This window comes from Anser cygnoides, chromosome 3 (genome assembly GCF_040182565.1).
Source record: "Anser cygnoides isolate HZ-2024a breed goose chromosome 3, Taihu_goose_T2T_genome, whole genome shotgun sequence".
NCBI lineage: Eukaryota > Metazoa > Chordata > Aves > Anseriformes > Anatidae > Anser > Anser cygnoides.
The window spans coordinates 118,645,432-118,717,520 of NC_089875.1; the positions used below are offsets into that span (position 1 = coordinate 118,645,432).

Here is a 72,089-nt window from a genome sequence, read left to right on the forward strand (position 1 = left end):
ACAGAAAGTCATACTGTCCTTTTTTTTTTTTTTTTTTCTTTTTCTTCCCCTACTCCCTTACTCCCCTCTAGTATGTCCTTTTTCTGTTGTCTGAAATAGGTCTCCAGATGCTCTGCATATAAGCTGTTAGTGACCCTAGCTTCAGTGCCTAATTCTCTCTGTTCCATGTACAGCTGTTGTTGGAGTGTCAGAAATATTAAATCTCTCTGTTGAATATTTAATGCCTCAGAAAATTCATACTGTTTATATATATACATATATATATACCTAAGTAAGGATTTACATTGTCCTTAAATTCATACTGTAACCTTAGCCTTCATCAGTTTCCTTTTTTAATGGCTTGCACTCACTTCTGTAGAACAAGTAGCACATTCTTAATGTGTGTATGTAACTACTAGCCACAGTAACTTCAAAGATAAAATAAGCATGTTAAACCATTATTGTCAGCCATAAATGCTCAAAAATCAGTGCAGATGCCAAAATGTCATGACAGCCCTAAAAAAATGAGCTTTCTATTTATTTAGAACTGAAGGAACTGAAGGTTTTTTTTTCTCTTTTTTTTTTTTTTTTCTTTACCCAGCAGACTTAATATTTAAAGATAATGTTAAAGACTAAAAATCAATTTGGACTTTTTTTTAGATAAAGTGTTGACTTTGGGAGGTGAACCTTTGAGAAAGTTGGAACTATGGAACTGTCAGAAGATATGATGAATGAAGGTAGTACTGTGGAAGGCTGTGACTTAAATATTTCTTCTGGTTTTGGTAGGGTTTGTATTACTATCATTATTATCCTACTGTATTACTATTATTATCCTATTATTTTACTATTACTATTACTATTGCTATTACTGTTACTATTTACTATCCAATTCATTACTATCCAACTCATTATTATCCTTGTACTTCATTCATTGTTTAAAATGGGGACAATAGCTCTTGCTTAATTCAAATGAGTTTTGAGATTAAGTTAATTTATGTCTGTGAGGTCATAACATTTAGTGGAACATGGGAGGTTTTCAACAGAACTTGTGAATTGCTTGGAGCATTAAGAGTAGAATGGAGGTGTAAAATACTCATTATCATTCAAGCTGTATGTCAGAAGTTCTTTGTTTATTGCTTGTGGTTTAGTGAGAGCTGGGTTACTTTACTCTCACCTTTCCTCTGCAGTTCCCTGGGGTTTATGAGCTTTCTCAAGATGTTAGGTATTAATCAGCCTGAGGAAGGATCTCACAACCTGATCTTCCTTTCTAACCAAATACCATGTAGTTGTCTAAATTCACTTCATCGAAGAGCAATGAGTTACCTTCTTTCTTGCTTACTCTAAATTCCTGCAAAAGATTTGAAAAGAGGTAATACATTCAGCTCAGTCATTCCTATTTTTATTGAACATCACCAAGCTTTGAAAAATAAATTAAAAACTCTGAAAAAGTATGTTGTTTTCAGCTGAGAAAGGTATTTAATCACAAACTGAGATTTAAGCATATACTCAGCTACTATTTATGAAATTCAGGTGCATGTTTTGCTGAAAAGGCTTTTTATTTAAGCATGAACTTAAATACAAACTTATGTGCAAGACCTCAGCTCAGGGCAGAGACCAAACACATGCCTGAATAAACACATGCATGAATTTAGGCATATGCTTTAATTTTAAAATGGAAATACCATTAAGAATAAACAGATTTTAAGCACAACATACCTTGGTAAAAGAGGGCCTTGGAACCTATGTCTACGTGACAGCTGAAAGACCTTTCTTTTTTATTTACAATGGTATACATCTGACAGAGTTTCTGCAGAGAGATTGTATTATAAATGTGAGAAATAAAGACATTTAATGAAAATTTGGACAGATCCTAGAAGATAACCCTCTAGTCATCAAGAGTGGAGCAGTTTCATCACTTGTCCACTGAGCAACTGTAGAAATAATAATAATAATAACAACAACAGCAATAATAATAGAAATCTCACCAAATAGCAACACAGCTTTCTGTTCATGCTATCAATTTTTATTTCATATGCTACATGGAAAATTCACTGATTTCCAGTCCATTAAAACACATTTCAGAGCTGCGTTGTTTGAAGTTACTTTACTTCAGAAACAGCTCTTTTCAATTAACTCTGAAACCTCTTTCAACAGCCTTTCATAAATAGGCCAACATCAATGGCATGCTCTGAGTCAGTATGTATCTCTAATGGAAATGCACAATGGGCCACGCTCCATGCCTCCAGGGAGAACATCTTCCATTTCAGACAGATTCAATGAGAAGTTTTGCCAGCTATTCTGGGTCTCTCACTTTTTTGTCTCAGGTTTAGCTCATAGCTGATCAATGGCTGTGCTTTTTAATTACACTGTACGGTCTGTAATGATTTGTCACTCATTGAACCTGGGTGTTCTTTTTAGTCAGCACGGGGTAAAAGCAAGGAAGAAAAAATAAGGTAACATTAACCCTCTAAAAGACAAGCAGTTGGGATTAATTCATGTAACACATTCTGCTATTTTGCTTGGCAGCTGTTTGCATGGAAAAAAGGTGGAAGCAAAAGCTAGAAGTCAAGAATATCTGGATTTTCAAAAGGCATGTGTGAATATTTTCCTGTTAGCCTAAAATACTTAAGATTCCAATTTATGTTTTGAGGTAGCATGTTGTACTAATACTCTAACAACAATAATAAAAACAGTTATTTGCCAAGCATGTGGATTGTACTGAGTACTTTCTGTGGAAACTCAGAATAAAGAGGTCACCTTTTCCCCAAGTGGTGGACTTGTAGCAAGGCTTGCACGCAACCAGAGTGTATTAACAAAGGCTCAGTCACACCTAAAGGTACCTAAACATTTTTTACACTGATTTTGCCCTCCACCCTTTTGGGTAGAGTGTGGGCAGTGATATAACATGGTTATTTTTATCTGTACTTAGCACATCTGGAAATGTGCAAAATCACATCTGCATTATGCAATAGAACACAATGCAGAAATTCCTAAGTTACTGTAAACACTAGCCCAAAACTCACCAAAATGCACGTCACTTTTCTTCAGCATGTAACATGTCCCTAACTCTTCAGAAGCGGTATGCATTTAACTATTTTGAAAGTATAACCCCGAGGCTTCAGATTCTTATGTCAGTCTGTATTTTTTTTTCTCTGAAAACAGCCTTTCAACAGCCTTATTTTTTTTTTTTAATGTGAAAAATTATGTGCTTAATTCTTAGCTGCCTGAATATACATAGACTGGGAATGAAAATTAGTCTTCTAACTAGCAGTAGAAAGTAATTCTAGAACATCTCCTCCTCCATAAAAGAGGTAGAAAATCCTATATTTAAGTGCATGACCTGTTCATAAAATGTGTTAGATGGTGCAATATACTGCCAGAACAGGTGACTAGGGCTGCTGATCTGTGGGCAGGAGTCCTATGCTCCTATGAGATGCAGACCATTTTAACAAATGTTGGAGTACAGATATAGGAATCCCAGTTTCAACTTTCATTTTAGAAATTCTTTCTTTTCAAAGACTCATCATCTGACAATATATTATGGATATCTTTCTGCTATGTTCTTTGCAAACATACTGTGCCTGACATATTCAAAATGAAGTAATAGCAGCTGAATGATTTCACTGCTCCTTATCTCTAATTTTCATTCTAACACTTTTCTTGTCTTTTCATTTCTGAACTCTTTCAGGTAATGACTGTCAACCATTAAGCCCAGTGCAATCCTAATTTCTGTTCGCACATCTAACATTATGTTGTGATGGTAATGACGTTCCTAATAGGGGGTAGATTAGTCTTTCAGATTTCATCTTGCAGCTGGATATACCAATGGAAACTGGAGAACTTAATATTTTACCAACTCAGAAAGCCTCAGGGTTAAGATCACAAAATACTGCTTTTAGAAATATTTGCTTGTCCATAGGAGATACGGCAGGGAAGGAAGAATACTAATAATTGAATTCTAAAACTTGATTTCCAATTTCATTTTAAGGTATGGGCATTTAATTGTGATATAAATTTTATAGCTATATTTTATTTCAAAATTTTCTAGAGTAAACATTTTGACTTTTTCTTTTTATCATTTTTCTTAGTAACCATTTTAGTTAAGTGTTCTATCCTTATATTTCAATTTTCATAGAATTTCCCAATTATTGTTAGTTCAAATAGTCATTGTTTTCTCTCATATTATAACTATTTTGTTTACCTAAACAGAAGATTAGTTTTTTTTTTTTTTTTTTCTGTGGAGACTAAATTCCTGGCCCAAGAGGTTTTGAACTCATTTCTGCATATTATCAAGTGTAATAAATGGGACAGAAAATCCCTAATTTCTTATTATTCTTTTTTGTTCCCTTTTTACAACTTATTGATTTTTTTCCATCCCCACAGTGCATGGAATGAGTGCCTAAGAGGGCCTATAGATAATGACACACTTCTAGGAAATGTGAAAAATGAGTTTAAGCTCCTTTTGACCAAGTAAAGTTTACAAGTGAGGTTTTCCATTTCCTTACTTTAACTGGTGAGCTGGATTGCTAACCCAAAACATAGGGGATGTAAATCTGCTACTTACCTACCCTTTGAAGCTAAACCCCTCTAAAACTGTATAGTTTACAGAGTAGCTTCCTTGTACAGGCTCTTAACAAGGTCTCTGAGCATCTAAAGAAAATGACTGGTGAAAGTTTAGGGACCTATATTTTAAGGTAGAGTTTGTGAATTGCTTACCTGGACTTGGCCACATAAATCTAACCTGTGTAGTACTTATACATCCTTTGAGGGATTTGAATCTAAATAATTTCAATGAACTTTCAGATGTAACATAAATAACACCGCAGCGTTCACTATAATACAGCTATAGCCATTATGAATCAAATAGATCCCCCCAGGCAATGCATTTACCCCAGAGAAGTAGTTGGCCTACTGTTGCTGAAGCTCTGTTAGTTTGAACACATCAAGCTTACAGGGGGGAGTGTATAGCTAAGTAGGTTTGCATGGAAAAGTTTAAATAAGTAGATCAAAAAAAAAAAAAAAGTTATACCCAAACCCCAGTAAGCTGGGCCCATCATTTCACATTTGGATAGAACACACACACTCTGTTTTTTAAGTTTGTAGTTGATCTTTTTTTCTTTTGTGTCCAGGTTCATGATTAAATTGTAGAGTAAGATAACAATATCTTTCATCCAGATCTGAAACCATCAAAGACCATCATTGAATATCATACACAACATACCTAAAGAATACATTTAAGCTCATACTTAATTCCTAAAGGCACACTTAAATTTTACTAATTTCTGTGGAATTTAATCACAGATTTAAATGAAAATCAAACACTTGATTAAGTGCTTTCGTGAGTCATTTTCATGAGATGGATCATTAAAATTAAGTATAGATTTTAGCCTCTAATGTTGGGAAAAAAATCAAATGTCTAATTTTATCTAAGTAGTTCCAACAATATATATGGGCTTCTATTGTATTTCAGCCAAACTGAATGTGAATGTTTGCTCAGTTGGGGTCCAATCTCTTTCCAGTTTAGGAACTAAAGAGGAGGGGGAATATCTCATAATGGAACTCTGAGAAATTTTTGATTCCTATCCTATTAGTACTCACTGAAATGCAAATGCTGTTCTCCATGGGAAGTTCTTTTAACTTTTAACTACAGTTCTCATAATTTTTAATGCACATACACGTACATGTTCAGGCAGCTTCATCATTTTAATTTTACTGTTTTCTCACTTAGTAACACTCACAATCTGAAGTTGTCAGGATCTCCTCTTTTGGTGAAGCCACCTAAAACATCTTTAGAAACTTTTGCTGTTTAAAGAGATGTGGACATTTGTCATTAAGATCCACTGATAAAGCTAAGAGATTTTAGTCATGGCCCTGTAGTGGTTCATACCCTCAGAAATAATCATTAAAGATTCTAAGTAGTCCAGAAAAAAAAAAAATCAATAAGACATTTACAGTGTATTCTATTAAGTTTTTACAGTATTACCAGAATTTTAACATTTGATGCACTTGTTTTTAATTCCACCATACATATCATCTCTAAAATTTACTATATTACTTTATCTAAAAAAAGAAAAAAGAGACAACAACAACAAAAAAAAAGACTGGAATCTTCTGTTAAATATCTGAGTACAAGAGCAGACAGGGTGAGAGACAGAATATTTTCATAATGGCATCTTCTTTAGTTAAGGGGCATGAGTCTCTTCCATATCTATTTCTTTGCCTTTGCTTTCTTCCAATTTCTCCCACTAGCTGACTATAATCTGACAAACTATAAATCATGTAATTTGTGTCAGAGAATGTTTTGTGGAATTGAAGACAACATACAGGCAGTATGAAATTTTGTCTCTGGCATTATGTGCAATCAGTGTTAAAGCTTCTAGGAAGCCATTTACATGGAAGACACCAAAATAGCACTACTATTACCTCTATGATTACTGCTACTATTACTGTTACTGCTACTGCTACTGATAATAATGACTGTAATGAAAATACTTAAACAGAACTTTTAGGTCTTACTCTGAATGGTGGCAGAACTCTGATTATAATCCAAAACTACATTAAAGTCAATGTTAAGAAAAAGAAAGAGTAAGTGAAAGAATGATCTTCAAAGACCAACCAAAAAAAGACGTTGTGAAAAAGATCGAAAACATATATATTCATTAAAACCAACATAGTGTGGAATAACTAACGTTAACTAACAAGCTAAGAGATATAGAAATCAGTCCTATAAAAAGTCAAGCAAAAACCTGCATCAAAGTATCTTATCTATTTCAGGGTGTTGAGTTTGAGTCAACCCTTTTTGATTAGATCTGCATGAAAAAAACAAAACAAAAAAACAACAACAACAAAACAGCATTATGTTGCTGGTATGCTTTTCTATATACCATACAAAAACAGCATTAAAAATGGAAAATGTCCTTGAAGTAGAACTGTCAGTTCTACTCTACAAACTGTGCTTTTTATGAGACCATCCAGGGTTTGGCTAGCAATGAGATTTTTTCATTGCGAAAGAGCTCACATTTAGTTAGCAACATGTCTGCATTTTCCCATATGGTTCCTTCCAAGGTGTTGTGTCATATACAATGATGTCACATTTTGGAGGAAGAAGGAAAAAAGGCCCCAAGCTGTTTTCTTCCCTTTTTAAAGCTTCACCGATTATGTGGTAGCTTTAAGCAGCCTGCTCATCTCTGGCGTGCAGTTGGTTATCTGTTCTCCTTAATTTGAGCTTGCATGTGTTCACAAAGCTTTAAAAGAAAAGGAACAACACTTCATACAGTTTCAGTGTTTATCCATCCACATTTTCAGTCCAACACATCTCTACTGGCTTCAGAAGTGTGAGATTTTAAAAGGTGCAGTGTAATAGTTTACATCTCTATTAAAACTGATATATTTACATGCCTTGTAAACCTGTTGTGGTTAAGGCTTCCAGCAGCATTGCTTTGATTTCATTTGTGGTTTTATAATTATTGTTTTATTCTCAGGCATATTATTCTTGGAAGACCAACTTTGTAATGCAATGAGAATGTCCAGGAACTTCCTTTGTTCTCTCAGTAATTCTACTTACACATGTGAATGTATAAGCTGCACAAGTGATTTACAAAGAGTATTCCTCGAGTCTAGGAAAGTGTTTTTATGAGTCTAGGTAAAATGTTCCTATATAAAAAACTTACTATCTCTTATCTGACCATGACTGTGTTACCTAAGTGTCCAATACCATCTGAGAAGTGTTACTGCATTCAAGACATCTAGACCAGACTAACAAGTATGGATCAGGATTGACAAGAGGCATGTATATTTCTGTGGCTGCATAGGATACCCCAAAGAACCTAAAATGTTACTAGATACCTTTGTTTAGACAAGTGAAACCCACTCTGTGGGGATGTTTCAGCTGCCTAGACTAGTGTCTTTCAAGTCTATTATCTTTTAAGATTCCCAGAGACGCTACACCAGACAACTGACTTCTGGCACAGAGGAATGGCACAAGCCTGTGTCATATCTGCCAGCCCAGTAAAGATGTCTCAGATTCCCCAGAGCATCTGGATCTATTCAGTTGACCAAATGAAGGTTTCTACTTAAAGGGGAGCTAAACTGTCCTTTAGACTCCCACAACTGCAATGGCTGGGACCTGATTCACTTGCCTAACATGCTAATCTAGTGCTACTGAGATGTCTGAGGGTATTCTTCTTTTTCAGAGAGGGCAGTTTTCCAGTAGCTCCCGACTGTGCTGTATCCCATGACTGTCTTGAGTGTCTTAAATGTCTTAAGTACCACAGAGTATCTAAAAAATGTTACTAGAGATGCCCAAACTCAGACAGTTGATTCAAGTCTTAATTTCTATTGACTACAGTGGAAGTTTAGACAATAGCGCAGACTTACAGCTACAAAACACCTACCTTAAATTATCTGTGTCTAGAGATCTGCAAGTTTCCATGGTTTGCCTAGTACTGATTCCAAGTTTCTAATTACAGAATAGTGTTATTTATTTATTTATTCAGTTTGCATAACATTATATTTTAAAGCAAAACTTTTGAAGGAGTCTGGTGATGATGAAGGTGCTTCATTTAATATTTGATAGCATATTAAAACACAAAACCAAACAACAAAAAACAACAGCAGAAAAAAAAATGTTTTGAGAGACTAATTTTGAAACCCAGCTCATTTAAGTTCTGTCATATTAAACACAGATCAACCTATGTCATGTGTCAAATACTGTAGTTTTCTTTCTTCTGGAAAAGCTTTGCTCAGAGGCAATAGTAGAAATAAATGTACTGATGGACAAATGTACATGGACAAAAAGAGGTCTGGTGGTTACAACAACAAAAAAAAAAAACTAGTGGTCAAGCCACCTCTGTGTTCCTTGGGACCTCATCCTTGCCTCTCAGGCAAGTTATTTAAATTCTTATGATTTATTTTGCCACAATTCTGTCTGTATAATACCCTTATTCAAGAAATTTAGTAAAGCTAAGATGTCAACTGCTTTGGATTAATCTTTGAAAAAGTAGAGGTCTATATTGCAGCCCTATCTAAAGTCTAACCCTTTTCAATCCCCTAGTAAATGAAAGATGAGAAAAACGTATTGTCTGGGTTCAATACAGCTAATCCATAAATTCTAATCAAGAAAACTGTGCTGTAAATATGCCATTTTTGCTCTGTGAATACAGAAAAATATATTTAGCTAGCTGTTTTGTAGGTAATTTTATTGCTGTACGTAATTTTACAACAGAGACCTACAATGTGAACAGATGAACACCATTCCCATCCTGTATAGGTGAGTATTGTACAAGTTTTTCTGCACCTCACTAATTACCAAAACTAATTTTTCATCATTAATTTATTACAATGGCTAGGGTTTGTTAATTTAAAGAACTGAATTTGATGTCTACACAGACATCATCACCCAGCTGTGTAAACTCTTCCACAAGGACAGGTACGTGAATTCATCTGAAATACTAACTGCATAAGCTAGTTAAGTAATACAAAATTATTTGACATATTGGTACCTAAATTATTTTGAGATATTGGAGAGGTACACATGAACAATATGGATACTTTATATAATTTTACAAAGCTATATATAATTTGAAATAAAAGCAAAGCAGTCCACTTAATGTTTATATTTCCTTAACAGAAGACAGGAAATGAGATGGCCTTAAAATAATGACTATAGGACAACAATGGATTTTTATGACAAACTAGTTGAAGCAGTTGATATTGTGGAACAATGCATTGACCACTAGCATTAGTTTTCTTTTTTTTAGAGTTCTTTTATTGCAGAAAATTCCATGACATCAGCCTACGTGGGACGTAAAAATCAGACTGAAAAGATACTCAAAACAATGTTGTTTTCTCTCTTACATTCTAGACCAAATATTACCCTAAAGCAACAATGTTGAAAGGGATTGGCTGAAAAATGAACCTAGGACACTCTAATTTTTCAGCCAATTCAGGAGAAAAGTACATTAATCAAAATTTCAGGAAAAAAAAAAAGGGGGGGGGGGGCATTTTCAGTTAATAACTATTGGACTTACAAGAATATTAGAAGGTAATAATACATAAATAGAAAATGGCATCTTCCTGCCTAATTTTGCTATCCCTTCACCCATCTCTTCCATCTTGAGATTTTAGTTTGGAAGGAGTTAGTGTTACCTACAGTGATCTTAATTTGGTAAAACAGTAATATTTATGTCCTGAGGACACTGAAAAACAGGAAATGTTCCTTGTTTTCCGACCATTTCCAAACACAGCAATTAAAAGTTCCATGCAGCTCTGAAGGTCTTGTTCTAAAGCCTGGATCTTCATAGTCTAGACACACACCATCATGTGGAGCTCCTGATAGACTCTCCCAAGAGGGAAATATTATTTGAAAATGTCCTAAAAAAAAAAAAAGTCCTTTGCAAATTTAGGACCTCATATACTTGCAGTATGACTTACGCAATGAATTCAATTCATTGAATTTAATTCATTGAATGAATGAATACACTTGAAAATAATTATCTTCTCAGTTGATACCTTAGACTGGTTAGTAAATATTAAAAATATTTACCTCAAGAAAACCAGGAATGTGATAATATTTCTTTGCCAATGAACCCTGCATTAACAACTCATTGTCACGTAGAAGCTTATACACCGTTGGTGACAGTCATTTTAAGTCATCTAAATACTGGGCATTCAAACCATGCTAGAGGTTCCCTGCACAGTCAAGAGGAGAAAGTTAAAGATAAAACAATTTTGAGAGCAGGAGGGCATTCCGTGGAAGGACCAGTCCTTTTCTGTTGACAACAGAAGGTTCCTAAATGACTTGATTAGATCAGACTTCCAAATTTTAGATGAGTATATATAGCTAAGGTTGTTCCTATGCAGTTATATTTCAGTTAGTATTTATTAAAGGATCCTACGTAGAAATTGTCAGCACTTGTGCTTAATTCTGACAGTGATTAAGACAGTATTTAAGGAAAATATTACATTTTTCCTAAAGAATCATCGTGAATGAGTCATCATTCTCTGCTTATTTCTCCACTCTTCTTAGCAGCCAAACTGCAAACATTTATGACCACTCTAAGCTCCAAACCTTCAGAATATCCCTTCTCTCTCAACTAGATGGTTTGCATACAGTCAGCATGTGTGCCTATTGGATTAACAGCATTGGTTATATTACTGTTGTACCAAGCAGACAGGCATTACATTACAAGGGAATAAATGTGGTCCGATGGAATTGAGAGGATAGAAGAAGGGAGAGGGAAAAATAAATAAATAAATAAATTGGATTAATCTGGCCAAAGTTTAACATTTTAATAAGTCAGATAACTGTACCTTAAAACTGCTTGTTTCACTCTGTTGTCTATTAAGAGATCCCAGGATTATTAGGGAAAGTGTAATCATGTGTGCTGTAGATAATTATTTTAATAAGATGAACCTTACCCTCAAGTTCTTCCCCCCCACCCCCCCAGCTTTTTCAAAATTATGTCAAAAGTAGCTTTATTTTCTGAAACTGTCTGGAGATTTTGGAAGTCTCCTCTGCTGAAAGCCCAAATCAAACCATGGATTACCAACTGAGGTCGCTTACCCCACAGCTGTTCCAAGAAAAATCAAATGTACCTTAGTCATTTCTGGCAGGTGTTTGTCTAATCTATTTTAAAATATCTGAAATAATGAAGGCTGCTATTACTAGAAGATTTTGCTTAACATCTAGCAACAACTAGATTCTTTTTTTTTTTCCCTCATGTCCACAATATTGTTCAGAAAATATATATTTTTTGACTCAAATGCAGTAATTTTCTGGTAGTTGCAGTCAAAGGAAAATAAAATAAACAGCACAATATGGCAATAGAACTATATTAATCATACTTTTCTGAAAACAAACAAACAAAAAGCTTATTTTTCATCATCTTGTTAATATCATTAAATGATACAAAATGAACCTTGATACTAGGAATCAAATTTGATATGGAGATTTATTTTATGGAAGACCTAGAAGAATCTAGAAGGAAGAATCTAGAGGCTCTTACTAATAATTGGAGACTCATTTACCAGCAAAGGTTAAGAAGTCAACATTCCATTACTGTGCTGGTACCCAACAGGTCTTGGACCAGTGAGGCTTAGATGAGTAGATGGATTGCCATCACTAATGGTAAAGAATTTAATTTAACATCATTGACGGATAGAAGGAGTGTATCAAATAAGCAAATGGAATAGACAAAACAAACAACTACTTCTTTCATCTGTGTGATAGACACCAAGCTATACACACCTGCAAGTCCTCATCTCTTCATACAAGCAGGGGCCTGAAGTAGCTATGATGCTTGAGTTAGACATACCTTCCAGTGGAAAAGCAAAATTTTCTCAACTGAATCATGTGCATAACACCAAAGTGGTCTATATTTTATTTTATGTTGTTTTATTTTATTTTATTTTATTGTATTTATTTATTATTTTATTTTATTATGTTGCTTTCAATTTGATATCATATAAGTGTTATATTACTGAGTTCATTGGCACCCACCTAGCTTTGTAACTACCTGGAGCAGAAGTGGAAATCAAACCATAAGGCAGGGCTGTGCTTCAGAAAGTTTAAGAGCCTGCCATTTGGCTTGGAGATTTTTGGTTCCTTTCGATTCAGACTCTAACTGAAGTTCCCATAAATCCTGTGAATGGAATGAAATTCTTTTCTCATTTCATCCCATAAAATAAAATTGCCTTTCTTTTTGTCAACACTTAGGCCATCACAAGCTCAAAGAATGGGTGCCGCACACTTTCATGGAAATGTAGATGTTAATGAAGAAACAAGGTAGGGAGTGAGAAAGAGAAACAAAGATTGTGCTTTCTGGGCCTTTATTTTGTAAATATTTGTATTTGTGCAAATTTGTTAATTGAGGCAATTGATTTTTGCCTGAAAATGGTAGTAATGTCTAATTCATTAATGCCTAAAATAACATCCTTTGGGCTAAATGGGGTCATTTCATTTGTAACCTTTTAGTGATGTATTAACAATTTGGAAGCATTTCGGTGCATATCTTAAAAAGTGCCACATTAACAGGAATGGGCCTGGAGAAAGAAAGAAAAAAAAAAAGTTACAAACACACACATGCATGCAGGCACACACACACACAATATATATGGCCTCCAGCCCCTGTCCTTCCTCTTCTGCAGCATTTTAAGGTCTGTGTTTAATATTGCCAAGCTTACTTGAGTGATAAATGCAACTGTATAAAAATTACTTATTACAAGCTGTCATGTTGCTTCACTCACATTGCAAGGCTAGAGGCACTGTACATAAAGCTAGAATCTCCACCTTGACAGCATCGGCAGCGCCGGCTTTAAAATAAAATGCTTTCAGTCATGAATAAAAAACATAATTTACCTTTTCATAATACTTCAGTTTGGAAACACTTTGGAAAGCTCATGTTACCATCAAACCTTTACCTGAGCTGTGCCAGCACCCAGTTAATTCCAAGTTGTCAATTTACTTCAGCATTGCTTTCCATCACTTAGCCTTTGAAGAAACATTAAGCTGTTTAAATTGCCGTCCCTTTAATTTTTTTTTTTTTAAGTTATATTTATCCTCAGTTCTTTGGCAGTGAGTAGCTGACACAATAGGATTATCCCAAGCATTAAATTACAATTTGGGAGAGTGCCTGCTTGGTACTTTTTTTTTTCTTTTTTCTTTTTTTCTTTTCAGAACCTCCTTGACTTGCTGTGTGTTCACAGAAAAAAAAATAAAAATAAAAATAAAAATCCCGATTCCCATCCATTGCTTTTTTTCCCCCCCTTCTTCCCTTCTTTTGCATAGAGTCCAGTTACACAATTGCCCTTGAATTGCTCCACCCTCCCAAAGAGATCCAGAGGTTTAATTCTTTGCTGTGGTAGCTCAGCCGCCCTTTTTCTCCTGCGTTAGTACTGTACTGATGCTTAAACATAAAAGCTCACTGTAAGCTGTGGATGTCAGCAAGATTGAAATTGAAAGTGAAGGTTCTGGGGAGACTGGCCGGGTAACAACTGATGCATTGTGACTGTTTTTATAGTTGGTCATGATGCATACAGTATGTGAAGTTCCCATCTGTACTGGTGTCTGCCCACCAGCCACCCTGCCACATTCGCAAAAGTGGCTCCAGCACCGAGCGCAATAGGAACAGAACTGCAGATGCCTCCCTTTAGCCCAAATTCCTTTTGACAATGTTCACATCCAGTTAGGGCCCAAAGTGCCTGTACTTGTCAGGAGGGATAAAGAGTGAGGAAAGTAGTCCCCTTTCGAAAGCAAAACAGAATTGCCAAAGGAAATATTTTTTCTTCGTCCCCCTCCTTTCCCTCCTTGGCTGCCCCCGCCACTGTAAATCTCTGTCCTCCCCCTTCCCTCCTCCACAGATGCAATGTCCAAAAAAAGGAAAGGAAAAAAAAAATAGATTGGCATCTCTGATACAGGTTTACAACAATTGTCTTTTTTTTTTTCACTTGAGCAGTTGGTGGAGAAAATTATTGCAGTTGTGAGAGGGGGAGGGAAGGAAGATTTTGGAATTTGCAGTGCTGACTAAAACAGCCTGCAGAAGATGCATCATGCTCATGAGCTCTGGGACTCAGCTACTGGGGGATTCGTGGTTCTTAGTGGGTTGCTTAGCTAGGTGCCAAGAATGGGTGCATATTTTCTGTGCTATTTGAAGATATTTCAATTCCACCCATACAGATATCATTTGTCCAGAAGCAAAATAAATTTACCTTCATATTCCTTTTTTTTCTTTTCTTTCCTTTTTTTTTTTTTTTTCTTTTTCCTTCTGTCTCTGGAATTTAATTTATTGATACATCATTTTGAGAACAGAGGCAAGGACACTGTTCTCATGACACAGGGTAGGAACTCAAAGGCCTTCTGGTTCTTCAGCTTGCTTTCGCCACAGGTCTGTGCCTCATTTTCCATATCTGTAAAGCAGCAGATGCACATCTATGTCAGTAGAGGACGCCGAACGTGGACTCCTGATCCTCTGTAGGGAGGTGTTCTGGTATCTGACGCATTAGATAGCAAAGCAGATAAGCCAACACATAGAAATTAATGTTTGTAATCAAGCTAAAGCTGACTGATGTTGTACTCATCCCGCAAACTCCCTTCATCCTAACCTTTACCTGAGGATCCCATTCCTTTTATCTGAGGATACCTGATGTAAAAGGAACTCCATCCACTAATTCCAGATGACTTGTGAAGATCTTTTCCAACCTAAATTTTTTCCAGAAGCAAGATCCTCAGGAAGATGCCTACTTCTGTAGAGCACTTGATCCCGAAGAAATATATTAAAAGGGTGTTTTATGTTCACAAGGGACTGAAAAGCATTTGAAAAAGCTAGCTTTTAATCTAGTATCTGAATAGTTAATATTAAAAAATAAAATAAAATACCTACAGTTGAAATACAAATGTATCTGACATGCTGTCCAATTATCTCCTCTTATCTTTTAAAAGTAATTCAATAAGAATCAAGAAATTAATAAATGTAGACCCCTTTTAGAATTATCCATGTATGCCTCAGAACATTAGTAAATTTGGGTTGTTTTCCCTGGGCTTTCAATTCTTTTTGAGCGGATATAGAAATTGGGTGGAATTTAGATATCTAAATGTCTTAAATGTTTCCACACTGCAGAACAAATGTTCTCAGGTCTGGCAGGCATAATCATCAAACTGGCTGACTTGAGATTAAAATAGAAACAAAGTCAAGGTGACCCTAGTTTAGATTTTGGATTACAAACAAACAAACAAACTGTATAGGAATTTTGGGTTGAATTCAGGTTGGTTGGCTGAAGCAATAACTTCCATGCTATTTTAGCTCTTATTGAGAGTACCTATGATGTAACCTCTGGAATCTCTATCGTATGAGACATCTAAGGACACCTTTATGGACAGTGCATGTTCTGAAAAAGCACTTGAAGCTGTGATGTACTCAGGTAGGCTCAGGCAGACTTTCTTTCTCTACTGGCTCCTGAGAACTTAGCTGTCCTTTCCTGGTTCCTTGCAGCACTGCACAAGGCAGCTGAGGGATTACCTCCGGGCAGTTGACATACTGTAGCGAGTAATTGCAAACCTGGAAAACAGCCAGAAAGAACAAAAAAAGGGAGGAGTTTCCTTTTTCCCTCTATAACCCCCCCCCCCGCCCCCAATAAACAAACAAACAAACAAACAAACAAATAAATAAATAAATAATACAGCTTTAAGGTCTGGGAAACAGCTATGAAGAAACTGGTTTCCCAATGACTCCTGGAACCCTGCATTTTGTTCTTGGAATAGCTGAACGTGATTTTACTACATATTCTTCTCTCCAACTCACATTTGATCTGGCCCATCTAGCCATTTCATAGTCCCAAAGAGGAAACACAGAAGTTCAGGGAGCGCAAAAAGCATCAACCTGCAATAGTATCCACGCTTCATGAGTTTCTGAACCCATTTTTAGTCACAACATCTGCAAGGAGGTTCAGCACAGACTTTTATTCTACTTTTCAGGGCAGCCATCTGATGGGGTGAGCAATGCAAATTTATCATATGGGATTCAAAGTTCAATGGGAGTGCAAAATGAAGTATGTATCAATTAAGAAAAGAAAGGAAAGGAAAAGAAAAAAGAAAAAAAGAAAAAGAGAAGAGAAGAGAAGAGAAGAGAAGAGAAGAGAAGAGAAGAGAAGAGAAGAGAAGAGAAGAGAAGAGAAGAGAAGAGAAGAGAAGAGAAGAGAAGAGAAGAGAAGAGAAGAGAAGAGAAGAGAAGAAGAAAAGAAAAGAAAAGAAAAGAAAAGAAAAGAAAAGAAAAGAAAAGAAAAGAAAAGAAAAGAAAAGAAAAGAAAAGAAAAGAAAAGAAAAGAAAAGAAAAGAAAAGAAAAGAAAAGAAAAGAAAAGAAAAGAAAAGAAAAGAAAAGAAAAGAAAAGAAAAGAAAAGAAAAGAAAAGAAAAGAAAAGAAAAGAAAAGAAAAGAAAAGAAAAGAAAAGAAAAGAAAAGAAAAGAAAAGAAAAGAAAAGAAAAGAAAAGAAAAGAAAAGAAAAGAAAAGAAAAGAAAAGAAAAGAAAAGAAAAGAAAAGAAAAGAAAAGAAAAGAAAAGAAAAGAAAAGAAAAGAAAAGAAAAGAAAAGAAAAGAAAAGAAAAGAAAAGAAAAGAAAAGAAAAGAAAAGAAAAGAAAAGAAAAGAAAAGAAAAGAAAAGAAAAGAAAAGAAAAGAAAAGAAAAGAAAAGAAAAGAAAAGAAAAGAAAAGAAAAGAAAAGAAAAGAAAAGAAAAGAAAAGAAAAGAAAAGAAAAGAAAAGAAAAGAAAAGAAAAGAAAAAAGAAAAGAAAAGAAAAGAAAAGAAAAGAAAAGAAAAGAAAAGAAAAGAAAAAAAAGAAAAGAAAAGAAAGAAAAGAAAAGAAAAGAAAAGAAAAGAAAAGAAAAGAAAAGAAAGATTTATGTGATTACTTTCAGTCTTAACCATTAGCAAACAACAGTTTGCAAAGTTTAATAATGTGCTCAAGCACACCTTTTTATTTTTATTTATTTATTTATTGAGAAGGTACAAAACAACAGTGCAGGCAAAGCCATGCCACCCTCAAAACTAACACCAAATATGTTTCCCTCATTTGGAGAGCACTGCCTACAATACTGAGACACTTTGGAATTCTATTACATGGGGTTGGTGATACGGTCAGCTGAAATTATTTTTAGCCCCTCTAAAGCAATTAATTCACTGGCACGTGGATGAGCTTCAATTAACAGCCTTCCCTCTTTCCCTGCAGTTCTTTGAAAGGGAGGATTAATGGTAAAAGATACTGGAGATAGTCACAGTGGCATTTCTCTGAGGTTTTATAGACACATTTAATTTCCAAAAAGATAAATACTCAAGGCCACTCCACTGTTCCTTACACATAAACAGAATTTCAGAGCGATGATTTTGATCTTCAAGCTAGAGATATACTAAAAAATTGTTAGACACCTTCTATGCATATTGCAGAGATGGGAACCATGGGATGGTAAGAAAGGTGGAGGATATAATAACAAATATAATAATAATAACAGAGTATCAGTTCTCTGGAGCATCCATCTCTGTCCGTTTTAGGAGTTGCTTGATGAAGAACTTGGGGTGTATTCCATGACATGATGTCCTTAATTGAGAATTGAAAAAATATTAACGTCCTAATTAGATTTTGAATGTGATTGATGAGCACCATTGCCAGCACAAGGAGTGAGAAATGAACTGAAACACCCATTTGGAGCCATCCATCCATACCTAAATCCTCTTGCCCCCCAAAAGTGAGAGGGTGCACCCAAATTGCATACTAGAGTGCTCTGATCCAACTCCAGAACAGGAAGTTGTCTGGGACAATGCTTTATGGCATGGGCTAAAAACAAGTCAGTGGCCATTATGTAATAAGCTTGCCAATGTAAAAAAAAAAAAAAAAAAAAAGGGGGGGGGGGGGAATGATGGAAAAAGGAGGTGGGGGGGAGAGAGTTTTTAATTTCTTAATAAGATCCAGGCTTACATGACCAGACCTCACTTAACCAGTGGCCCAAAGATTTCCAGAGCCTTCACCAGAAATCAACAGTGAAGTCTCATGCAGAAAATATGCAAAAGTTCTTGTTCCATCACACAACCAACTGGTGTTTTGTTTCTTTAAATTTTACTGGGAAAATTTAGGAGAATTAAAAGCTGATAACTACCAGGGAATTTTAGGAGGAAGGAAAATGAAAGCTGTGTTTGCACAGGTTTGTGCAGTTGGAAACAGCTGAGTTTCACATGCCTCTGGCTCTTACATTGAATTCCAGCTATTGCAGTTTACTACTTTGTCTTTTGGATTAAGAGTAGATATAGGAACTTTTCCACTGACTGCACAAAAAGAAAATACAAATCCTCCTTACGACACAGTCTCATTTTTTACCCTTTCCTAACTTTTCATGGTGACGCTCCATTGCTTTGGTGTGCTTGTTTAGGGAAGAAGATTCCTCTGCTTTCTTGTAAAGCAGAGCTGGGATTGTGTGTGACACATAAGCAGAAAAGGGCAGAAAAAATGAAATGTGTGAACTTTCCTTCCAGTCCTGACCTGGAGGGACTGTCTGTACAGTGAAAATATCCACACACAAAACTCTTCATTCATCTTCTGTGTTCCCTGTACAAAGATTGTCATCGGGACTGCCGGTCCATACCAGTTGTGTGATGTGCCATTTATTTGTTAGGAATTGAGTCTAGCAAGTCATTTTATGTAGTCCAGGTCTTCAAACAATATTTGTTGAAAACAAAGTTCAGCATCTATATCCTGGGTCAAATTTAAGCCAGCAACCTATAGTAAAGCACTTGTTATCTCATTGTATATCCCCATGAAGTCAAACAAGGCCATTACAAGTCCCTTTGGTACACTCTGTTTTTAGAACTATATTCAATTCTTATTCTGGATGAATCTATGCACATTCTGGGCCTTTGATATGAGTCTATTAATCAGACTTGTCACACTGCAGCATCTTTAGGATCAAGGAGAGAAGTATGAGCTTTCCCATGGACTGCCCAAAAGGAATGTTGATCCTTCTTAGGACACAATCCTTTCTTCACATTTCTCAATTTTTGATATAAAAACAAACAAACAAACAAACAAAACAACTTGTGAGAGATCATTCTTTTTTAGACGTCTTTCTTTTTAAACTTCTTAAATTCTTTTTAAATTGCCTGTATCAGACTACAGTATCAGCTGTTTCAGATGAAGCCCATTTCTCATATGAAAATGAAGAGTCAGAGCATAAAGATGAAGAGTTTTTGAACTGTTTATCCTCTCTTCTCTTTCTCTTCTCATAAAAGTTAATGAGAAATACATCAGTTATTTGTGCACAGTCATCTTTATATTATTTCTGTCCTGTACCACACAGCACCGTTGCTCACTGTATACGAAGTAAGATGACCCAGTCTACAGATGACTGATGGTAACCGATTGTTTGAAAAACAGTTTCATTATAGTCTGACAATTATTATTATTATTATTATTATTTCATTCTCAGTTCTTTGAATTTATTTTTCCAAACATCAAAGTAATGAACTGGAACATAATTTACAATATTTTTGTTCTTCAAAAATGTACCGATGTTGAAACTATTAATTAAATTGTTTAAAACACATCCCTGTGAGAGATAACTTTTTCTTGTTACCAGATAATGTACATTTCTTCATCTTGGAACTGGAAAGGCAAAAAAAAAAAGACTTGTCACAAACTTGTGTTATTTTCATATTCCTGGGTAGTGTGTAAAGTTCTGGGAATCTAAAAGAATTGTTCTACCTTTGCTAGATCTGCACTTGTTCTTGTGCAAGAAATAAATGTCAGTCACTGGCAGAATCTTGATAGTCTCAGTGCTGTTTATTTCAATATGACAGCATGACTGAAGACAGGGAAGACGCACAATGATTTTTGTTGTTGTTTTTCCTAATGATCTTTTAATGCATTTCAATTTCTTAAAGTTGCTGGAGCCCATTTTACTATAAGAATGTAAGATTTGACATATCTAACTAATCCCCATCTGATCATCTCTGACCATGACTAGAGGTGAATATCTTAAGAACAGCAGAACAACGGGTTTCACACATAGTAAGAACAATGTGTTCTCCCAGTCTTCAATGAATTTTGGCTCTGGGCTGAACCAGGTTTGTAACTTTATATTAATAACTCTCCATGATTTCTTTCCTCCAGGAACTTCTTTAGCCAACCACTGTAGGCTTTGAGGATCCAAAACACCCTGCTGGAAAAAAAAAAAAAGAGGGAATGTTTATTTATATTTATATCCACTACTCAATTATATTCTGTATGAAAAATCACCTCTGGTAGTAAAGTTCTGCTGGCAAATTATGCCACAGGTGGTTGGGAGCACTTCTGTGTATACATAGGGAAATATATTTTACCGACCCATCAACCAACATTCTGCAAGACTGTTCTTCAAATAAATAAATAAATAAATAAATAAATAAATAAATAAAATGATTTAGTCATTCTGGGTACCCCTACCTGACTATTCTTCATGTGTGAATTTCTGCTTTATATGGTTTTCTCTCAAGACCACCCAAACTATGGATATAACACAGAATGACTCCTTCACAAAGAAAACAAACAAACAAAACAACAACAACAACAAAACAAAAGGAAGACTTTGGTGCTATCAAGTGTGTGTCTCCAAACTTGTGTCATGCAATGAGGGGCTTTCTTTTGACTTCAGATGGTCTTGAATAGGCTGCGTATGCCAAATCCTAAAAGGGATTTGGGGCCAAACCGTTCAGCATCAGAGCACCTTAAAGTCAGTCTTTGCAGAATTCATCTTGCAGACAGAAGTGCAGAGGTGCCTACATTCCCTGCAGGGCAACAGCTAATTCTGCTTAACTTCAAAACACTTGGGAAAAGTTGAGTGCCTTAAGCAGGTGCCCTCTTAGTGGTAAAATGGCTGAGCCAGCTCATTGCAAAGGCTGAGGGAAGTGGCTGGTCTGAAACACATTCCATGCCTTGGTTTTGGAGAATTCTGAGAAATAGGTATCCAAGGTAAGAAATTTTATTTTGGGATTAAATCTCTAAATCAAACCTTTGGGCATGGATAGTGAGGGTTGTGCTTCCACACCTGCCAGAAGAGGAGCTGCCAACACTCATCTTTTACATAATAGGCCCGTGGTTACTGCCTTGTCCTGGGAAGCTCAGCAGCTGAAGATTTAGCCTGAGAAAGATTTAAACCAGTTCTTCCCATACCCTGCAGTGTGCTTTAACCAGGTATATCTAATCCATTCAGTGTGGATAGAAGGAAACACTACCCTTTCTGCCAAAGACAGGCCATGGGCAACCACTTACAGGACCACAAAGAAAGCAGGCCTGAAAAATGCGTCTTGTGGTTTATTGGGTATGAGTCTTAGCCAGAAGAGGAAGATCACATTTTCTGGTCTCTGCTTCTCCAAACTGCTTGATATAGTATTTAACAACTGTTCTCTAGATGGTAAAGATAATCCAAGTTGTTCTTTGTTAACTTTGTTAACTTGGATCCTGCCTGAGGAAAAGAGAGGGAATCAGCTCAGAGGGAGAAATATATTTTCCAAAAGACCCATGGTGACATACCACAATTGAGAAAACCAATTGCACGGAAAAATAACGTCATCAAGGTGGCTTCCCACCTGTCAGAAGAATTCTCTCCTCCTATGGCAGAATGAAGAGGGTTTGTGCACTGCTTACAGCAGCAAAATAAACACAACAGCACACAAACATTACCAGTAGACAGTTCATGCGGATATGAATCTCGATTCTTTGCACCAGAGAGGCTAAAGGTGAACAGAAACAATCAAACATCTATATACACTCAGACCAGACACAAGTACACATATTAGGGATAAATTTCTTGTATTTTACTTTAAATGCAGTACAGACTTTGGTTCTCATTTTGAATAACTTCATTAAAATAAAAGCTTGATTAATGATTAACTAAATGAGCAGGATCCATTCTTGAAGCAAGGAATCTTAAAAAAAAAAAAAAAAAGCAATCAGTGACTTAAAGCTTGCATGAGAAAACACATATGACAAAAGAAGGTGTATCTGCACAGGTGGCAGGTCTAGCATTTCTTAGCTTCAGAGTGCTTCACTTCAGTGACTTTTTTAATGCTCTTTTAATGTTTGCATTCAAGGATGGATGGGCACTTATGCTTGTGCATGTGGAATGGAACAGAAAAGGCATAAATCAGTTTCTTTTCCCTTGTTGATCATAAAAACCTCTGTCAACACACAGTAGTATTGTAAAGGCTCACAATTTCCAGAAATACTGAGGGACATCTTTCCAATGACAATTTTCCACTGATATTCAGAGGGAGAGCTGTAAACTGTAGCTATGGAAAATATCATGTGATAATTTCCAAAGTTAGTAATGATTTGTGTGTTTAGAATATGACATAAAGTTTGTGGTACATAGGCATAAATTTATTACCTTCCCAAGTTCCAGTCTTCCTGCAGTAAAAATACATTGCAAAAACTGTGCATGTTTTTTTATTATTATTATTATTATTATTATTATTGTTTTTATTCTTTACTTTAGTTCCCCTTCAACTTTTCTAGAAAGACAGCTCAGATGAAAAAAAAAAAAAAAAAAAAGCCAATCCCTCACTGAACTTCTGCTTTATATATATATATGTATATTATATATATATATATATATATATACACACATATATATAACAACTAGATTGAATATAAGAGAAAAAGGACAAATATTTTCAGGTCAGAAATAGAACAAAACCAGAAGGCTGAAAAATGTTGAACATGGAAGTAATTTATTTTGTTATAAAGAGATGCAGGAGAGTATCACAACAGCCTTTTTAAAATTAAATATGGGCTCTGTAATGAAGTCATTGACACAACACTTATGAACACTTCTAAAATTAAAAGGAATATAATAACATTTCAAACTCACTTCCATTTTCATATCACCTAGGCCCATATTCACAATTGTGTCTCCCCAGGGTCTACTATAGCTAAACACAACAAGTGCAGTAGTGGAAAAAAAAGAATAGAGAATATATTTCAATGTTCAGTACACCAGGCCAGATTTACAAATTCACATGTTGTTTTTTATGTTTTTATATGTGGCTGCCAATTTTTAAGGAGATTTTAGTAGAAATCTATTGGAAAAAAAAATGTATTTATGTTTAATTAGGCTGTCACCAGATAATTTAAATCAATCTAAAAAGGGCTGTTTATTTGAAATTGACACAGCATTATTATAGAGATTGTTACAAGATTCTATTTATAACAACCTTAAAATTTTAACCTTCAATTTGTAATAGAAAGATGAATTTGGCATTAGCTGCTATTATTTCTATTAAAAGTAAGAGCATATTACTTTTAATGATCAGTGACAAATAATTATGTCATAAATTAATCTGGTGACAAAAATCTAAAGTTGTATATTTAAACCAACCAAAATTTTCTCTGCCTTAAGAAATTTTGCCAGTGTATGCGCGTTGTTTAGTACAGCAGGGTAAAAAATAGCTAAATGGCAGAAGCAGAAAAAAACTTGTTGACATAGTATTAAAATAGACACAGAATAAAGTCCTTTAGCTGATTCAGCCATTCCTTTGGGGAGAGGGAATTGTTCATTCTTTACCAGATATTTTTTCATCAGTATGGATGTGTCTTTGCTGATAAGGCTTGTCAATATATAACTACTGTAATTAAACTAATGGTAGACAGAGCCCAATCCCAATGAGAGAAGGAAGGCAGCTGCAAAGGAATTTCAGCACCTGAAGACATTCTTAATAGATGCTTCTGGGGGGAGAATTGGCTCTCCTTAGTCTCCTTGTTCTGGACTATGCAGAACAAAGACTTTTTGACGTAGTCATAGACATTGTATGGAACCAGAGTCTCCAAGTCACAAAACTCAGTATAGCGAAGGTCAGCAGCAAATTATCTTGACCAAAATTGATTATTTTGCCTTCATTCTGCATAGGGATTCCCACCCCCAAAGAAGCTTTAAACTACCTTTTAATTATTTTGGCATCAGTTTACATGTCAAGTATTTCTAAGAGACAGAGAAGCCACTTCTACTCAGTCTGAGGAGGGACAGGAAAATGTTGTTGAAAAGGATACAATGGGATGAGCAAAGTGGCCATGGTTGGATTTGTGTGTGCTTGTGTGTGTGAGAGGATATGCATGCAGAAATAGGAATTGCTGCCTCCTGCAATGCTGAATATCCCAGCCTGTCAGCCAGACTTGGTGCTGCTGTTGCATCACCCGGACTGGGCTGAGAGCACATGCTGGTCCTACAAACCATGCAGTAGCACGTCTCTTTGGCAGTACAATGCTGAAGGGTCAGATTTCCTTTGGTTATGTCATATGCTCATGGGGATTTAGTAGCAACAGAGAAATGGAGCTGGTCTATTCTTAGTGCTAGCAGGACAGGTGACACAGACACTAAAACACTGTTATTTCTGTCACTAGCTGGCACCACAGGCGACAGACACAACCGAGGCCAAGAATTTGGTCTTCAGAAGTTTGCTATTGGGCTTCAGAGAAATTAGTGCCACTGAAATTAATGTTTAAATAGCATAAGTAACAAAGACACTTGTAAAATATCTTTTTTTCTTCTTCTTCTTTTTCTTTTTTTTTTTCTTTTCTTTTGGAAATTACGCTACAAGAACAATCTTGTTCATATTCTGTAGGAAATTTGTTTGCAAAGAAGAGAAAGATGTGTGAGTGCATGTGTGTAAAATGGTTTCATATGTGCACAGAGAGAAGAGATGTGGGCTTGCATCAAACTTTTCCTCTGTGACAATATGAAATGATGAATTGTTTTGTCTACATGCAAATAGGACAGATATCTTCTTCCTGTATTATTCAGTCTCTATTTATACTCTCAGGTTTGACATTCAGCATTCACCCCTTTGAATTCTTTGGATTTGCTTATCATCCACTGTTTGTATTCAGGACCCATATGTAAGGAAAATCTTTCATCTGTTTGCACTGTCACTGTGGGAATTTGTCTCATGGTTGAAAACTTTGGGCTGGAGGTTTGTATTTTTAGAGCTGATTACTTACTAGGCATTTACCTGTTTTGGATTTGCGTTTTACAAGACATATAGTGATAGGACAAGGGGTAACTGTTTTTAAACTGAAAGAGGGTGGATTTAGATTATTTATTAAGAAGAAATTCTTTAATCAGAGGATGATGAGGCAATTGAACAAGTTGCCCAGAGAAGCTGTGGATGCCCCATCCCTGGAGGCGTTTAGGGCCAGGCTGGATGGGGCTTTGTGCAGCCTGGTCCAGTGGGAGGTGTCCCTGCCTATGGCAGGAGGCTGGAACAAGATGATCTTTAAGGCCCCTGCCAACGTAAACCATTCTGTGATTCTGTGAAGAATTAAATGCACACAAGAGAGCATCTTGATTTTGGTAAGAGCCCTCCAGCCTTCCTCTTCTTCAGGTCATAGCTGAAATCCCTGCTCCATGGGTTTGCCCCTGAGGGGTAGAAAGTCACACTGTGTATTGGCAGGGGACCTGGGCAGGGAGGGGTGCTGGGAGCTTGTCTGGTAGGTGCAGGCAGAAAGGACACCTGCCTGCAAGGCAACCCAGCTCCTACCTCTGCCCATTCTCCCTCCACAGAATAGTGCTTGTTATCTTTCGGCTTCTGGATATGAAGCAGTAAAAAGCATAATTTAAACATTAAAACATTTGGAAGAAATATTCTTTAAGAAAACATAGGGACACTAGTAGTTTGAGGAGAGGACAGATAGTCATGCTCAGATCTGCTCTGAAATCACAGCATACTTTCACAGCCCATCTTGCTTCTGTGAAACTTTCCCTATTTAATGTTCTTGTGCTTTTAAATTCAACCTTAAGGGTGTGAATCTTCACGTCTGATTTTAGGTCTCTGCTATGTGGCAATCCCCACTTGAGATAGTCATTTGGACTCCCTTTGCACTCAAAGGAAAGCAACTGATATTTGAGAGTCTGGTCCCACCCATCCTAAAGTATAATCCAAATCAGATCAAATCAGCTATCTTTTAAAAGTCCCTGGTTTTATTTTGTTGGCAGTTACCTACATGTTGTCATGTAGTGCAAGGTACACAAGTTGACCTCAGGCTTTCTCTACAAAAGCATGATGATCATGTGTCTCACCTGACAGCTTCACGTCTTGGATATATTAGGACATTTTGACAGTAATAAACACCCAAGTGAAGGAAAAAAAAAAAGATGAAACTCTTTTTAAAGCCTAGTGAGTTACGTAGCTAGCTAAATGTAGGTATCTAAATATCTTTCTACTTATCTTTTTCCTTTGATTGTGTTGACTGGGGTTTGGATCAGTAGCCAAAGCATAAATTTCTGATGCCATTTGAAAAGCCCTTGGCTATCCCGCTTGATATAAGTCCAGATATAAGTCCTGTGTCATATCTGCCAGCAGATTTCTTGGATACCATAGACAGTCACAGATGGTCCTAAACATATATATTTAGGTAACTGAATCAAAGTATTATATTCAGACACCTGGATCTGAAGCCAATCCATAAAGTTAGGAGAAAAGAATGTCATTCTATTTTCTTGGTCTACATTGTGATGGTGATGATGATAAATGTAAGACTCAAATTCAAATACAATGACTTAAGATTCTGGACCACCATGACTGGTTTGAGAATTTGACTTTATTTTATTTTATTAAAATTCTTCAGGGTGATGTTAGGTCAAGTTTTCAAACTTCTCAAAACCCACAAAGGTTAAAAAAAATATGTTTCCTGAAGGAGATGGACTTGCTTGATTTTTTCAAGAAAAACCTCAAGGTTTACCAGAAAAAACTGTTGAGAAAGTCAGTCATGAAAAAAGGGTTACATGTTATTAGGCACTGGCGAACAAAATATTACGACTTCTGATGCCTTTCAGAGCTTTCTATCAAATGTTAAACCTCAAATACATCCCTTGGCAGGTAAGACACCTGAGAGTCCATATCCACAAAAAATCCACAAAAACAAAGCAAAACAAAGCAAAACAAATTCCAAACAACAAAAAGAAAACACTCCCAGCACAACTGTTTGTAAAGTAAAACTTCTTGAATTTTCCCTAGTAATTTGTCTTTCAGAATGGAAGAAACTAACAAACAAACAAGCAAATGAAAAACAACAAAAAACAACCAAAAAAAAAAAAAAGATGGGATTTGGGATTTTACAAAGAATTTATTACCTGATACAATTCATTTCAGATTTCCCCTCAGGTGTTAGTTAGACTTTTTAGTGAGTCAGAAGTTTTCTGAAGAAGGTTTACATTATTGTGGAAATGCAAAAGTCCAGATCTGCCCCTGACCTTTAAGCACTGAACAGATCAACTTTGAATACTGATCTGTCTGTTACTGACACGAGGCCCTGAAACACCTTTTTTTTTTTTTTTTTTCCAGACACAGTCTGCAAACTTTGGAAATCGATAACAACATATATTTAAAAACAAAACAACAAAACCACACACACCTGTCATGAACCACAAATCTTTAAAATAAAATTGCAATGAAGGTATACTTTTAAGGGGGTGTGAAGAAAGGAAAGGAACAGAATAAATAGTGCCTGAAGTAAATCTGCTGTCTGGAGTATACCTTTTCTAACTGCCTCCAGTCAAGAGATAAAACTCCAAAGGAAGATTCAAAAATGAAGTGCAATGTAAGAGCTTTGAGTCAGCTACGAAAGGGCTTCTTTCTCTTCAGTGTTTATATATGGAGCCAAAGACATATCATTTTGGTTTTGGCACCTCAGAGTAGTCCAACTTACATCTTTTGGACTCTTTGGACTTAGGTGTCTAGGTGGATTCAGCTTATGTGAGTTTACAGTCTGTAGTGTAAATCTCTATATTCATGTTCATCATCTAAAAAAAAAAATCATAATAACCAGTGGTTAGAAATAAACATTTCTAGGGAACGGTTTAACCAGATTAATAACATCTCCTTTAGTTGAAATAAATTGTAAAACACACTTCCTATAGGTGCTTGTCTTTAGGAAGATGAATACTTCAGTTAGGTGCTGCAGAGATGTCCCTATACCTCTTCTTATTCACAGCTCTCCACAGGTCAGAATGTAACTAAAGGATTTAGTGCAATGGGAACTAGGAGAATCCCTTGTCCTGTTATTAGAATTTCCCAGGCTAAATTTAGTGTTAACTTTTTCTGAAGCCTCAGTGTTTTATGCTCAGTGGCTTAACATGCATTCCAGGTCCCTTGGTTTTTCCACATCCCTGATTAAGGTACTTGGCTGCTCTTTTCAGGTTATAGCCAGAACAGTGTTATGATATAGACATGGCAATGCTTTCCAGTGGTGGATCTGGATGGGAAGAAAACATGTTTCCATGGCCTGAGGTATAAGCTCAATTATTTTATTTTTGCAGCAACCAATTTTCACAGTAGTTTTTTTCACAATCGGTGATTACCTGATAATATTTTCAAATTAGTGATGTTCATGGTTGAAAAACATCTAGACTATCATATCAGAATAATGAGAGTAGGCCTACAAAATTCTGCTTTTCTTAAAAACAAGTAGATTTAAAAGACAGTATGACTCCAGCTGTCTGGTACTTCAATATCCTTCAGTATCTTCCAACACAACTGACAAACAAGGTATGCAGCTACAAAACTGAAGAGAGGTAGTCATACTAAATCTCAGAGTAAAGTTGAGATTAAATCTAAACCTTTTAAACAACTTCTGCCTCAGTTCAGTTTGAATGTCTTTAAATGCTGGGATACTAATAAGAATTTCCCTTACAGATAATTAAGAAATTGTAGCCATAGAAAGAATCTGCAGAATTTTCTATGTTCTCATGAAATCTTTCAGAATTTCTTCAGCTTAGCCTAGGAAAAAATGAAGAATTATGCAGTGGAGGAAGATGGAAAGGATGTAAGGAGTTTCCATATTCCAGAATCTTATTATTTTTTTCCAAGAAATTGTTTTCTCAAGCCAGGTTAACCCATCTGTAGCCATAGCCTCAGTCTGTTTATATTGGATGCTGTATGGCTTTACTATAGCAGTTCTCCCCTGTCCAATTTTTCAGCTGACACTCAAAACTGTCTAATCAGAGAATAATTCAGTCAGTATAACTCCAGAGGAGTTTTCTCTTCTTTCTCCTTTTTCTTTCTTTCTTTTAAGTTTCCAATTAATGTGTTCTATTTTTATACTTTTAATACTTTTTTTTTTTCCTCCTTACTGGTGGTTTTTTTTCACTAACCTAGATCCAAACTATAGGAGGAACATACTGGCAAAACATGACTGGAATTCTCTTGTAGGAGATCCAACTCATCACGGTAAATCTGATTCCTGAGGAAAAGAAGTCCCAGATGACCATTGCCAGCTTCTACCTGTTGACACTAGGAAAAGACATCACAGATTGCTGCCTTGAAAAGAAACTGAATGATTATAGTAAACTATACTTTCTCCTGGAAATTAAGCCACCATTCATTCTCCTGAAATCAAGAAAAAGAGACATTTCTGGTTCCAAGCAATGCAAAAAACAGCTGGTTTGGCACTGCTTCTGTAATATTCTGTAATATTGGCAAGCCGTTCTATGGGCTGTTTGCACCTACCATCAATAAAAGACTAAGTGAAACTGCAAGCCATCTGTCTCTGGTGTGACTCCGAAACCTGCAGAACATCTCCCCGGTGATGGTAACCATGAGTCATCCCCTTAGTCTTCAGGGGAGATGCTTCATCTGGGTGCAAGGTGCAAATTTTCTCTAGTCGTACTGGTAGATTGCATAGAACAGAAGTTGTAAACAGCAATATTTTACTGTAAAAGATATTTTAAAACCTTGGAAGGAGGAGATAATCTTGAAAATTTGACTTTAATCAGTTTCCTTGAGTGCTGAAACATGTTCTAGTGTTCCTTCTATTCCCAAATTACAACTGCATTCATTAAATCAGAAAGTTCTCAATATAAATTTGTCCATCATTTTCTTTTATATCTGTCTTCTGGGAAAGCACCAGACTTAAAACAATTGTTTGGGCTCCCATAGAAAAATCATAATGAGAAATGACCCCTGTAACAGCAGGTTTCTGTGTTTATATAGACAAGCCCCAGTTATCTTTAGTGAGTGAAAAGTCTGAAAAAATGGCCTTATATGGGCCCTCACGTTTTCACAACAGTGCATTTTCCTGGATTTTCTGGGCTTTGACTATTTTCATACTTGTATACAGAGGTGCCATGATAAGAAAACGACTTCAGAGGAGCTAGGACACTAACATTTTTAAACAGGCATGGAAGGGATACCACCAGACTACTGAGCAGCTACTGCTTGGGATTTTGTTCTTGTTGAATTTATTTTATTTTATTTTATTTTACTTATTTATTATTATTATTTTTACTGAGATAATTGCGTCAACATTTTCTACAGACCAAACATCTGAAAAATTTCTTCTTTGAAGCTCTGGCACCAGTTGGTGGTGGAAACTTGGATCTTTTCCCCTCCCTCTGTGCCATAAACCTGCAGATGCCAGATCTGGCATTTGCATCCATGACAAGTATGCTGCCTTGCCAGCTTGTTTCACTGAAATTGGCTCCTGCTGGGAGGATCTGCTCACAAACTTGTTATGCTGGCACCTGACCATTTTTGGGTACTATCTTTAACAGGGCACATCTGTTGTAGGCACACATACTCTTTAGCTGGCTAAGTACCACGTGATAGACTGTCCTATTTTATGGAATTTATCCAGCCTTGACACACTCTTGGGTACACAGCTCAGCAATTCTACAGTCTTGGTTACACTTGACAGCCCAGGCTGACATTAGCAATCTTGTCTCACTTCCCCCCCTTTCATGAGGAGTAATCACAGTTGCCTTCCTCATCCGTATGGCTAAAACACAAGGCTAAGTCATATGGTTGTCGAGTCTGAGACATATTGGGTCTGTTTGACAACTCCTTTTTTCAAGGCTCTCTAAATAGTGCAGAAAATTCCACTGCAATTAATTTTGAAAATGTTAAGTGCTTATTAACTGTGAAAGCTCTGAAAGGAAAGCAAAAATAAATGGTTGTCAGGATTCCCTTTATTTAAACTACTATAATTTGTTTCCTTAAAAAAGGAAAGAAGATCAATGGCTGGAGAAAGAGCCTGGGAGATCCTTTAATTTCACCTTTGTATCTGATTTCTATTATGGGAGTTTGGGAAGTTCGACCCAGTTATATTCATTATTCTTTGGCAAGAGGTCTTGAAAAGTATTATTGATGTTAAAATTAATGCTGCTTCTTCAGCAAGAATCAGAGTATTCAGCTCTAGAGGAGAGCAATTAGCTGCTGATATATTTCACTCAGGCTAAGGGCAAGAGAAAAGATGAGGGAACCTGGGTCTGCCAGTACCACAACAGGGGGCTGCAGAGATTTCTCGTACTATGAAAGAAGACCAGGCAGGCAGCTATGTAAGCCATCAACTATGTTTATGCTCCATCCAGATCACAGCTCCATCCAGATCATGCCACGCAAACACATACAGAAAATTTCAGTAGTTATTAATTATGTAAGCTCTGAAAGGAAGGAAGAAACAAATGTCTGTCAGAAATCTCTTCATGTAAGTGAAACGCTTCCAATTAAAAATAAATAAGTAAATAAATAAATAAAAAGAAACAAAATTTGCTTTAATGGTGTTTGAAAATTGCACGGAGTTGTTTTACCAGACAGGCATCAAAAGTAGCATAACGCATTTTCTATGTATACAAATACAAAATCACATACATGTTTATACACATAAACATACCAATATCTGTGCCCACACTTAATTTACTGTGAAACTGCATATTTATGTGTCTGGTCATCAGATTTATCCATATGTTTATGGATAGAAATATGGGTATTTAGGTGGTGATGCAACAGGATAAACTGAAAAGCTCCATCACTGACCATGTGTACATCACTATTCCTTTCTACCCTGCCCTATAACTCTTCCCTCTTCTCCCTTGTGAATGTGGCTTTCTTCCTCTGTACAAGCCCCTGGAAAGCAAAATTGAGTCCTGAAACAGGAGTCCTAAACGTTCGAAAATTGAGTCTTAATTGAGTCCTAAACATTCCAAAATCTTTACAATCAAATATCCTTCAGTCCTACAGGACAAGAAAAGGGATATTTACACTTGCTTCTAGTACAGAACAATTATGTATATTAAATTTAAAAGTTGGGCTATTTTTATGTTACAAAAAACTGTCCTTGGCCCATATGAGAGAATTCAGTTTTGCTTCTTCCGTGCTCTCCATTCCGTGAATAAATGTAACCATGACACATCTGTTTCCAGTGCACAGACATCAAAGGAAATGCATTACAGAAAGTAGTCCTGATTAACATAAGTGGAAAAAAAAAAAAAACCAAAAACAAACTTCCAGTTTCTATTTTGTTGCTTATTTTTCTCTAAATATTTCTGTGGCGTATTCCTAACATCTAGATGTTAGGAGAAACATGAAGGAAAGTGAAGCACTGGAGTAAATTGCCTGAGAAATAGGTGGTGGAATATCCATCCCTGGATGTTTCTGAGAACAAGGTAGGTAAGCAGCTGCCAAAAGAGCTTAGATATGGTTGATCTTGCTGTGATTAAGTAATAAAGCAGAAGACTTTGTGTAGTCCTGCTCAGATCCACCTCCTACAGATGCCATGTAGGGTAGATGGTGTTAGATGGTGATAGAGATATAAATGTTGCATTCTGATTTCTCTGTAATGTTTTGCTTTGTAAGGGTTTTTTTCTCTCCTAGTTTATCAAAGACAAACTAAAAACAAGCAAACAAGTAAAAAACCTTGATGAAAAACATTGTGTTGATACTCTCATACTTTCTATATATCACAAAAATGCATGGATACAGTGTTTGCCTTTTCCATGTCTTAGAAAACTGTGTGCAATAGACTTATTTATACTTACACTCTCATCTTGGAAGAAAATCAGGTCACCTACATTGCACACAAGAACAAACAGAAATATTCTGAAGCTATTATTCAGGTTAAGTGACATCATTTTATGGAAATTATACTGAAATTACAAATAGCTTAGAGTTAATGTAGTAAAATTGGAAGTTTAATGTAGTAAAATTGGAAGTGACTTCTTACTTTGTAAGGTGCACTGAAAGAATGTATTGAGATGAAATCAGGTCTTCTAGAGAGCATATGTATTGGTAAACAAATGTGTGTGTGCATGCATGTTTTACATATCTGTATATATGCATGAATGTGGTGTGTACATACCACAAAGCAACATTTTGGTATGGCTTATTGCTATGATATTTGGTTGTTTCTCCTTGACTGGAATTTGAGGCCAATTATTATCTAAATGATTTTCAGAATATTTTCTTTAAGGAAGATAAAACCAACAGATGAAAATCTGTGATATCTCTGTCTATGGATATGTTTTCATTTTTCATTGCCTTTTTTCTCCATTACCTTGTGATTTTATTTTCCAGTTTCAGGCAGGATTGGAAGAGATCTGGAGGTCTAAAAAGTAAAAAATTCCTACTAGGAAACAGGTAGCTGTTAGAACTGTGAGACTAGTCACTCCGTGGCCATGAAATATACTACCTGAGCTTGGGAGCTACTATACGCCACAGAAACCCCTGGTTTTATCCCACTTCAAATTCACTGCTGGGTCTTCCTAAAGAACTACACAGAACCATCACTAAAAGATGCCTCAAGAGACACACAGTCCATCTGTGCACTTTCTTTCCACAGCTGTCCAGACTTGGATATTACATGGTGTTCCTTGGCAGTTTCCCTGTCTTCACAGTAGAAGTAAACAAACAAACAAACAAACAAATAAATAAAATGAATAAATAAATAAATAAATTATGTATATATATATATAAGATATTCTCAGGTTAGCTTATGGGCAAACATAAGCTTTATAATTGGGATTATTCTTTAAAATAAGTTATTGAGGCCATGTGCCCTAGTCCATGTTTCTAAGTACCTTTGTGTTATGAACATTTATGTCTTTTATCTAGTGAATCCTTTGCCCTTGTGTCTCTTGTTTTCACTACAAGACATATCCTGACTTAACAGTACAATACACGACAGCCTTGTGCATGAAATCATGCTCAGCAGCTACATGGAAGAAAGGGAAATATTTACACTGTTTCTTCAGGACAAAACGAATGCCAGAATCAGGAGTTGCTGGATCCTATTATCCATGAACTTCCCACGTTATTGACCTTGTTACTTTCTGATCACATTTTGGGTCAACAGGCTTGTTGATCCACAAAACTTTATATTAGTTATTGAGATGTCTGTGGCAGTTTAGGATGTATCTATAGTCAATACAGCAAAGGACACAAGCACATTCATGAGGTGACACATCTTAGTTGAGCTGGCTCATTCTCCTGAGATACCTCTTTCTTCACTCACTAGATAATGATCCAACAGCAACTCTCATACCTTAAGTCATAAAGGATAAATCTGGACCTGGATTCTGACAAGAAAACTGAGAATCAGATCTATCTTGGACTGTCTGGTTTACACTGTGAAAAGTGATTCTCTGTGTTCATCTACACGTTAGGCAGGAAGGGCCTTGGAAGACAGACCTTGCAAGGAGGACTGTTTCAAACTGTGTGACTGCCCAGTTGTGATTCATATACAAAGAAAAGGGGTTTCAACAGTCTTGTCTGATGAAACAAGGCCTCAGAGTGTATCTTTCCTAAATATTCTTTATCATGGCATACCCAACCTTTCACAGTCAGATGGCTGATTCTCTCCAGCTTCACATGAAATACTTTCCTGCACAAGCTGGGACACAGCATGGAAAGATCAAAGGCTGCTGTCTGACTGCTCATCTCTGCTACTGTTGAAAAATTTTTTCCAGGTGCAGAAAAGACCTTTAACCCTTTCTTCAGCCTGTTTGTTAGAGAGGAAAAGTGTCTCTTATGTTGTTTTAATCAAGAGATCCTGTAGGCTGTGTGTGAGAAAGGTTCAGGAGAAGGGGATTGGTAATTTTGGTATTTGCTTTAGAAGAAAGATGCTGGGGGAAGCAGTAAGAAGCAAAGTAACAAAGATCAGGCCTACCAATGTCTACACTGTCATATCCAAACAAGGATAATAAATATATTTCTATGCCATAACTATGCCTATCTTAAGATCTCTTTATTATCTGTGCATACTACTTGCACTAAAGGTTCACACTGCAGCATCACTACTGTGCTGGGAGAAGAAACATAGTGAGCTACCATTCCTAAAAATCACAGAAAGTCGTGCTTTGAAAGACTTTGAAAGATCTTCTGTACCATTACTCTGATCCAAGGCAAGATCAATTGAACCTAAAGATTTTTTTTTTTATTTTATTTTTTATGTCTAATCCATCTTCAAAAATTACAGTATGATTTTACAGTTTTCCTACTGAGTGTGCTGGATGTGGTGGCTCCTATTAATGTCTGTGTCAAGAATCCCAAAGGCTCTAGTGGCCTGCAGTTCTCCTTTAGGATGTCTCATAAGCTACTTATTTTGCCATGAATGGGATATCTTAACAGTAAAGTCTTTGTTTTGTAAAATTTGGAACCACTTTATCCCTGAGTCAAATTAGAACCAGAGAGCTATCACTTTGCAATGTAGAGGCATCTTGTTCTGATATTTTAGTCACCATGATACTTCATTCCAAAATGATCCAATTAAATAATCCAATCCAAATAATTTGTAACATTAGAGTAGCATAATCCACTCTGAATAGTCTGTAGCACTAGATTTGCATTGTGAGCAGCACAAAATCTTGCAGAACTCAAAAGAAAGACTATCAGAAAATTCTGAGCTTGACATGCAGGATTTCACAAGAGGGAAGACTGAGGCTATCTTGGAGACATGCTTGCATTTGAAATATATAGATGTTGATATCCAGGGGTAGATTTATTAGTGGGAATGAAGAGGGTTTTTAAAAGCTTTATCTTGCTATCTTGTTTGCATACCATAGTGTTGGGTTCCTGGCCTGCATGTCAGTCAAGCGTGTTGGGCGAGGACTGTGGTGGAACAGTAGCATTGCAAAACATCTGTTGGACAATTTCAGCCAAAATTCGACAGATGGGGTACAGATTGCAAGGATGTTACAGCTTCTGAGTTTCATAAAAAATAAGCGGCCAGGTAGATGAAAGAGATATTGCTAGTACTTCCTTTACAGAGCAGGCTCAATATAGTCTCAGTTATTATAGATAGCAGATAATCCATGGAAGAAAGGGAATCTCTGAATGTTGCAGCCATTCACGAGCTTGAATAAGCTTATTGGACATGAGGGGACTCTGCTAAAAAAACAAAACCATTACTTGCCCAGCTTCAGTTGTCCCACTGCATACACAGTAACTCATTATGCTGCATTTTTCTCATGCTTCCTTGATTTATCTTATGTCTTCATTTTTCAGAGCATTTAGTAGAAATATTATCCTTTTTTTTTTTTCTTACAGAAATAAATGGACCGAAGTGTTAACAGTTGAAAAGGACCACAGAAATTAATACAGTTAATTTACAAATGTAAGAACAAAACAGCAGATTAATGAAAAAAATTGATAAAAAAAATGGTGAAATGAGTTGCCCAGTGTCACACAGGAAAGTAGTAGCAGAGATCAGTAAAAACAGATATTTTTGTGCAAAAACCAAAGTAAGGAAGATCAAACATCCTTTATTTCAAATTCTAGAGCAATAGAAAACATACACTGGACAATAGATCAGACCTTGAATTTAGAGCACTTTAATATTTCCAAATTCAGGAAAGAAAAGAAAAAATCAACTCCTTGATAATAAGCACAAAGAAAATAGATCTTGAATTAATGTCTTGAAACAGAAACCTGGGAATCCTGAATTCCAGAGCCCTGCCAATTATAACTGCAATATATCTGTATTTAAAGGACAATAAAACTCTGCTGTTTAAATGGATTTGGTTCTTCATCCTGCAAAAGACTGCATGAGTCAAGTGGTGGGAATTTTCCATTTGTGCTAAAACAGCACTTTTATTTCTCTTTTACACTAATAGCTCAGGCCCCGTGTCTCTCATTTCATAACCCAAAGGTATGGAAGTCCTACTTGCATTATGCTCTGTCAGCTGTGTCACAAAAATACTGATTTAAAGCTCTATTTTTTCCTTCTTTTGCATGTTTCCAACAATGTCTGGGGCAGAACTTTCTACAGGTAACCTCCCATATTTAATATTCCTCTTCTCAAGAAAATATGTGCTTCTTAAACAGTAGATAGTCTGAAGAAGAAGAGAGAGAGAGGAAGAGAGAGAGAGAGAGCCTCCAGGCCTTCTCTTTTTCACAAATGACTGTGATAATGAAGAGGAAATACTGAAGCTCTCAGTTTACAGTTATTCTGTGGGATCATAATTTCGGAAAACCTTATTTGCCCATGGTCTTCTTACAGAAGAGCTCTTTGCTCCATCCCTCACATGTGCAAGAGGGTAGAAAAGAGATTAAGCGGAGTGGTCTCATCAGAGCTGCCAAGATAAAAGGGACAGTATCAGCTATTGATTTTCATGTCCACTGCTGCCACATCTAGCCCTATTCTCCATATACTCATAGGACAGAGGGCTTTTTATTCAAGGTACCTACCACTGAAAAATTCTAGAGAAGATCACATTTTGGAAATGGAATGTGGGTAACAAAATGAATCTTACTTGCTCCAGATAATGAATTACTTTTTGGATATAAGCTCAGGCAAAAGAAAAAGAAAAAAAGCTTCACAACATGCTAATTCTTATCCAAAAGTAGCATGAGAAATTCTCCCTTTTTCATTTAACAGTTATGCTTTGATAATCATGCACCTGTCCAACAGGGTTTCTGTTCCCAGACATACTTTTCCTTTGTCCTGATGGACATCCATGTAGAAATAGGTTTCTGGGCAATGATATTCTGTAGTTAGTTTCTTGAATCCTCTGGTAATCATATAAAAATAAAATAAAATTAATATGTATATATATCCTGAAGAGAGAATCATTCCCATCAGCTACCAACCTCATCATTACCCATTCCAAGTATACCAACATGCATCATCAGTCTCAAGATCACATGAAGTACTCTTTCCTCTCCACAACTGCATATCTCCCCTAGGATAATAATCACAGTTCTTGAATATTTCAAAACAATATCAAAAACAAAATAAAAATCCCAATTTTCCCCCAAATCCTAATCAAATATATTTTAGTATCTGGAAACAACACAAAGGAGTCTGTATCATGTAAGTTGCTAAATGCTTGTCTGGCTGCAAAAGGTGCTGGTGGTTGATAGTCATAATTTGAAAACTAATGTAGAGATAAAATCAGTGCTGTCTGTTGCTGGGCTATGCCAGGTAGGGATCATCTGTGACTCATGGTGAGAACAGGAGAACACAGGAAATCGACCTGGAGAATTTTCCAAGAAAGAAAACAGAGTGGTGCTATTAAAACAAACCATTAATATATGACTTTTGAACACGTTTGCTGAAAAACAGTAGATGTACCATCACTGAAATCCTCTTAATTTCCTTGGTCAAGAAACACTCTTCAACTGACCTAAGGGCATGAAGAAGCTGCCCCACCTGAGAAGTTTCTTCTATCTCTGTGTTCAAAGATCTTGAACTAGAGCAGCTGATAGCCTAAATATTTCTGTTTTCTTACTGAGGTAGTTAATTCTCTAAGTAACATGTGCAATGAACAGAAATCCTTTGTGCATTTCACTGACTTTACTCAGATTAACCCCACCTACCACTTGCCCCCTGAAGTCAATATAATGACAACTCCTGAAAATATATAATAATTATAGAGTCTTTGATTTGACACTTTTGAGGAAAAAAATGTAAATAAAAATAGTTTCTCTTACTACCATAGGTGCCTTTGAAACATAAATTAGAATTTCTTGTCCTAATTTGCCGTTGACAAGTCTTAGAGGCAGAGTTAAGACAAAATTCTTGAGCCAGCAAACTTGCTTCTACAAGTACAAAGGAATTTAAAGAGTGGCCTCAGGAAGAAATGGATGTAGCTGTCAGTCACATGAAAGAATTTAGAAACAGAATGCAATGCTTTGTCAAATGGTGGGATTCAAATGTAATGGCATGTCGTTGACCCTGGTGCTCAGCAACACATATTTCAAATCCCCAAAGATTAATAGGGAAGATGGTTACAGCTCTCACAACAGCTGCTGGAAAGTGTTCCTATCTCAGGTTTTAATTACATGTATTTATACAGTAAAAAAGTCCTAAATGCATTATAGCCTGTAGTATGCAACAATTTTGAACATTTATGAGATTCAGGCAATTAAGAGTCTAAACTTTCAAATGTTTCCAGATGGCACACTGATTAACAATTGTGTGAATTTAATATTTGTTTAAATGCGCTACTCTTTAAAATATTTCTTAATAGTATATGAATGCATTCAAATAAATCTAGGCACAACTTTTCTTCAAGCACAACTTGCCTCATTGCCTGAAGAAGTGGAAATCTCATTAGCTGATTATATAGACCAAAAGCAGTAGCAGAGCAGAGGTAAGAGATGAAAAAGACGAAAAAGAAGCCAAGCTATTTTTTAACTAATGAATGTTTCTCCTTTCTCTTTAGACACAGGTCCCACGGTATTCATGCAAGCCATTTACAACATCAGTCTCTCAGTTCTTGCAAGTGAACCTACTCATAAGGACATTTCCTTGGGGCTAACAGCATTATGAATGTTGACATCTGTTGCGTACAGTAAATGGAAGGTGAGGACCTATTTTTTTTTTTTTTTAACAGCACTAAACCTTTTGTGCTTTCAATGGGGTTAAACCGCTTAAATTCCTTAAATAATGTATCTACAGCTTATTTTGATATTTCCAGGCCTTCCATGTATACTACATTTTTTTGCTTAAGACTTGAATCATTGCAATCCCCCTTCTTCCACCAAAATGCATATTTTCGTAGATTAAATTTACTCTAGGAGACAGAAACTTACTGATGATGATGGCAGTCACTAGCTATGCATCTACATCCTTCAGAGATTTTTGTGTGAGTTTATGGTTTGGTTAGTATCTATATTTGAATCCAATACTAGAGTTTGGAAGAACAGGACAGCTCAAAAATTAAATATCAGGAGTCCTGTAATTCCTCTGCTCTCAAATCTGCTGCTAACTAACAATAATCGTTTAAAATCTAGCCTCTGCCACATTCAGGAGAAATTGGGTTTTCATTTTGTGCAGTATTTGCAGTATGTGCAAGTCACAGAAAATGAGATTTATCTCACCTGCCATCTGAGGTCTACAAGGTAATCATCTGAGACCAGGACTTGGTGATACAGTAACGTCCCCTGATAGTTAACAGAGAAAAATACATGCCTTCAAAAAAGACATGCCTTCAAATCCAGATGCTTTTCTCCTCTTTCACTCTAAGAGGAGACTGAACCGCTCTCTGAAAATTCTTGCTCCCCCCAGTTTGTAAAAAGTCTGGACTCATTGCTTTAGATATAGTTGTATAACTCCTTGATACCTAAATTAAGTAAGGTAAATCTCAATAATAAAGAAGATAATTTATTTTGAATTTCAAAATAGATGTAAATTTCAAAACTAACTTTTTCATGTGTGTGCATGTGTGTATCAGGGACAGCTGAAGTTAGAAAAAACAACAGAAACATCTACATTTTGGCAGAAATGATCCAGTTCTCCAGCTTGACTTTCACCCTTAATAAAGCTATTTCATTGTATTTTCTTTCTGAGGTACAATTTAAACCATTAATTACGCCTTTTGCCTTTCTTTTCCTCTGTTCTCTTTTCCCTTGGGTTACTTCTGCAGGTTGCAAAACTGGCAACATTCATGTTGGAGCAGTTTTTGAAATTCCACACAATCTCCTGGTTTTGAAATTAAGCAAAGGAAGATTATTTATTCACAAACCTGTAAGGAATCAGAATGAAACCTTAAAAATTAAATTAGCAAACTGAAATTGTGTGAAATGATTTTAATAGAAACAGGAGAAACAATGGAAACCTACCCCTAGGCGCTGGTTCCTGAACATCTGTAAGGGAAATTTATGAAGTAGATTTTGTGGTGTGCTGGGTGTGATTTTAAGGACAATATTCCTAGCTCAGTAGCAAGAACAGACAATCTCATCATTTGCTTCCACGTGGGAAAAATACACAAAAGGAAAAGGTATGAGAAGCAGCCAAAAGAATATAAAATATGAATGATGTCTAAAAGAAGAAAGAATGTTATGATTTCCTTTAGTTTAACACTGGGTTAGCAGGAGCTGGGAACAACTATAATCTAGAGCCCAGAGCCTGGACACTACCTGGCTTTTAGGATAAGTAACTTGTCTAATTATGTTTTCTTTTAATCTCTCTGCCTGTTTGGATTGCAAACACAATTGATGGAAACAAGTGAACTTCTTTCTATTTCTTTGACCACAGTCCTGCATAAGGACGCAACAGGCAAAAATACCTAATATACATATGATGATGTCTGGCAGGCTGTTTGCTGGCAGTATTGAACTCTTAAAGACCAATTTATTTTCTCCTTGTCTGGGACTACGCTGTTTGTTGTGTTTGTTGATGGAAGTTTATATATATACATACATATATATATATATGCCAACTCTATTTGTCATTGAATCATTGTGTTATGGTAATCTTACATACTCAGTTATTCCTCCACAAATTTTGCATCTGCCTTCCCCTTCTATTTCTATTTTTTAAAATGTCAGTGCGTACTGATTTTGTTGCCTTCATTGTTATGACAGGTGTTTTTTTTTTTTTTTTCTTTTCAGCAGGAGTCATGAAGACAAAATTTTAATGCCAGTATTAACTTGTCCATAATAGCTAGTGGAGAAGGAAGACAGGAATGATGAAGATGTTCCCCCCACCCTCAGAAACAGACACAACTAGTCTGAGTTACTTGACAGAGGAAAACCTCTTCTGATTTCACCCACTCAAATAACCATCACATCTTTATGAAGTGGTATGAAAACTTTATTTTTACAAAAACAAAAAATTATTTATTTTTACAAAGAAAAAAAAAAGCATAGCAATTATACCTATTCCTAAATATCTTGACAGTACAGCTAATCCCAGGAAAAAAAAAAAAAGTTTTACATAAAGTTGTTTCTAAGAAAAAAACAATTTTTCAGTATAGCAAGGTAATTAGCATAGGCTTTCATACCTGAATTCTAATGAATTCATTCCTATTTATTCTTAGTGTTTTATCACCACTTACTTTTCCAGATACTTCATGTGATATATTAGTCTGTTTGGATTTGATAGGCAATAAAAACAGACCAGTCTGTCTGTTAGCTCTATAACTCTCTTGCATTTAAGAAATAATATAAATAGTATAAAGACAGAGGGAGAAATCAACGCGTCAATTATTTATATAGAAAAAAAGTCTACCTAGTAAAATGAAATTGCTTAGCTCCTAAAGGGCAGAGATGAACTTTTTTGGCTGCTTATGCAGAAATGTTATAAATATTTAAATGTAAATAATAAAATCTTTACATGCATAAATAAACATGAGATTGATATTACGCACACCACAGCATCAAAATATGACAACTGCTGCTTCTTCAAGAAAATGGATATTTCCTGTGACTGAATTTAGAATAATCTCAAAGCTAATAAGAACCTCACATATGCTCCCATTCCACATTGCTTTTAAGCAAATTTCCTCTTTTCAGAAAAAAATAAAAATAAAAAATCTGAAGACCTCTCTGGAAGAAATGTTTAGGATGAAATAAAACACAGGTTCTGACTTCATCGAATATAAAATACTAGGCTTAGAATGGGGGTAGCTGAGGGAATTTTAAGAGCTAGCAACATAAAAATTGTAAGCTATTTTGTCCATTATAATGGTCCTTATGGCTACAGGAATGAACCAGTTGACGTGACTGAAGGTTGCGTCAATAGCAGTGGTAAAGAGCCTGGTATGAAGAATAAAGTGGTGATCCCCAGGCCTTCTCTTTGTCTTCCACCGTAGCATTCAGACCAGAGGAGCCTTCCCAGACCAAAGTCTCATGTTGTGGCAGATCTGATGTTCACAGTCCCTCTCTGTGCCATGCGACCCAACTCACTGCTATCTTCTGCCTTCAGCCATCATGAGTCACTTCATGGCCACCTGGCTGTCTGTGATACACCTCGGCAGAAGGAACCAGGTCCAAGCTCATTACCACTGTTTTGCCAGGAGGTTTGTTTTTGAACCTTTGGTTATGTGCATATGATTACATAAAACAGGTCATGGATCAGTCAGAGGTCAGTTCAGTTCTACAGCTAAAGGAACACTCTGGCTTGCAGACACATGCCTAAAGTCTCTTTCCCTACAGAGAGGATAGCAGTGTTCAAACTGCCTGTTGGGAACAGTCCTTAGCATGTACAATCCCCTGGGCCATGCCTAGACATAGTCTAGGAGGGTGCTAACCTGTGCAAACCAAAGTGATATAAAAAGCATGTGAACAATTACATATTCTGTATAATAAGGGAATGGAGGTTGACAGCATGTTCTGGCTTTGATTTGTTTGTTGGTATAGACATAACCTTTGTTCCCAGTAGAGAGTTATGAGGTTCTGAAGAACTCCATGTTTATGAAAAGACTCTAGAGACAGGCTCTAAGAGTACTGGAAATTCTATGATTAGTCTCTTTTCCCACAGACACATTTATTTAAGTAATTTCCCTTTGCTAACATGAGCTCATTTTGTGGTATACAACTGTTCTAGGCTTTTAATCCATATCACCATCTGTATAGTTTTACCAATTGTAAGCATGTCTATATATGCAGAATATAAAGATACTCCAGGAATGTTAAATAAACAAGTTCAGGAATACTACTTAACATTAAAAATAACAGCAGCAACAAAAGAAGATAGAGTCCTTCAAGAGGTCTCAAAATCATGTCTCCCTCTTTGATGTTATTTTAATAACAGACTCAAGTTCAAATGTAAGACCACCTGCCCAAGTGAGAGATGGAAAATGTTCAGGACTGTTGAGCACTCCACACATTTTCATAGTGGCTCCGCAAAGAGCTATTTAGCACAGGTGTTTAATTACGACACATCAGGGAAGCTCATGGCATTCTATGCTCCTTAGCCTCACGCTCCCACCTGTGCAGTGGACTTATGTCAGCAAGCAGGGCTGAAAAAGCAGCTACACTGCAATGCTCACAGCTTCCAAAACTGCTCTGGGGCTTTTCCGACTTAGTGGGAGTAACCAAGCTCATTGCAAGAAAGCCACAGGTATATACTGCATGAACACAGGAATAATGCTAGATTATGAAATGCTCTCCAGTTACATTGTTTGGAATTGGAGAGTGGCTCATGAGCAGTTTGGATCATGACACTGTGCTAAGGGTTTCTGTCCAGAAGCCCAAGGAATGGGAGAATGATCTTAAAAATTCAAGAGAAAGCTGTCTGGAAAATTTCCAGTGCAAATACTTTTTTCCTTCTGAAAATGCTGAGTTGTTGAGTATAAAATGTGTGGTGGAAACTTTCAGACTTCAATTCATCCTAACCTGCCCAAAAAACACAAGAAAAGAATGGAATGACCTTGTAAACTCAAAATATTCAAAAATACTCACTTTCACCCTCCCCCTTTTTATTTACTTTTTTTTTTTTGAGACAAGATGCTCTGAGTTTCCGTTTTTAAAAGCTTATAATTAAATAAAAGTTTGTTCTAAGTTTAACTATAGTCCCTGAGGGTTACTAAAATAAAACTATTTCCCTATATGAGTCTGTCTCTCTTCCATCATCTCATATTTACAGGAATTTTTCAAGTTTTTCCCTCTGTGTTTGTGTATGTTTGTTTGTTTGTTTGTCTTAAATCACATTCAAACCAAATTTAAAACCTATTTCCTTTCTAGATCTGACCAACCATCTGACAAGGTGCAAGATTTCTAGCAGGAGAAACAAGTGTCTTATTAAATATGTTAATGTAGCAGTGGCACCTGGTTACTAGTAGGCTCTAATTTCAGTTTAAAAATAGAAACTGTTATCTTCAGAGTGATACACAGAACACAGATATTCAGATTGGATTGGTTCCAAGCTTTCTTACATAGTTATGAAAATCGTAGTCATAACATAGACTTTATTGGGCTGGTCCCTTCAACAGTGTCCTGGTTCCAGTTAGGACAGAGTTAATTTTCCCTCATAGTAGCTGGTAGGGTGCTATGTTTTGGATTAGGATGAGAAGAGCGCTGATAACATGCTGATGTTTTAATTGTTGCAGAGCAGTGTTTACACCAGGCCAAGGACTTTTCGGCTTCTTGCTCTGTCCTGCCAGCGAGCAGGCTGGGGGTGCAGCAGGAGCTGGGAGGGGACAGACCCAGGACAGCTGACCCAAACTGGCCAAAGGGGTATTCCATACCATCTGACGTCATGCTAAACAATATATAGGGGTGGCTGGCCGGGGTGGGGGGGCCGGCTGCAAGGGAATAGGCTGGGCATCGGTCAGCGGGTGGTGGGGAATTGCATTGTGCATCACTTGTTTTCTTACACATTATTATTGTTAATACTATTATCATTATCACTATTATTATTATTATTGTTATTATTATATTCCTTATATTCCTTATATTCCTGTCTTAATAAACTGTCTTTATCTTAACTCACCGGCTTCACTTTCCCGTTTCTCTCCCCCATCCCAGAGAGGGAGGGGGGAGGGTGAGCGAACGGCTGTGTGGTGTTTAGCTGCCAGCCGGGTTAAACCACAACAAACAGAAAGTAATAATAGAAAAAGAGTACATTAACTAGCACAGCATCAATATGATGCCATAAACAATCCATGGGTTTTGATCCCTGGAGTGCAATTCACAGAATCATAGGATCATAGAATACTCCTGACCCCATACAGCACCACCCAAAAGCCAAGCCCTATGACTGAGAGCATTGTCCAAATCCTTCTTGAACTCTGACAGCTCGGTGCCGTGACCACTGCCCTGGGGAGCCTGTTCCAACGCCTCATCACCTTCTCGGTGAAGAACCTTTTCCTTATATCCAGCCTGACCCTCCCCTTTTTCAGCTCCATGCCATTCCCTCAGGTTCTATCGCTGTCCCCAGACAGCAGAGATCAGTGCCTGCCCCTCCGCTCCTGTATGGGGTTTCTGTGGCAAGGTTCTGGTAGAGGGGAGCTGCACAGGTGGCTTCTGTGAGAAGAATCCAGAAGCTGCCCCATATTAGAAAGGGCCTGTTTCAGCCATCTCCAAAGGGATCTGCTGCTGCCCAGAGCCGAGTAAATAAGCAATGTTGTTTGCACCTCTGGGACAGCATATTTAAGAAAGGGAGAAAAACTTGCTGCACAACAGCAGCAGGGAGAGCAAGGAATGAAAACCAGCCCTGCAGACCCCAAGGTTGCTGTAGCAGGAGAGCAGGAGGTGCTCCAGGCACGCAGCACAAGTTCCCCTGCGGCCTGTGGAGAGGCCCCTGGTGGAGCAGGCTGTCCCCCTGCAGCCCGTGGGTCCCACACGGAGCAGATCTCCACGCTGCAGCCCGTGGAGGAGCCCCCGGTGGAGCAGGTGGATGTGGCCTGGAGGAGGCTGCGGCCCATGGAGAGCCCCTGCAGGAGCAGGCCCCGGGCCGGAGCTGCAGCCCGTGGAGAGGAGCCCACGCAGGAGCAGGGGGTCTGGGGGGAGCTGCCGCCCGTGGGGGACCCGTGCTGGAGCAGTTTGCTCCTGGGGGATGGACCCCGTGGTACGGAGCCGTGTGGGAGCAGTTGTTGAAGAGCTGCTGCATGTGGGCAGCCCCCGCAGGCTCAGTTCGGGAAGGACGGCATCCCGTGGGAGGGACCCCACGTGGAGCAGGGGCACAGAGTGACCGTGAGGGGGCAGCGGAGATGCAATTCCCATTCCTCTGACCCCCTGGGCCGCTCAGGGGGAGGAGGTGGAAAAGAGTGGATGGGGGGCGGGGGGGGGGGGGGGGGGGGAAGGTGTTTTTAGTTTTTTTATTTGATTCTCACTGCTTTAGCTTGTAAGTAATAGGTAATATATTTTATTAATCTCCCTATGCTGAGTCGGTTTTGCCTGTGACAATAATTAAGTGATCTCCCTGTCCTTACCTCAACCCTTGAACTCTTGTCATCATATTTTCCCCCCTTTCCCTTTGAGGAGGGGGGAGTGAGAGAGCAGTTGTGGTGGAGTTTGGCTGCCCAGCTGAGTAAAACCACCTCCGCTCCCCTCATGAGGAAGCTGCAGGCCACCATGAGGCCTCCCCTCTGTCTCCTCTTCTCCAGGCTGAACAAACCAAGGGACTTCAGCTGCTTGTCATACATCTTGCACTCTAGACTCTTCACCATTTTTGTAGCTCTCCGTTGGACACTCAGAGTTTTATGTCCTTATATTGTGGTGCCCCAAACTGCACACAGTGCTTGAGGTGAGGCCTTACCAGTACACAGCAGAGTGGCACAGTCCCTTCCCTGGACCAGCTGCAATGCCATGCCTGATGGATACGCTTGGCCCTCCTGGCTGCCAGGACATTGTTGACTCATATTCAACTTGCTCTCAACCAGAACCCCCAGATCCCTCTCTGTGGGGCTGCTCTCCTAGTCTGTACGTATATCCAGGGTTGCCCCTTCCCAAACGCAGAATCCAGCACTTACTATTTTAAACTTCATATTGTTGGCGATTGACCAGCTCTCTAATTTGCTGAGATCTCTCTACAAGGCCTCTCTACCTTCAACAGAGTCAACTGCTCCTTCAAATTGAGTGTCATCTTCAAGCTTACTTAGTATAACTTCAAGTTCTGAGTCCAAGTCATTTATGAAAATTATAAGGAGAACAGGCCCTAAAACGGAGCCCTGTAGAACTGCACTAGTTACTGGCCTAGTAACTAGTTACCTGATACAATCCCATTTTCTATAACCCTTTGAGCCCGTCCCATCATCCAATTGTTTATCCATTGCATTGTGTATTTATCTAGCTGTATCCTGGACATTTTCTCTGAAGGATACTGTGAGTAGCAGTATTGGAAGTTTTACTGAAATCCAAGAAGATTACATCAACTGGTTTCCCTTGGTCACCTAGAAGGGTGACCTTGTCATAAAAGGAAATTAAGTTAATTAAGCAGGACCTTCCCCTTGTAAACCTGTGTTGGCAGTGACCAATGACCACATTGTCCTTCAGATTCTTTTCAATAACTCCCAGAATAATCTTCAAAATTTTAGAAGACACTGAAGTGAGACTGACAGGCCTGTAATTACCAGTGACTTCTTTCTTGGCCTTCTTGAAAATTGGAACAAAATTTACCAATTTCTAGTCAACTAGGACCTCTCCAGATTCTCAAGACCATTGAAAAATAATTGAGAGAGGTCTCACACTGACATCAGCCAGATCTCTGAGTACCCTGGGTTGAATCCCATCAGGTCCCATAGTATTCTGTGAATCCAGCTGGAGCAGCAAATTCCACATAAGTTCAAGGTTGGCTGGGAGTTTATTGCAGTCACAGTTCTCGAGCTCAGGGCACCTGGGGTCCCAGAGTCCATAAATGGTGTTGAAGACGAAGGCAAAGAAGGCATTTAACATCTCTGCTTTGTCTATGTCCCTGCCTGTGAGGTGACCATCTTCATCAAATAATGAAACAATGTTTTCTCTGGTCTTCCTTTTGCAATTAACATATTCAAAAAAGCCCTTTTCATTATCCCCCATGGTACTGGCCAGCTTCAATTCTGAGCCTTGGCTGCATGTATTTTCTCCCTACAACAATGAACGGTGTCTCTGTAGTCCTCCCATGTCACCCGACCTCGCTTCCAGTGGCCATACACTTTCTTTTTCTTTCTAAGGTCTAGAAGAAGATCCCTGCTTAGCCAAGCTGACTTCTGCCCCACTTGCTTTACTTCTGTTATTTTAATATTGCCTGTTCCTCTGCTCTTAAGAGGTAATACTTAAAAATTGACTAGCATGATGGACCCCAATTCTTTCAAAAGCAGTTTTCCTGGGGACCTTGCTAACCAGTTCCCAGAGCAGCCTGAAGTCTGCTCTTCCCAAATCCAGAGTTGAAGTTTTGGTGGAAGTTTTCATCCTATTACCAGATATTTAAAACTCAACTACGTCATAGTCACTACATTCAAGATGGCCACCAATCACCACTTCACTCATGAGACCCTGTCTGTTCACAAACAACAGATCTAGGAGGGCATGTTTCCTAGTCAGCTTCCTTAGTACCTGTACCAAGAAGCTATCATCAATGTATTTTAGGAATCCCTGGACCTGTTTGCTTCAGCTCTATGGTATTTTCAGTTAATGTCTGGCAAGCTGAAGTCACCATAAGGACAAGGGCAGCTGTCCTAGAGGTATCTCTTAATTCCTTAAAGAATATTTCATAGGTGTTGTCATCCTGGCTAGGTGGTCTGTAGTAGATTCCCACAATGACATCTGATATAATTCATCTAATCTAACTTAAAAACATTAAGAATATGGGTCTAAATCAGTGTTCTAGGCTCTTTTGACAAGTAATGTAGAAAGAATGGCAATTTCAATGTAGAATTCACTGGGCTGATATGAATTTCATTTATATATTTCTTTTTTTTTTTTTTCCATACTTATCTTAAAATGAACTTGAAAAACCACCTCCCATGTGAATGTTTTCTCTGAAGATTTGTAAATCTAAAAACTAATCTTGCCAACAGTATCTTTTACCCTGGTTATAATATCTCAAGGAATAGCATTTTCTTTTCTATACGGGTGGATTCTGATGATCAGATCTTCTATATGACTGAGGTGCTTAGACTTTAAGTTTTTGTACTCCACAGGAGAAAAATGATAAAGACATGCAATATCTCCCCATTACTTCAGCTGTCGCTGAGGTTATGAAACAATCTTCTTTTGCAATACTTTCAGGTTTGTTCTTATAGGAATGCAGATTTCCAAGCTGGGTCTTGAGACAGCTACTTAGCCCAATATCTAATTAACAATGAAACATTTTCGTTGGCATGTGGGGTGAAAACTGTGGGCTGATGTACATTCCAGAAAGGTGAACTTCTTATGAAACATATGTTTCTTAGGCAGAAACATACAGTTTGGCACATCTCTTTTTATCAGGAATTTATCTTTCTTTTAAACACAACTGATCCCCCTTTTGTTGTTGTTGTTGTTTTGTAGGTAGGTTATTTATCAAATAGCCATCTAACCACTTTCCTCAAAGAGTTGATGAAATTAGTTGAAATCAAAAACAGTGATGTCCCAGCTCTGGCTGTTTGACATATTCAGTCCATACAGGCTTCCATGGAACAATAGGGAACCTTGGAAATCTATCCAAGTTGTAGAAAGGGTCATACTTTAAGCTTTAAAACTTTCTGAATGTATTATAATAATTTATACTTTTAATTTAAGAAAACCTTTGGAATTTTGCAATATTAGTTTCAATTTACACTTGATTTTAGCCTTTTTTTTTTTTTTTTTTTACAATGGAATGTTGTTTCAACACAACATATGGGATATTTAGAACCGTACTGAAAGTGTGAATCATTAGTCTGATCCCTTACTGGAATTACTAGTTGAGAATCTCAAAAATTCAGAATCTGTCTTTTGGTTTAACTCAGTTTTCTGAAGTCTAAATCTGATGTCTTCAAGCTAACTGTCACAGAATTCACAGATAAATGCAATTATAATATAAATATTGAACATGAAATGCTTTGTTTGCATTACCAATTTCCCATCGACATCCAGAAATATGATCTAGAATTATGAGTTTTTCTGTTGTCTTCTGGCAACAAAGAAGAACTTTCTAAATGCAAGAGAACATGTGTTGCTCAGCTAAAAGATCTTATAATCTAGTTACTCTAAAGGCATTCATTGAATCCAGTCTTTGGAGATGAATTTTGCTCTCTAGTTACTTTTAAAATATATTCTTATATATAATTATATATTCTTAAATAATCTAGAGAACATATTCTTATGTTGTTTTACTATAACTTTAGAAAGCATTTCCTTGATTTCAGCTGTTTTCTTCCCTGGTGTAGCTCATTCACCACAGAAACATTGACAAACAGCATGGGATTCAGCTTTCTTATTACTCAGTGGAGTAAGACAGTCATCTGTAAAGAGTGGACCATCCCAATACCTCTCTGCAGAGGGAAACTTGAAAACTGACTTAGACCAGATGCTAACAAAAAATAAAAGTAATCATAATGAATCCTATTATCAATATCTACTGCAAATCAGGTCAAATTTTACCTGACATTACTGCAACATCTAGAAAAAGGTTGTGCTCTGTTTACTCCTGAGGAAATCAATTTGTTCTTCATGGTGCTCCAATTTTCAGTACAGTAACAATAATGGAATAGTGTAATTGTTTAGTGCCGTATGAGGACGTGTTTAGTACTTAGTCGTTAAAAAAAAAAAAAAAAAAAGAGTACTTCCTTTTTTCATTGGCGAACCCTACTGTTAAATGTGTCTCCAGCTAATGTTTAGTAACTACCTTGCTCTATCTTGTACCAATCTTCAATCTTGACAATAACTAACCTGAAATAACTGCAGTCTTCTTTAATATCAGATCATATTTACTTTGACAGTTTTAATTTGCTTGTTAAACAAAAGTTAAACAGTTAAATTCATGACACAACTTGAATGAAGAGAAGAAATTCTGTCACAATTTTCCTTCTTTGGAAATGTCTGCAATTTCTCTGACTTGTAGTTTTCATTACCAGGAGAGGTTACAACACTCTGGGTTTGGCCAAGATGCAAATTGATCTCCCACAAAGATTTAGAGAAAGTCTGGAGCAGTAAGTACCATAAATTACATGGAGGTGTTTAATTTGACTCTTTGCAAATCAGAGGCTCCAAGAAGAGCTAGACTTCTTTTTGAGGGTTATCATACAAAAGTGTTGCTGAACATAGGCATACATAGGGTCTGGCTTTCTTAAGAAAGCAAGCATGGGTTATGTGGAGACCAATCACAGGCAAGAAGGATGGGAAGATGGAGATAAGCAACATATAACTAGGATTTCAGTCTTGATAAGTGTTTGAGAAGCATAAGGATCTTCTTCATTTGCTAATTTCTCAAAAAGAGATGATATTTATACTAGTTGGACTTGCCAGCTAGATCTGCTGAGCTTCACAATCACCATAAATTGGTCAATAGCAGCAAAGTAAACTAGGCCTGAGTGCCCCATTTTTTATCATATATTTTTCTCCACTAATAAAAATACTATAACTTAAAAGATTTTAAAAATAAAACTTAGTATCATTGCTTCATCATCTTCATTCTTTCCCTGATCCAAAGCATGCAAGTTAGACTTAGAGCAGTTTTACTTAATGAAGATGGGAATTAGCTGGAAAATAACATATTGTGCTGTATGTAAAATGAGGAAAAGCATGCATAATGCTTCCTCTCATTTGTACATATTATATTTGTGATTGTCAAAAACAGGATTAACTATCCCTCTTGGGTTGTGCATTCCAAAGTGCTTAATCTATTCTCCCCTTGAAACCACAGAGTAACGACATTCATACACAGGCATACAGAAAAAGAAAATCTACCTTTGTTTCTCATCTCTCATTAATTTCCTACTACTTTCCATTAGCACCCAAAATCATTGCACTTCTCATTACTGGAAAAATAATTCACCCATATAAAATGCTGCATAATGAAAGACAAGTAGGAGAAGGAAAAAAAAAAGAAAAGAAAAAAAGAAAAAAAAGAAAAGCCTCTCCAAGTTTCACTCTAAGTGTCAAAACACAAAAATGTAACAGTTAAATGTAGATTATTATCCTTCAGCTTCCTTGAGGGTCAGAAATTCTTTCCATTAATCCCTGAAGATTCCTGAGACCTGCTGAAAGATGTGAATGAAGAAGAAGAAAAGGACTGAAGCAGTGATTGTCAGTGGATGTTTCTCAAACTGAGTATCTTGCCATCTACTTTTCGGCACTTGAGTACTAGGAATCAGAAGCTTCATATTCTACGGTCCCTATACAGCCAATAGAAAGATAGAAAGTAGAGCTCTAACGGCCTCAAGAAGTGCTTCTCTTCTTCCTTCTCTATAAGGATCTTTGAGTGACTGACAAAATAGATATCTCAGCCTTAGAAGCAACAGTCAATAAACAAACGAAATGTACAGGCTAGAGCAAGAGTTTCAAGAACCAGAAAGTCACAAGTCTATAATAATCATTTTAAAACCTTTATAATTATTATTTTTCCCCTGAATTGATATATCTTAGCAAAAAAGAATGTAGTGAAACAAATGGAAGTCTTTAATCCTAACTGATCTCCCCCCAAATGGTTCAAGTCTAGGGTAGGCACTAACTTCGGGGAAGCTATCAATATGTTTGTGAGATATTTTTCCAGTTATGGAAATGCATGCTCCTTCTTTCCTATATATATAGAGTTTTTCCTCCCCTGAGATTTGCAATGTTTTTGCCATCTGAATATGATACGCTGTCATAAACTAACTTTGCCATTACCAAATTTCCAGACTCCCTCTAACATGCATGACAATTAACCTGTTAATTCCTGTATCATATGGGTTTCTCTGTACAGCCTGCAAATTCCATGAGGAAACTGCCTGAAAAGAGCTTTCCTGAAATCTATTGTGTGCTTTACTGAATAATACCTCCTGTTCTATTTTGCTTCTTCTACTTAACATCTAGACAGAAAGCAAGGGACCACTATAAATAGATAACGTCATCACACATTTTGGATCATTAAGGCTATTAAACAAGGCTCAGGTTTTCTCACCCAACTTTAGGCACTTAACTGAGAGGCTTAATTCAAGGCTATCATCACCTTATCTTTCCTCTGTAGACAGTAGAAAAAGATCAGTACCCCCAGGTGTGATTCTGGTCAGACTACAATATGATTCTCTTTCCGTCCCTAACTCTAGAGGACATCTATTGTGGTTTTAATTTCCATAGAGCTCAGACAGTTAAAATCAGGTGAGATGAATAGCAAGTGGATTAACAAACAATAGATCTTGACTACAGTTTTGGTGAAGCTAATTTAATAATGCTTAGAAGCCTATATTTCATCAAAACATTCCAAATACAAGGGAATTCAGATAAGTTAATCTGTTTTTATCCTGACTCCATCCTCTTTATTCCTTCTCTTAGTGCACTGTTACTAGCACAGGGAATGTAACAGCATTGGCTCAGAAAAGTGCAGCTTAAACACATGCTTCTGGGTTTCATTCTTCTTAGGTGCAATATTTGACATGATTAAGCTGTTGCCAGGTAAGCAGGTTTGGATCAATAGGTAGGCAGCTGTCTTATGGTCCTGTGATCCCACTTACCTTTAATGGCCTGAGAAGCTAGAATGAAACTGTAGTACAGTACTACAAAAAAAAAAAAAAAAAGGAACTTACTGTCACTCTCTTAGAAAACAGATCCTCAGCACAAAATATTTGTTTGACTCATTTCTTCATCGTTGCTTTCCACTTCTTTATTTAAGCACTGTAGCTTCTTTTTATGCAAATAAGAATGTTTTCAGACAAAGTGTTTTAAAAGAATATATACATAAACACGCACAAATGTTCCTAATCATTTGTGAGTATTTCTGTGATATGGTGGCACGACACTTTTGTGGAATGCAACACACCAATATTATTGCATTGTTGTGTGAAATGCAATGTTCACACTTTTGATTTTTCTGGTGATAATTCAAATTATCTCACTTTAACAGGGTTTTGATCTGTTAAAAACTAGAGAAAAATGTGAATCAGATACTAGTTGTCCTGGTACAAAAGAATTTGATTTCATTTATGATATGGGAGATCAGAGTCTGGCTGAATCTTAGAATCACAATGGATTTTATCCAGTGTCATTGTCCAGAACAACTCAGACCATCTATAGGCAAGCTTGTTTTGCTAAACTTGAGACTGTGAAAGTTTTTAAGTATACATATGTGTATAAAACATACTTTTATTTTTAGATCAGCATGCATATGTGACAATTTTTATTTATATTCTCTACACATCATGACTTTCCAGTTTATTAAGCAAATAAAATAGTGCCTATGGTAGTGTAAATTTTTATAGCTATATTTTCTCACTCTGCAGACTAATTTGCATATCTATATATCAGCAGCAAGTTAACAGGACCAGAGACACAGAAATGGAGTGGACAAAAGACACCTTAAGAAGCTACAAACCAACAACCAGAAAGCCTTTTAGCTGTAAGTCAGCAGACTTTTATGTCAAGCTTGGCTGACTAATTATTGCTTATAATTTGCATTAGGATTAATTAACTAATTAGAGAGGAATGTCTGAAGGCAAAGTTATGGCTCTGCTTGTCAAGCTGAGGACTTTAATTATTCTGATATTTTTAATTATAATCAGCTGCTGAATGAGTATTACATTGTCAGCTACGATAGCTGTAGCTGCAGCGGGTAGGGAAGCTGAAGGAATTGTGGGTATTGTACTAGCACTTCACCTAGAACCATGGAAAGGTAATGCCAACTATGCAAATATAATAGGAAAGCCTTCTGGCTTCAGTACTCATTAAAAGCATGTACACAGCACTATGCAAACAGTGACAGTTCAGGGTTCCATATCATTTTAAGAGTAAGACAGCAATATTTCCTCAGGAACGTTCCTGAGCCTATTTTTTTTTTTTTTTTTTTTTTGTGAGCCTGAATTGTCTCATGGTCCCTAGGTGCACATAGCTCTATGCATATTGCTTTAGGAAGCTAAATGTACAAGGGACTGTAAAGAAAGCACAGCCTAGAGCTAGGACAGGGAAAAAGGCATCTTCTTCCTACCTGTTTCTCCAGTATAAATTAGCCCAAGATGTCTGTGTTCCAATTAACGGAGGCTTTTCAGTGCTGCAAGGAGGAGAAGCCCTAACCATTGCAGAACAGGATCATTTCTGAGACACAACATATCTGATTTGTTTGCCAAGTCTTCTGTGATATCTTGGCTTAAGGGCTTGATCTCACAGCCCTGTCAGGAGTAAGTTTGTTCAGCAATTTAATGAGGCCACTCCTTTTCTAAGTCTTTTGATAACCATCATCGCAGACTAAGGATGCTTCATTATCCTCAACAGATATAATCTCACAACCCGTGTGTCAATACTCACATTTTGAAAATGGGAAGTGGGGAATAGATTAACTAAGAGCTGGAGTGAACTTCAGTACAATTTCCCTGCTTGTTGCTTTGCTGAAACTTAAGCCTATGAATGCCAAAGGGTGGAATACAGTCACTTGGTTTAGGTCCAAACTTTGACACTATTTTAGACATTTGACCTGAGATGGTTCAATATGTCTTAAATAACCACCTAAAATCTCTGTACCACTTCTGAAAAGAAAGATCTGGTCTGCCTAATGGTGATGCTTCCTTCTTATTGAACAGGCACTTTTACAGGGCAATGCAGCCTGAACCACTTCTACCAAGAGTATAAGGAATCAGTATGAACTGTTGGGTGTTTTGGTATGCAACTTATCTAATCCCCTTTAAGGAATAAAATTATTATTATTTTAATATTAATTTTAATATTTTTATATTTAATATTTTAATAATATTAAGATTATTAATTCAGCTGTATATCATAAGAAGATAACAGGAAGGCTGAATGAAGCTGGTATTTAGAGTATTCTGCTGAGAAGGGACCACAGTTCATACCAAAGTCTCCAAGAAACACATGGTTTTTACTTTAGAATTTCTTAAGGACTGGTAAATCAATGTAGCCCTGAACTGTGAAGTGCTTCATACTTCTTTAGGCTAGATCCTTACTGCTAGCCTTTTGTTTAAAAGGGAGATAGCATCACTTTCACACCACATTCTAGGTGACAGATCACATCCTGGCTATGCCCAATGTTTTAAGTAGCCGAAGAATTTTCAGTAAGAGTCATTGTTGTGCATAAGCCTAGATTACAAGGACTATCGCTAAAGCAGACATTTCCGGATGTGTACGGGTAACTAAAGTAATCCTGAACTTTCAGTGCAGTAGGAAGGCATTTAAGCATGTTTAAGATTAGTCAGTCCTGAAAAATACGCAAACTCTGTCACTGTCTACAGCTTAAGGGCTTTTGGAGTGCAGCCTCATTTAGGTAGAAGTGAAGATAACTGAGTTCCACACCAACTTTCTCTTTGCCAGGTGTTCTCAATGTCTTCTGTACAACATGCACAGAATTGAGTTTCCCAGAGGGTAATGAGGCCCACCTAAGCTCTAAATACAATGAGAAGTTGTAGATCTGCCTCCATGGACTACAGAGACAATTGCATCCCAAACCAAGGCAGTTCACTTAGATGAGGTGGTTATAGGTGCATGTATAAACTGGATCAGGATTCACAAAATAGGCAGTTCTATTGATCTGATCTGTCTAATTGTCCTAGTCAGTGGCAGTGGGATTCATCTGACTTTGACCGAGGACCTTCTCCTTAGAGGCAATGGAAAAATTTCCTTTTCGTATTTCTAGTGTGATTCATTTCATCCTACAAAAGATGCCTGAAAGAGGCCAGAGGAATCACACCCAATGTCTATAACATGGAACAGGTTAAAAAATACTTCCCAATTGTTAGTTATGATATTTTTTGAGCTGCATGAAAAAACTCTTACAAAACCTGGTATCTGTAATGAAGCTGTTAAAGAGAGCAGGTTCTTCTTCTTACTTGTATCTACTCTTTGAATGTACTTCTGAGCTTCATCTGAAAATCCCTTGAAGTTAAAATTTTCTGGGAAAAAAAAAAAAAAGACAATCCGTTGATGAGACTTAGGTAGCCATCTCCTAGGAAAATTGAAGCTCAAGATCATAATTCCCCATCAATAGTCTAAACTTCGTTTATTTGTGAATTTTATTTTCAGGCATTGGAAACTACTTAAAGACTGTAGTTTATCTAATGATGTAATTCCAAACTTTGTATTGCAGTAGAGAACAAAATATCATAGAAATCATGTAGTAGATATCAAAATTTAATGTGTAGAATTGGATGCTGCATTGCATAAATCCTTCTGTGAGGTTACCCAGACAGGTCATTCAAGGTCACATTTAAAATGGGGAATTTATAGAAAAGTAAGGTCTTGAACCTAAGTCTCAGAATAAGGCACTCCTAATGCCTCCGATATCATAGTTATTATTTTTGGACTATATTCCTCAAGTAACAATTCTCAAGTTCCCTTGTGCTTGTAGGACATTTCCTTAGAAGTGTAACAGGAAATAAAAACTACTTTGGATAAGCACTGTTCCCCAAATTTTGACTGTTTATTTTTCTGTGACCCTGCATGTTAAGGAAGTGGTCACATGTGCCCCAATGCAGAAGCAAGAACACAAGAGGGAAACTATGAAAACCATGAACACTTCTCCAATATTTTTATAATGGGAGAAAATGTGAAAAATTTCTACATATTTTCTAATTGAAAAAAAAAAAAAAAAGATGAGAGAGATTAGTATGTTTGTTTGTTTGTTTGTTTGTTTTCCATGCTCTTTTCTGAACATTGTGCAGTGCACCGTGCAAACTGTGTGCATGTACAAGATCAAGATTCAACTCTGAAATGGAAAAATTTCCATTTGAGAAATGCAAATATCGCACTGGAAAGATATTTACCAAGGATATACCTCTAAAAAGCAGAATATGTTATATTCCAAATATATGCACTTGTTTAAAAAGTTAATGTTTTAAGCTTTCTGCCTTCTAGCCAAGTATATCTAATCTAATTAGTGCTTTCCAGCCAAACATGGCCATAAGCAGGCCCAGAGTACATTGATGATTCAGAAGACATGGCTCACCTCGGGCCTTTTCCGCTCCTCAGTCTATCCTAAGATTTTGAATGTACCTTGCAAAATACTACTTAGTTTGATGAGTTTGTCACTATTCCAATTTTATGTTCCTGCAAAAGAGCACAAAATATCCAGATGTCTTCTCTTCACTTTTGTATCAATTGTCTTACACCGATGTGAGTGAACAGTGAATTAGGGGTGCTAGCACGGCGGCAATCCAAGACTTGCATTTTAATCACCCTCACTCAGCAGTGCTAAAGACACTGTCATGAACCTCAAAAGGCTACGTATATATCACTGTTTCTTGGGAACTAGATTCATGCAGTTCAAGTCTATACAAAGCTCTATCTTCTGGTTGCAGCATGAAAATATCCTGTGTAGAAGCACAGTATAGAAGAAAAAGGCTGGTATGTGACTGAAGAAACTGTGACTGAAGTAATTGAGTCTACCACAGATGACTTTGCATGAATTTGAGTTCTCATTTCTTTCCACACAAGCTCACCCTACAAATGAATAAGATGGCAATATTCACTTTAACTAGCTCTTTCAAATTGTAGTGACCCTTATCATATGAAAGCATATCACCTAATAGAGAATAAACTGTTCTCACTGGACCTAATGCAAATAATCATAACAGTAGTAGTAATATAAAAATATTAAATTAAACAAGAGCAAATGCCAGATTCTGCACCTGGGATGGGGCAACGCTGGCTATATGTACAGACTGGGGGATGAGAGGGTGGTGAGCAGCCCCATGGAAAGGGATTGGGAGGATTCTAGTTGATGACAAATTGAATTTGAGTCAACAGTGTGCTCTGGCAGCCAGGATGGCCAAAGGTATCCTGGGGGTGCATCAGGCATGGCACTGCTAGCTGGTCGAGGGAAAGGATTGTCCCACTCTGCTGGTGAGGCCACTCTACTGGTGGGGCCTTATCTCAAGTACTGTGTGCAGTTTGGGGCACCACAATATAAGAAGGACATAAAACTGTTAGAGAGTGTCCAGAGGAGCGCTATGGATCTGTTAAAGGGTCTAGAGTACAAGATATGTGAGGAGATGTTGAAGTCCCTTGGTTTATTCAGCCCAGAGAAGAGGAGACAGAGGGGAGGCCTCACGGTAGCCTGCAGCTTCCTCAGAAGGGGAGCAGCAGGGCAGGTGCTGAACTCTGCTGTCTAGGGACAGTCACAGGACCCGAGGGAATGGCATGGAGCTGTGACAGGGGAGGTTTGAAAATTTTTAGGCTAATTTTTTTTGGCCTGAGAAAGAGCACTCCACTATGACCACCTTTTGTGGTCCATCTTGAACTACAGAGGTAAAAGCAAGAACAACAAAACCTTTTGTGTGTACAAAACCTAAAAACAACAGAACAACCTATCGATCCAAAGAATATATACTAAGTCTTTTCAGTGTTTTCTGATGTGTACCAAGGAGAGGGAAGAAGATGAAAGGGGAAGAGTGAATGGCTTACAGTTTTACCTTTTCTTCTGCTAGGAAAAATCTTTTCATAAATGCACAAACATACTTTACAAATTTAATAAAACAAGGATGACCATATTAACTCTGTGATCATCAGGGACTTATTGCCATCAGCTTTATGCCATTTTGGGTGAAGCTCAGTCAATGTTGGGATAGAGTTAGATTAGATATTAGAAAGAAATTCTTTACTCTGAGGATGGTGAAGCATTGTCTGCCCAGAGATGCTGTGGATGCCCCATTCTTGGAAGTGTTCAAGGCCAGTGATGGGGTCTTGAGCAACCTGGTCTGGTGGGAGATGTCCCTGCCCATGGCAGGGGGGGTTGGAATGGATGTTCTTTAAGGTCCCTTCCAACCCAAACCATTGTATGATTCTGTGATTTTATTGTTATATGATTCTATGATACCAAACATTTTTTGATTTTCTTCATATTTTGGATGTACTCTATTTTGTCTTCCACTATTTCTCTTTTGTTTTCAATAAGAAATAAATATTTTTCAGTCCAGAAGCAGTCACAGAACTTTGTATAATTATCAGTGATCTGTATATCTACTTCATTTTCATTTTTCATGGCTATAGAACTCTCCTTTATTCTCCCATTTTCTAGACTGTTTTTATAACCACTCTTTAGATTTGTTTGTGTCTTAGCTGAAGCTGTTCTACACTTCCTTGATAGAAACTCTGATGTCTGAAACACCTAGCTAGGCATATGGCTGTAATGGATTTTTGAATTTCTTAGGAAGTTAAAAAAGCTGCAAAGCATTCTTTAGTACATTGAAAGGTTTTATGGATATGTTTGGATCAAATAAAGCATTTTACACCAACTTTTTTTTTTTTGGGGGGGGGGTTATTTAAAAAGAAAAAAGGCACCTTTTCAGTTAAAAACTTTTTGACATATTTTAAGAAAAATAATAATAAAAGAACCAGCTTCAATGAAAAAGCTACCTGAAGCAAAATTCACAACTTGAGAAGAAAGATTTCTATTGTCTACTGGGAAAAAAAAAAATAAAATCTAGAAATGGAATGTTTATGTATCCTCCAAAAATTGCTAAACATTTTCACACCCCAAAATGATAAAGACCTCAGTAAAATCAAGTGGTCCTTGAGAAACCTCCGTTTGCAATTGCAAATTGCAAATTTGCAATTTATATTAGTTCTTATATAAATGAAAGAACTTCACCCTGACAGAGGAAAGAAACTACAGAATTATCCAGTGAATGCTCCTTGGTCTCCTTATCTGTTCCGATTTTTTGATGCCAAGAGGTGTATGTATATAGGCAGAAGAGGACTCATTAATGTGTGGGTAAAAGTTAATGCATAGTCCAGAAGTTTAATGGTGAGACAGTCTGGTTATTGCAGGACTGGACAATGATAGGAGAAAAGCAAAAATAAGAAATCCAGAGGAGTCCAGGCCTAGAAAAGACACAATTGGAAAGAGACTGATATGGAAGTCAGGGGTATTGTTCCATATGTGTCCTGAAGTCACCAAACAAGCCTTCCCCAGGTCCTTACTCTTGAGTCACTAACATCGGCTAATCACTACCTCTGTGACACAATGATGCTTATTTTTCATTGCTAATGGGAGGATACTAATTGCAATATTCTCCTGACTCAGGTATGGTGCTGTCAAAAAACATAAAATAAAAAATAAAATTAATGAGAAAAACAGAAAGACATGGGAAGCCTACAAGCAATGCCATACTTACAGTGATACTTTTCCATCACCTAACACTCTGGCATTCTTACATCCCTAAAAATTAAAACCTACAAAATCAATCATCTCCTTTAGATATCTAGATAAATCCTTGCATCCAAAATCACCAGGGGGTGTTTCTTAATGCCATATAAATAGTTAGCCACAGGCTTGCCTGGATAATTATGCCTAAACTCTGCCCTAAAGGCAGCCATCCCTGGCGTTGAAGAGCACCTGAAAGGAAGGAGCAAATTCCGTGTTTTGATTGAATATAAGTTGGAAATCTTTTCCTTAGTGTTTGGAATTATCTGCTCCAAGAGGTAAAATGTGGGTATAATTCAGTTTTATTCAAAGTGAAAAATAAGCTTCATTATTTGTTATAGATACTGGCTGCACCAATGGACTTTTGGTATAAAAAAAGATTGAATTTCTAACATTGGTAATTATGAACCTTTTCCAAAAAAAAAAAAAAAGTGAACCTATTCACATACCTTAGGCTGGATAATAAGTTAGATTTTGTGGTGTGCCAGCAAGGACATTTTGGGACATTTGGGATATTTTTCACCTTCTATTGCACTGAGAAAACATCAGGCAGACATTTGCTGCACAAAAGATTTCCTGGGCAGGGGTATTAGGAGACCATCAATCCCTCTTATCTGCAAAGTTACATTCAATGTATTTTGATTTTCTTTTAGAAAAGTGTAACTACATTCCAACTAAACAAGTGAGAATAAATTCTATGTGAATTTTGCCCTGTATTCTTAGAGAATAAATTTTCTCCCATGGGATGCCTGTGTAGGATACAGATTAGCATTAAAGACCTAAATTTATATTTTTCCTTCTTCAAGCATTTGATACAAAAGGAAACCCTTAAAAATTATCATCTCTTATATTCTTTCCTAGATGAAAATTCCCCACACTTTTGTCCATGTAAACTCAGAATTAGTCTCCTGCAAGTTTAGGTGGTGGCAGTTCCTGAACACAGTCATATTTTGCAGATAACAGGATTAGCTTGGATGTGGGTAATAAGTTGGTGAATCTCCCCCTGGCCATTTCTCAACACTGTGAGAGCACTAATCCTTTATGCTTTGATGTCTTCTAGTTTTCCATCAGGTGCAGCTCGGCACTTTTGTCCTGGGGCAGTCAGCGCTCTTATAAGATCTCATAGTGTCCTCATTAGCTGCGCCTATTTACCCAGCCAGCCTGTTGAACCCAATTTATAGTTTATGTGATTAATTCCCAAAGTACAGTAAACCCTAGCTTTAAGGCTCTCTATTATATGACTGCATCTCATATAAGGGCAAACACTAGCTACTGCTCTTTTGTTATATGACTTCTCCATATATAAAACTGTAATAATTTTGCTCTCAACTACACATTAAACATCATTATATATACCTCCTTTCAGACGTACAGCCTATAAAAATGTTGCACATTGGTTCATAAAAAAACATGCATGCACAAGAGTTCTTTCTTGGTTCTTTTCTATTTTTATTCTTAAAATCTATGTCTTTAACATTTTGTATTACAATTATTGATATTGTTGAGTAAGTCTAACAAGGCACATAATTTAGAACTGTTTATCCATGGAATTGCAGGTTACAAAGGCTTAGCAGTCAAAGTAGCAGCCTATAACCACTGGCACATTTTTTTTTTTTTTTTAACATGCAGGTTTTGTAGATAAAAGACTTATGTTGTGAATTTTTATGCAGTCATTTAAGTCAACTGATGACATCTGTCAGCTCTGCTGTATTTCCTCCTATCGGGATATGAACTATGGGAGTTGGAGCTCTAGCAATTTGCATGCGAAAGAACATTGTATCTTTTTTTAAATGGATGATTATTTCCAGTTATCTCTCCTCAAGGGTTCACTGGGAGAGGCATCCTGCAGGTTTTTCTTTATTATTATTATTATTATTATTATTATTATTATTATTATTATTTATATTGTCCATCCTTCTAGTTTAAAAACAAACAACAATAACAACAACAACAAAACAACAAAAAACCACAGCTCCTTGGAATTCTCAGTTACACTGGATGATCCCAATCACCAAAACAAACCACAAAATCAGAAGAAAATCTCAGAGAATTTTGAGTAAGATGCTCAAAGTAGTGAGCAGAGAGGATATCAGAAAAGCTTGGTTGAAAGGGGATCATTCAGTGTAAGCACAGCTGACCAAAGCTGATTGGTTAAACAAAGAGACCGAACTTGCTATACAAAGGCCACATTAGAATCAGCTGCAACACTTAAAAAACAACAACAACAACAACAAACAAACAAACAAAAAAAATATAAATCACAGAATGTCAAATTGTTAACCTTAAAGCACTTTAGAATACAGCTGTGGCCAATGAGTATCTCATTTTGATTTAAAATTAGGTTTAGTCTGTTTTGTTCAGTATCCTTAGTGCCATCTGACAAATGGTATGAGATACCAGCTAGCCCCCAAATACCCTACCTTACTGAAAACCTTAGGGAAGGTAGGCTCCAGATCTGTGGGTTTCCCTTAAGCTACTTAGTCAGTAAGTCTTGAACTTGACCTGGAATGATGAATCCCCTGGAAGGGCAACAGAATTATTTAAACTTTCTGACCTTTAGTCCCTTAGTATTTCCAGTGAGACATATCTACACTGATATCTGTCTACAAAAGTCTGGACTGGGACAACCAATATGCATACAGTCACACATATTTATGTGTATATATAACTTGATACCTAAAATGTAAGTATATATATTACTTTTATACATGTGCATATATATTCACATAAAATTAAACAGAATAATAAATTTTATAAAAAAAGTTTTATTTAATTTGATTTATGCTGTCATAAACCAAAGGAACAAAAAGGTTTCATGCAATGTTCCTTCCCAATTCACCATGTTTCTGCAGAAAAAGGCAAAGGGAATTCCCTTTCACTGAACATTTGGCCAAAGACATAGAGCTTTGGGCACAAAAAGTTTCTATAAGAATAGTTGATCAGTGGCCTGGCATATTAGTAAGGCAAACTTTTTTGACTTTTTCACTGAGCAACTGTACATTGTGATTTTCTCAATATATATGCCTTTTTTTTTTTTCCACTTCAGTTTTCTTTTGGTGAGATTTAAGATTCGGGTGATTTCATTGAATGGTTCTCTCAACAATGAATGTGTTGAACAGCCCAGCAGCCCAGTCACAGACATAAGAACTAAGACTCCTAAGTATATGACTACATGCATATGAAGCAAACAAGTCTTGGGCAGCTGTCTTGGATATGTCTGTATACAATAGCACATACAATATACATATACAATATCCATATACAATAGCGTGTGTTGAACATTTTAATTATTCTTCTTCACCGAGATTAATGTCCTAAAGTCCCTGGACCCATCTATGTTTTATGTGCATTTATTTATCCACTGGAAAACCTGGAGAGGAACTGTTTTCTTTTCAATAAATAAATAAATAAATAAATAAATAAAATCTTTTTAAATGTAGAAAAATAATTTCATATAACTATATTTATGTATGTACATATAAATTGCATAAATACAGCATTTTATATATTTATATTTTTATTACTATATAGGATAAAGCAACATATGTTATTACAGAACAAACTCTTTATTAAAATTTTGAACAAGTAGGAAAGAAAAAAGAAAAATCTGGAATCAGATGTTAAAGTAAAATTATATGAGCTAGGTTTTATTGTTCTAATACCTTATGCTAAAAATTTTCTTTCTCCTTTGTTGAGTTGATTTTTTTTTTTTTTAAATTGGACATATGCAAGGAACTATAATACTTGAGCTGTTTCAATATGTGGAAAGCTATTTTTTGGAGATACGGAATAATTGCTATTCAGAAACTGTGAACACCAGCAGTTCTCAAGTTCAAAAGCTGACCTATCACAGCATTGCATAATAAGCATGTTTTCCTTCCTCCTCTAATGTTGAGTTTTGCATTGTCTACTCTAAAGGGTACACCATGTCTGAATATATTCAGCAAAATTAATAAGTCTAATAAAAGAAGAAGATAACATTATCAGTATTTCCTTGTGTCGGATTTTAGATTGAGGAAATGAGCATTTGTATGAGCTTTTATAAAACTCTGTTTCTTCAAGAATATTGCTGAGTATATAATAGGAAATGAAGAAAGGGGATTGCATATGTAAGGGAAAAGTTCTAATTTGTATTCAAAATGCATGACAACAGATACTTTATAATACTTACCAGTTCTTGTTATGAGTAGCACCTTGTCTCTCAATATCCTGTAAACAACTGGCCCACAAGCAAGCTTGCAATAACTTAATGATCTATAAATAATAAAGATGTTTCAGCTTTTGAAAATGTTTCAACTGAGATTTTCAAAAGTACAATTCTATATTCTATTCTATATTCTGTTCTGTTCTATTCTGTTCTGTTCTGTTCTGTTCTATTAAATTCCAGAACACACAATGAGCTGTTTTGGAACCAGGAATAAAGAAACAATCCTCTTGTCTCTAAGTCCCATGCTATTGCAGATTGCACTGGTAGATCTGAGAGAATAAACCTCCTGCTAAAAATTATTTGTTTGTATTGGAAATCTTCTGAATAACTTACCCTTGGAAAATTCTGAATCCACAGGGCTATTTCTATAAATTTTTTCAGCCTAAGTTTTATATACTGGTTACTGCTCTGTATCTACTTTGAAACTTACCTGTGACTTTTTCCCTAGTTATAACATACTTTTAGTGGTGTATTTTGGTTCAAGGAGATGCACCAGTGTCAGGCAAGGGACTCCTTTTGAATGTTTTCTGACAGGTTCTGTGTTCTTAAGGCATCATTCAATACCATCCCAACACTATTCTGACCATTTTGTTGTGTCTGCAACATTATAAGAAATGATGTCTGTCCAATGTTGATTCCTTTCATGAAATCCAAACATTTTTACTGTCACTAGTAGCTAGGGAAATAGTAAATAATCCCTAGCTTTCTTCCTACCTATCCCTCCTCCTTTCCTGGTGTATTTGTCATCCACTTTTTTTTTTTTTTTAACTAGGTGAGGTCTTAATGATGATATCGTAAGTCTTCACCACAGTCAGTCACTAGAGGTCAAATGCACTCTTTGGTCCATGATCATTCATTAGAAAATATTTTTGGCTCATCTGAATTAGATTACCCATTTTAACAAATTTCAAAGGCCTCTATTGATTGATCTAGGACACTCTTCATTTAATTTTTTCCGAATTTGTTGGATCTAACAGATGGGCAAAATAAATTTGTCTGTTTATGCCTAAATTCCTTTCCAGCCAATGAAAGGAGATGATGTAATGATCTCCATCTACATCGTCTTCCTTTCCTCCACATTCCTTCTAATCAATATGTGGAAATTCATATTAAAATAAATCGGTAAATAAAACATTATGATTTTCTATGATCTTAGGTCCAGATACTATTACCTTAGTTTAATCAGGGAATGTTCACAACGTACATCGTTTAAAGCAGGGGGTATTCTCTACACTCAGTTTGCATGTCTGGACTTCTTTTACTGTCAATGGAAAGCCAAAGGAACCTCTACAAAAGGACATTTAACTTTGATGACTAAGTAGATTATACATACTTACAATCAAATAGAATTCTACTCCTCTAGAAACTTCTTCAGTGGGTCCTTCAATGGGGTTACTTATGAGATATGTACACACTCAATAAAAATAAATAAATAAAATAAATAATAATAATAAATAAAGATGATAGAATTTGGGCAAGTGTAAAGAATATCAAGTAGTTTCTCAAAGTAATTCATAGAAGTATTTCCTATGTTTAGCTGCATACTTCTCCTCAAAAATTCATTGTGAGTATTGCAGGATTTTTTTCTTGTCCCATTTGTCCAGCTTGTCAAAGTCCTTCTGAATAGCAGCACAACCATCTGGTATATCGACAACTCTTCCTAACTGTGTATCATTTGCAAACTCACACTCTGTGTCATTATCTTGGTCACTGAAGATATCAGAGTACTGGCCCCACTAGTGACCCCCAGGTTCCAGCTGGACTTTTTGCCCCCACAACCCTCTGAGGCTGTCAGATCAACCAGGTATCAGCACACTCACTGTCCACTTACCTAGACCATGCCTGATCTGCTTGCAGTGAGGTTATAGCAGACTGTGTCAAAAGTTTTTCCGAGGTTAACACATGTAATATCCACTGCTCTCCCCTTGCCACTGAGCTAGTCACTACATTGTAGAAGGCTAAGAGTTGATGAGGAATGTTTTCCCTTTCATAATTGCATGTTTAATACTCCCAATCACTTTCTTGTCCTTCATATATTTGAAGTGGTTTCCAGAATTATTTGCTCCATCACTTTTGAAATGATAGAAAAGAAGCTGACCAATCTCTGCTTCCCTGGATCTTCCTCCTGGCCTTTTTCCTGGAAAATAAGAGTGACATTTGCTCTCTTCCTTTCCTTAGGGATGTCTCACTATGACCATAGCCTTTCAAAGATGTTTGAGAGTGACCTCACAATATCAGCTAACTCCCCCTATATTCATGTTACATCTCACCAGATCCAATTGAGTACATCCAGTTTGCTTAAATGCTTCCTAAGCTGATCTTCCTCCACTGAGGAGGACCACTTCTTTCTTCCAGATTTTCTCTTCTGACACTTTGAGGCAAATCTTACTGGTAAAGATCAAGGCAAAGAAGTCTTGGGGTATCTAAGTTTTTCCTGTCATTTGTCACCAAGTCCCCTGCCTCATTCTGAAGCAGATCCACATTTTCCATGGTCTTCTTTTTGTTGCTGATTCATCTGTAGAAGTCTTTTTTGCTGGCCTTCATGTCCTGAAGCAAAATCAGCTTCCACGTGGGCTCCTAACCCCATCTGTGCAAGAGTGTCTCTATATTCCTCCTGGGTACCTATATATATAAATTGATGAACACTATCATTTGTACCCTTCATTTTTATGTATTTTCATAAATTTGGGCTCTACCAGTTCTATTTATATGAAACATTGTTTTAATCATGATTTAGTAGATGCTTATGACTGACGTCATAAACAGCCCTGGGCAAGAACTGGATATTCGGCTTTGCACAGTTGGTTCTTTTGCTTCTTCCAAAAATGATTTCTCTACTAAGTTAAACCATAATAAATAATGTCATGAGGGCATTAACAAAAGTTATCATAGAAATATTTCCTTTTTTTTTTTCATTCTTAAACTTAATATTTTTCTTCTAAATATTGCTTTCTTTGTAGGAAATGATCTCAAATAAGACAGTGGAAATATTCCATTTTGAGAGACTAGGAAAAAAACCAAGTGATTGAAATTGACTGTTTTAAAAAATGTGTTAATTTTTGACGTTAATGGTATTGTTTGTCTCTTTAATGTATAGGCATAATCAATTACCAACCATTGCTAAGAATGACTTAACAAGAAAGTCCATATCTATAATACCTGTGTTCCAAACAGTAATTTTAGACTACAGTCAGCAGACTCTTTTTCATGTCCCTAATAAGCTCCTCTTTTTCATAAACATTTCAATCCCTTTGAAGAAGATTTATGGTACAATATAAAAGCACATTGCAATAAATTATTTCTCTCTATATATGTCTGTAGATACATAGGTGTATAACCATCAGTATGTGAGCAATTCTGTGTATAAATATAGATATAGATATACGTGTAATCTTTTCCTATTAAAAAGAATTATTTTTGCAAACTACTAAGATATCGTCCTCTAATCTAATTCCTGAAATACTGTAAAGCATAATAGACAAGGTCTGTGCCTATTGGGAGAATTTCTTTTCATCCCAACTTTCCATGTCTTCCTAGGGCATGTCTTCTTCCACCTCAAAAACTTTCCTTGACTCTTCCAGTTTTCTCCTCCTCATTTGTGCTTAATTCATTTCTCATCTGCACTACAACCCTATGGCACTTATTCTGCCTTCCTCTCAGAGGTTCATAAGTCATAGTCTTTAAGTAACTATTTTTCTAAGCCATGACCATGCAACTGACATGTCCTGCTCGGGGGAGTATTTTTTCCTTGCATGTTTTATAACAACCCACAGTTTCAGTGATTTTGCCTTTTTACAGGCTTTTGCCAAGCACTCTGTCTTTTCCAGTTCTGTTATCCTGTTTGTCAGACTAGTTCAAAATAAAGAGAGGATTTTTTATTTTATTATTTTATTTTATTTTATTTTATTTTATTTTATTTTATTTTATTTTATTTTATTATGTTTATTTTTTTATTTATTTTTTATTTATTTTTTAGTGGTTCCTGACACATAATATCACTGGTGATATTACAGGAAAGACACAATGCAGAATCTCAGAGAATGACATTTCTTGTCCTCTGGGATCCCAGCTTAAATGACTGAACCATGCTCCCCAAATCCAGATCTGAGTTGAGCATTGGTACAACATCCAAAGACCACTTGACATGTTCAGCCAGATTTTTTATTTCCTTTCCAGTGTTGTACCTACTACAACAGATCATCTACTCCTAGCAAGCATCAGCAATGGGCCATAGAGAAACAAAAATAAGGAAAACAAGAGTATTTGGCAATATATATGATATATATATATATATTTCCCTATTTTTTTTTTCCCCATAAGGGTCTTAGCTACAAAAACACCGGGGATCTCCTCAAAGTATACAGTTGTGTGTTGTTTCCTAGCCTTTGCTGTACACAGTTTGGAAGGTTTTGAAACCAAACAGGTCACATCATTCTTTGTAGTTATTTTATAAAATACTGATTTTTTTTTTTTTGGCTATGCATCTGTTGGTTTAATTAAAAAAAAACAAATTGTCTTTCAAACATGCTTACAGAAAACATAGATTAAGGTGATCTAAAGCTCTCATGATCTCAGATATTTATGTGTCTACAGAGCTAATCTCAGGTATCAAAGTCAATGTCCTGTCTCATTGTCCTTGAAGAGACAATTCCTAGATAAAAACATTTTAGCAGACACCTGAAAGCAGAAGACTAACTTACATGCCATGAGTTTGTTGTTTTCCCGTGGATAGAGATACATAAGTAAACTGGGCCCACAGTGTGAAATCTGGCATTGTCTTATGATTGTCTATACTGGGGAGGTGCTAGTCCAGTCTCTGAAATTGCTAACCAGACCAACACATTCCCAGATAAGATACATACATAATTCAATGGGATAGTGTATCCTAAGGGAAGTGTATCCTAAGCTGAAAAGATGTTAGGATCCAACAAAATAAAAACAAGATGTTCAAACCCCTTGAAAATCATTTGCATTTCCTTAGTGTCAGCTCATGTAAGATCCCTTTTGTGTCTGGACCTTTGTGCCTGTATTTGCTGATCTAAACCATTACATTTCAAAGCCTAGTATTTAAAAAAAGACCAAATAGCCACTCAAGCTTTTTCAGCCAAACCACTAGCTAGTGTGGGCAAGGTTTCTGTAACTAACTGCATTCATGGAAGGAATGAACTGATATTGGCTGTGACTTCTTTTGAATCTGCCAACAATATACCATCAACCAGTTACATTCAGGTTGGGGTGAGTTCAAAACTAATACTTCCACATTTGTAGCAAAATGTGAACTTTTGCACCTTGAGATTTAAGTGCGTGACATTGTTTAAATATATTAATCTTTGTAGTCCATAGACCAGGAAGACTGTAACACTACAGCAGTTTTGCCAGCAGCTCAGGAGGCAGGAAAAGAGAAGGTAAGAGTTCAGTTGATGTCTTGATAAAGCTGTCTTTGACACTTGGCCCCCTAGAGACTATGACTTTCCATCATCAAATATGAGCAACGGGTGGTGAAGTAATCATCAGCCAATGTTTATGCAGTCCTTTGAAGTTGAGAAATGCTTCTCCATGGTTCTTCTTTTTCTCTTTTTCCCTCAACTTCTGGCAGGCATGTCAATGGGACATTTTTGCCCAAAGCACTATTTTAGCCTTTTATTTTACAGAGATAAATTAGACATTTTGTTCCATTCTCTACAAAATAATAATTAAAAGAATGAAAAAGTCTGATTTGATTCCTAATATGCAGTGAAAGC

The 72,089-nt window shown here is 36.7% G+C and overlaps 1 long non-coding RNA gene across 1 annotated transcript; it reads right to left on the minus strand.

Moving 5' to 3' along the window:
* Positions 1-12,354: 12,354 nt before the first annotated feature.
* LOC136790550 (uncharacterized) lies at positions 12,355-56,395 on the minus strand. The gene is made up of 5 exons (XR_010830688.1): positions 55,980-56,395; positions 54,514-54,555; positions 15,793-16,031; positions 14,686-14,883; positions 12,355-13,020 (listed from the first exon to the last, which is right to left on the minus strand). It is a non-coding gene; the product is annotated as an uncharacterized lncRNA (long non-coding RNA).
* Between the last annotated feature and the right edge of the window lie 15,694 nt (positions 56,396-72,089).